This window comes from Apium graveolens, chromosome 4 (genome assembly GCF_009905375.1).
Source record: "Apium graveolens cultivar Ventura chromosome 4, ASM990537v1, whole genome shotgun sequence".
In the NCBI taxonomy this organism is placed as follows: domain Eukaryota; kingdom Viridiplantae; phylum Streptophyta; class Magnoliopsida; order Apiales; family Apiaceae; genus Apium; species Apium graveolens.
The window spans coordinates 65,767,943-65,839,350 of record NC_133650.1 but is presented as its reverse complement, the minus strand read 5'-3'; the positions used below and the strand labels follow the sequence as shown (position 1 = coordinate 65,839,350).

The 71,408-nt window shown below is 37.8% G+C and overlaps 8 protein-coding genes and 1 non-coding gene across 9 annotated transcripts; 2 read left to right on the top strand and 7 right to left on the bottom strand.

Moving 5' to 3' along the window:
• Window positions 1-6,965: 6,965 nt before the first annotated feature.
• LOC141718031 (protein LOW PHOTOSYNTHETIC EFFICIENCY 1, chloroplastic) lies at window positions 6,966-9,736 on the top strand. Its single transcript, XM_074520364.1, has one exon. The coding sequence runs from the start codon at window positions 7,349-7,351 to the stop codon at window positions 9,620-9,622; it is 2,274 nt and encodes a 757-aa protein (XP_074376465.1). The 5' UTR covers window positions 6,966-7,348; the 3' UTR covers window positions 9,623-9,736.
• Window positions 9,737-13,033: 3,297 nt separating this feature from the next.
• LOC141718598 (uncharacterized) lies at window positions 13,034-14,818 on the bottom strand. The gene is made up of 5 exons (XM_074520976.1): window positions 14,744-14,818; window positions 14,283-14,629; window positions 13,958-14,176; window positions 13,503-13,850; window positions 13,034-13,421 (listed from the first exon to the last, which is right to left on the bottom strand). The coding sequence occupies exons 1-5, from the start codon at window positions 14,816-14,818 to the stop codon at window positions 13,034-13,036; spliced, it is 1,377 nt and encodes a 458-aa protein (XP_074377077.1).
• Window positions 14,819-19,525: 4,707 nt separating this feature from the next.
• LOC141722934 (small nucleolar RNA R71) lies at window positions 19,526-19,632 on the bottom strand. Its single transcript, XR_012575932.1, has one exon. It is a non-coding gene; the product is annotated as a small nucleolar RNA R71 (small nucleolar RNA).
• Window positions 19,633-29,155: 9,523 nt separating this feature from the next.
• Window positions 29,156-30,877, top strand: LOC141716760 (benzyl alcohol O-benzoyltransferase-like). Its single transcript, XM_074518941.1, has 2 exons — window positions 29,156-29,708; window positions 29,840-30,877. The coding sequence occupies exons 1-2, from the start codon at window positions 29,256-29,258 to the stop codon at window positions 30,758-30,760; spliced, it is 1,374 nt and encodes a 457-aa protein (XP_074375042.1). The 5' UTR covers window positions 29,156-29,255; the 3' UTR covers window positions 30,761-30,877.
• A 6,076-nt stretch (window positions 30,878-36,953) lies between these two features.
• On the bottom strand, window positions 36,954-37,487 carry LOC141718597 (uncharacterized). Its single transcript, XM_074520974.1, has one exon. It carries the CDS (start codon window positions 37,485-37,487, stop codon window positions 36,954-36,956), a length of 534 nt encoding a protein of 177 aa, XP_074377075.1.
• Window positions 37,488-39,894: 2,407 nt separating this feature from the next.
• Window positions 39,895-40,781, bottom strand: LOC141718596 (uncharacterized). The gene is made up of 2 exons (XM_074520973.1): window positions 40,400-40,781; window positions 39,895-40,301 (listed from the first exon to the last, which is right to left on the bottom strand). Exons 1-2 carry the CDS (start codon window positions 40,779-40,781, stop codon window positions 39,895-39,897), a joined length of 789 nt encoding a protein of 262 aa, XP_074377074.1.
• Window positions 40,782-43,674: 2,893 nt separating this feature from the next.
• LOC141716759 (very-long-chain 3-oxoacyl-CoA reductase 1-like) lies at window positions 43,675-45,703 on the bottom strand. Its single transcript, XM_074518940.1, has 3 exons — window positions 44,909-45,703; window positions 44,575-44,644; window positions 43,675-44,246 (listed from the first exon to the last, which is right to left on the bottom strand). The coding sequence occupies exons 1-3, from the start codon at window positions 45,556-45,558 to the stop codon at window positions 43,992-43,994; spliced, it is 975 nt and encodes a 324-aa protein (XP_074375041.1). The 5' UTR covers window positions 45,559-45,703; the 3' UTR covers window positions 43,675-43,991.
• A 1,024-nt stretch (window positions 45,704-46,727) lies between these two features.
• LOC141716756 (protein NOI4-like) lies at window positions 46,728-48,932 on the bottom strand. Its single transcript, XM_074518939.1, has 3 exons — window positions 48,793-48,932; window positions 47,487-47,666; window positions 46,728-46,991 (listed from the first exon to the last, which is right to left on the bottom strand). The coding sequence occupies exons 1-3, from the start codon at window positions 48,799-48,801 to the stop codon at window positions 46,929-46,931; spliced, it is 252 nt and encodes an 83-aa protein (XP_074375040.1). The 5' UTR covers window positions 48,802-48,932; the 3' UTR covers window positions 46,728-46,928.
• A 20,161-nt stretch (window positions 48,933-69,093) lies between these two features.
• On the bottom strand, window positions 69,094-69,669 carry LOC141718594 (secreted RxLR effector protein 161-like). The gene has a single exon (XM_074520972.1). It carries the CDS (start codon window positions 69,667-69,669, stop codon window positions 69,094-69,096), a length of 576 nt encoding a protein of 191 aa, XP_074377073.1.
• Between the last annotated feature and the right edge of the window lie 1,739 nt (window positions 69,670-71,408).

Below are 71,408 nucleotides of genomic sequence, written 5' to 3'. Positions count from 1 at the left end.
ATTGGAGCTTTGTCAAATTGATTGTATTAACTGTATTCACCCCCCTTTACATTTAATTAAGGGACAAACACAATGACTAAGAATTAGCAGTTGATATGAAATTTGTTCATCTACTGCTAAATAACTTGGAATCCAAGTGTTCATTTTGACTATCAATGGCTAGAATTATCTATTGAGAGTTAGACCAGATAAAATCAGACTATAGCTGATATTACAAATTGGATCAGAATCATAATTAGACACTTGGCTACCTTCTTACATGCAACATAGTTTCATCCATCTGATATTCAAATATCAGAAATCATGGCATGTAACTAACTTTGTAACAAACATCCAGATTATACTCTATGACTATTAGACAATTACTTATAGTTTGATTTAGAAAATTCACAAGCATCAAACTAATTGAAGAATAGATTTTCATCAAAATCAGAGCATATAATCTGGCTACCTAAAGCATATATCTGATAAAGATTGAAGAATGTTTTAGAATATCTAGCTTACTTACCAACCTTATGAAAGTAAATTGTGTTTGGTAGAGATATCTTCTTTTGTTGATGTGCCTGATTCTTGATTTGCTAAACTGAAAGTTTAGTTAACATTGAAGCTCTGAGATTGTCACAGTATTTTGAGGTTCACTCCAACTACAGAAAGTAGTCAATTTCTTGAACTTTCATCTATAAAAGTCGTGTTCACCATTTCTAGCTGCAGAGTCTCAATTCTTATACGTAAGAACTGACATCTTGTTAAGCTTCTTATGAAATCAAAATTCTAATTTGATTCCTAGATGTTGATAGTTTCTTGTAGATGCTTTCTTGTCAATTTATACACTACACAAATTACATCTAGACATCCAGTTAGATCAGACTCAGAGTCTCTAGATTATCAATTTACGGATTTGATAATTCGTAGAGATATCTGAATAAATACTTTAAGTATCTGAGTAAGAAAATACTGGATATAATATTATAATAAGGCACATACTTAGTGGTATATATAATGTTTGGCCTACTGATAGTAAAATATAAAGGGAGAATCACTTATGCCTCTGAGTTTTGAAATATCTTCTTTTTCCACCAAAGAATTTATTTCAAACATGGCAATAATGGTTATGAGTGATTTTGCAGATGGATAAATATCTTTAGTCAAGCTTCTTTGAAAAATTATACATTTGTTTTTCTTGACTTATAGAGATATCATCACTTACTTGATTAACTTTTAAAATAAGAAAATAAGTGAGTTCACTCATCGAGCTCATTATATATTTTCTTAATCATTATTTAAATAAACCTTCTTAATAGGTTTAATTTTATAGAGCCAAGAATTATATTATCCACAATAAGGTAAATAATTATACTAGATAAGTGAATATTTCTGAATGAGAAAAATTTAGCCTTTGTACCTCTGAAGAAATATCCCCTTAGGTACGTGCTGATGAACTCAATTAAACCATTTTTCTAGATAATTGCCTTGATCCATATAGTGCTTTTAGAAGCTTGTTCATTTCCTTTGCACTTCAAGATTCTGAGATTAATGTGCATGAGCTTCTTCTCTAGGATCTTCAGTTAGGAGAGCACTACATGTTTCACCCTGGTAGTTTTGAGAGTTGGCATGTGCTGAGTAGACATGAAAGATCTAGATTGCTTCTGTATTTATCATCAGTGAGAGTTTTCACTATCAATATTCTCCTTCTACAGATAGTCTTCAACTGCTTTGAATTATTTCCTTGAAGCCATGCGATTTCCATCTACCTTATTTCTGAGTGCTCAAAAGATCCCTCTAACAGACTTGTTTTCTAATCTAGGCAACAGCTTCTTGACTTTATTTGTCTCAAGTTGATTTTACAATTACTGCTTAAGTACAAATCAAGTTGATTCCAAAATAATTTCTTTCGCTTTATTGAGATTTTCCTTGAGCATAGAATTGTTGTGTATGTATTCTTCTTGAAATGATTCCTCCGGTTCGTTTTCCGATAGATATCTCTCAAGAAGATAAGATGATAAAGTGACTGATTGTCTATTTACTTTGATAAGACATTATTGTTGTTGACAAAGAACCATTTTAGAGCTGCAGATAGTCATATTTTCTTGAAAGTTCTTCTGAGTTGTATCAACAGTTGATGACATCCCGATTTTTGTTGACTAATATCCCATAAATGGCTAGCTCATTTTTATCAATGGTTGTCTTGATTAATTGATCAATGGCTATTTCATTTTGTTTTTCAACTGCTATTTCACATGTCTTGGATTAGCCGTTGACAAATTTAAGCTTTCTGAACACATCATAGCCAACAACTTGTCAGTAAATTTTCTTATCTTCTTATTGAGAAAATCTTCAAGATCATGATCTACCAATTCTTGAGTCTTCTTGTTATCAAATGCATCATGGATTGATTCCATAACAATTTTTCTTCTAACTGTCAAACTGCAGATTGTATAGATTCTTCTTGATAAACAAGCTATTAAAGTTCTTTCTTCTGCATAAACTTCAAGATAAACAAGAATCACTCCTTGATTCAAGCTAAGTAGATGCATCCAAAGTCATGAAGAAATCTCTAGATTATTTTCCTTTTTAAGATTTGATTGATCAAAGACATATTTTTAGTTGAGCCTGTAAAGCAAATGGCTTCATTCCATATATTTCTGATTTTCTTTGAATCTTCAAATATTGCTCTTCCTGCATCACTGAGTAGTTCTTTGTTCCTTCCAGTTGATCCATTCTGTTGTGAAGTCCTTGAAATAGAAAACTTAGGAGTTATTCCTTTCCTTGAATAGAATTCCTTAGTATCACTGATGTTAATATCAGTTGCCCTTAGTTTCAAGAGCTCTAAATATATCCAAGTAAGTATTGAGATGACATAAGTGATCATAGAGTAGAATTTCACTAAATACAAGACATGACCTGATTTCATCGGCTTTACATGTAGGAATTGCAGGTGATTGTCGAATAATGACTATGTCTTCTTCTTATGTAGGGTCTTCTTCATATCAGATTAACAAGCTTCATTGAGACCCTTTTTAAATACTCTCAATTCGGATAATTCTTCAGTATAATTTCTTTTGATTGAGATATCCAATTGAGACAACTCCTTGTGTTCTAGTCATTCTTCATCCTTGTTTGCCTCGCTGGGTAGACAAACCATTGATTCAGCATCAGTTGAGGTAAGATCGACTACATACACATTTCCTTTTCTCTTTTTAGATAAAAGGACCTTGTTTTTTTATTCTGGTTGATGAAAACACATGCTTCTTTGTCAAAAATGACTTTAGAGTCATTATCACATATTTGGATGACATATAGCAAATTATGCTTGAGTCCCTTAACTAGTGCTACATCATCAATGATGACATTTTCAAGTAAGATTAAGCCATATCCCACAGTGTGACCTTTGTTGTCATCTCCAAAGTAATGCTTGGGCCGATTTTTTTTCAAACTTGGTGAATAGAAATGGATTCATAGTCGTATGACATGAACAACCACTATCTATGTACTGGACACTCTAACCTTTTCTCTACTTCCATCCAAAACTAATTCATCCTGATTTGGGTAACCAAGATTTATCAGGATCTTTCTTGTAATGTGTTTTTTATGCCCTATGACCAGCTAATACCCTCGACTTGTCAGGATTGAGATCCATTTTAACTTTGGGTGTTGATCTATGAGTGACAAATTTGGAGCTTAAATCATATTTAAACAATTTGGCATGCATATCACTTGATGATGATGCAAACATGTTGTTGACACCTTACTTATTCATTAGCATACCGAAGGTAGAGTGATAAGGATTTTGCAAGATTGACATGTTACAAATGTTCAGACTAAACTCTCTTGGAATATTTGACATGACTTTCATAGGCATTGAGGATTCAGGTATATTAATGACTGACAGAGATCTATAATTAGCAGATGAATGATTAGAATTACCACAGTTACCACAAGCTTCTCTTGAGACTTGTTTCTTAGGAGTGTGAAGTATATTCTTGCCAATCTCTGTTTTGTCATACCTAGAATTCCTCCTTCTGATTCCAAACCAATATTTCAGTTTGTCCTTCAATTTTCTGCTGGACCAATAACCTATGCTACTTCGTTTGATTTTGCTGCTTTCTCTGTTTTCAAAGTTCTTGCTTACTGGTTCACTGGATTTCCTTGACATGTCCAGTAAGCAAGTACCGATACTTTCACTTAACTGATCATCCTTGTTTGTTGATTTTTCTCTTCTTAAAGAACAAATATCATTAGTTGGTGAGTGGACATCAATAATAAACTCTTGTTCACAATCCATTTTCTCCCTAATCCAAGCTTCATCACAGACAGTTTCAACACTTTCATGCTTTGTGACATTGCTTTCTACATCCCTTGATATCTTCAATTTGACAATTTATTCTTGTTCAAAGTTTAATTATCTTCTTACATTTTCTTTTCTCTAACTGCTTCCTGTGATGTCTCTAAATCGCCATCCTTGATCATGCCAGGCAGTTCTGGAACATCCATATCTAAGACTGGAAGCTGAGCTTCTACCTCCTTCTTTACCATAGTTTATTGAATGGTCTTTCAAGATCTTTAAACCTTATATATGTTGAACGTTTTCTATGATACTAATTGTTATTCACTAATAATCAACTTAGGTTAATTTGTAGAAAGGGGGTTGAATATAAATTAAACTTTTCAAGTTAATTTGTGCATGGGAGAGGAAAGATGAACACAGATGTTTATAATTTCAGGTGGTTTATTTTTTGACTTGCCACCTGAGGTTTATTTTTGAAGAAATAATATGTCATAATTACTCACAGCTGCGGTTTACAGTGTTTCACTCAGAGGAGGATATCTCTCTCAAGCTCTATGAAAATGTAAACCCTATTTCTTAAGTGAAATACTGCTACTACCTGGTTTATATATTACCAAGTTACAAAGCTTGCGAGACAATACATATTACAGTCTTCGAGGTTTAACAAGACTACTTCTTCATTATCTTTCCCGTGATTCTTGACAAATGAGGATAGATATTATCTTCATACACAACCTTGAATATCTCTCCAAATTTTCATGCACGGAAATTGAATGTTTCTTCTTCTTCAGAATCAAAGATCACATACAAAGTTTATCTTGGCTTCTCGTCTTCTTTTCTGAGATACCTATCAGCCCATGTGTTGTGACGGTCCTAGGTTTTGACCACTGTCACGTCACTATCAATAGCTATAATCTGCATTAGCCAATCCCCTAACATAATTAGGATCGTGCCATTGTTGTAATTGTGGTGGCGGGAGTGGACTACTTTCTCCGACCTCAAGGGTAAACCAGAATCTTATATGTGGGGTTTTTTGGCCTGGTATATACTATAATTGACATCTCAAAACCCACAGCTCGTGTTCCGAAAGGTATGTTCAGGTTTGGGTCTTGAAAGTTCATCCCTCGAGTTGGGATTGATTGAGATACATGTGGAGGGATGATGAGTTCACTGTCCCTCGAGTATTGTAAGTCGAGTGGGGCGGAATCTCAATACTAAATGAGATCGCTTGGGTAGTTCCAGCAGGGGTTTCACCTGCTCCGTTGTTTCTTCGAGTGCTTACCATGGTTGATGGCTTCGTCTCACGGACCGCGCCAAATGTTATGGATAGAAAACTAGTGTGTCTTTAATGCAAGGTTTCGTGAGCTCAAGGCTCTATTTGACGGCTTTCGTGTCTCGTGACTCAAATCTGTCTTCACAAGATGCCTACGTACCTTACTCAATGCTAAAGATCAAGTCAAAAACGTAATTCTGATTTGTGGGGTAAGACCCCTTATATAGGTGAGGGTAACCTTGAGTTAGGTTAGGATAAGAAAACTTGGTGGGCAAGTCTCAGATTTAGATTGGATTTTGGAGTCCTAGAATACAGGAAGTTGATTCCTTATCCCTTGACGTTTCTTGGAGGTCAATTCTTAAGGAATTATATCCTTTATAAAATACTTTTTCAGGTGTTATTTATCCATATTTATAAATTACGAATTTAATAAATATTTTATATTTCGAGCCTCATTAATTGGGATTCTCTTTCGAATCAAATCAGGTTTAATTAATGCGATATTAATTACGTAATTAGGATTGCTTTTATTTCCTATCACATGGGCACATTCCAAACACAACCAGACACATGCGATTTTGTGAAAAAAATTGTATCTAATTTTATGAATGAAGCATTTTTCTAAAATACTGGGCTACTAATGTTAAACATAATTTTGCAATTTTTCCTTTTTCTTATTTAGCCTAAACTGATAGCTATGTCAGCACTGTAATTTCTACCTAAATGTAGATGGGGTTCCAAATCAGCCAAATATTAAAATTCGGAATCTGACCATTTAGAAAAAAAATTGTTTATACATGAGAAAATAGAAAAGTGTTAGAGATCTCAGATATTGTTATAAAAAAACTTCAAATATTTTATAAATGATAACTTTCCTTTTACTAACATGGGACCACACGTGTACTAATTTGCGTCCACGAATTAAATTTTCACACTTGTGTAAGTATTTTAATAAAAGTTTTGGGTTACTTATCATTACTCTTCTACTTGATTCGCACGGGTTTTAACAAAATTTAATATAAATAATTAAATACTAAAGTAACAATTAAAACAATATTTGAATAAAGTTTGTTATTGTCTCAATTCGAAACTGAAAACTTATTTTTATTTTTATAAATAATAATATAAATATTTATATGATAGATTCGAACATAATAATCAAAATGTAGTTTGAATTAAATTATACCATATTGCGGCCACCCTAACCTACTATATAATACTTTTTTGTAAGGAATTATACTTGGACCGGAATTATGGGTCATGGTTCATCATATATTTTTTTTTGACGAGGGTCATGCTATCGACTTATGGTTATGTTAAATATATGGGCCACAATATTGGGCCGCTAAATAAACAGAATTGTTCCCGATTCATTTTATCTTCCTTGAAATTTAAATACTTTGCCTGGCTGTGATCAAACTCACGAGTCACAGCTCTCTTGCAAGTAAATGAATGGCTGTGAGAAACTGACACATTATACACAACCCATTGCTAAACAAAACATCCCCCAAACTAACTTCATCTTATTATCCATAAAGATTCTATCTTTATACTTCAATTCAAGATTCTAAGGTACGAACAGCAAATTTGTGTGTATATATCTTGATGTTTTACTATTAAGACTCTTTTTAGTTGATAGTAAAATGTCATTTTGATTGTACGCTCTTATAGTACTTGTATCAAGTTCGGGTTGTTTCTCAATTTCATATTATTTGCAATACATATAGGGAGAGAGGGGGGGAGGGGGAGAGAGAGAGGGAGGGAGAGAGAGAGAGAGAGAGAGAGAGAGAATGCAAGCTCCAAGTATTTTATTTCAAAGGGGTGAGCTTTTGGTGGGAACTTATTTAGATTATGAACTGGGTTCACCTTGTTATAATTCAAGTATAAGGAGAAGAAAAGGACTAGCTTGTTATAGAAGAAGCTCTGCTGAGTTAATTGTATCAACTAGAAATAGGAGAAAAACTAGTAAGCACTGTGTTAGGAGACCTGGTCATGATTTCGGAAGTTTTGTTTTTACCAAGCACTCCATTGTTAAATTTTATATATTCCGCGAGCCTGTAAGAGATTATAATAGGACAAGTTTTGCCTCGGCATGGGCATTGGAAGGACAAGAAGTTGAGGGTGTAAGTACGAAAGGAGATTCAAATTCGTTAGATAGGCAGACAGATGAGAATGTGGGTTTAAATGGCTATCATGTGAATAATGTTGAAGGGAATGACTTGGCTAATAGAAAAAACGAAAAACCACAAAATTGTTCTACAGAAAATGTAGAAGAGTTTGGCAAAGGAAGGAGCAAAAGAATTGATGTTCGTGCTTTGGGGTCAGATTTACAGCTCGCCAAAACTCCAGATGATGTGGAGGAGGTTCTTAAAGATATGAATAATGTTCCCCTCCAAGTGTACTCGTCGTTGATTAGAGCGTTTGGCAGAGAGAATAATGTTGATTCTGCATTGGCTCTTTTCAACTGGCTAAAGAGAAAAAAGAAAGATTCAAGCGGTGTTGGGCCTAACCTTTTCATTTATAATAGTTTATTAGGCACGCTGAAACAGACTGGGAAATACAAGGAAGGGGAAGAGGTCATGAATGATATGGCTGCGGAAGGCATACAGCCCAACATTGTGACTTACAACACATTGATGGGGATTTACTTGGCTGAAGGCCGGGAAGTTGACGCCCTTAACCTTTTTGAGGAGATACAGTTGAAGGGCCTATGTCCATCCCCCGCTTCATACTCTACAGCTTTGTTGGCTTATCGTAGACTAGAAGATGGATTTGGAGCCTTAAATTTTTTTCTTGATATAAGAGAAAAATACAAAAACAACGAACTAGGAAATGACCTTGATGAGGACTGGAATAATGAGTTCGCCAAACTAGAGAATTTCATTGTTCGAATATGCTATCAGGTTGTGAGGCAATGGCTCGTCAAGACTGAAAACCTAAGCACTAACGTATTGAAACTTTTAGCAGAAATGGACATGGCTGGCCTTCAAACTGGCAAGGCAGAATATGAGCGCCTTGTCTGGGCTTGTACTCGTGATGAGCACTATGTTGTGGCAAAAGAATTATATAGTAGGATACGAGACATGGATTCTGAGATAAGCCTGTCAGTCTGCAATCATATAATCTGGTTAATGGGGAAGGCTAAGAAGTGGTGGGCGGCGCTGGAGGTTTACGAGGATTTGCTGGATAAGGGACCAAAGCCAAATAACATGTCATATGAATTGGTAGTTTCTCATTTTAATACTCTACTTACTGCTGCTAAGAAAAGAGGAATTTGGAGATGGGGTGTTAGATTGCTGAACAAGATGGAAGAGAAAGGTATAAAACCGGGAAGCAGAGAATGGAATGCAGTTCTCATTGCCTGCTCCAAAGCAGCCGAAACTTCTGCTGCTGTACAAATATTTAAAAGGATGATAGAGAATGGTGAAAAGCCGACAGTTATATCCTATGGTGCATTGCTCAGTGCTCTTGAAAAAGGGAAGTTATACGATGAGGCCTTACAGGTGTGGAAGCACATGCTAAAAATGGGTGTGGAGCCAAATTTGTATGCCTACACAATTATGGGTTCAGTTTATGCCGGACAAGGAAAATTTGGTATCGTCGATTCAATCATCCAAGAAATGGTCACATCTAAGATTGAACCAACAGTCGTCACATTCAATGCCATTATTAGCGCGTGTGCTCGAAATAATTTTGGGGGCTCAGCATATGAATGGTTTGAGCGTATGAAAGTACACAATGTTGAGCCAAATGAGGTTAGTTATGAGATGTTGATCGAGGCACTCACAAATGATGGTAAGCCAAGGCTTGCTTATGATATGTATGTAAGAGCTTACATCAGTGGTATGAATCTCTCTGTAAAAGCGTATGATGCAGTTATTGAATCTGCACAGACTTATATTTCTACAATTGACGTCAGTTCCATGGGTCCACGCCCGAGGGAGAGAAAGAAAAAGGTGCAAATCAGAAAGAATATGTCGGAATTCTCTAAACTAGCCGGTGTACCTAGGAGAGGTAAGCCATTTGAAAGAAAAGAACTTTATGCTCCAGAAACAATATTGTAGTTCATCAGGCTTTTTGGAACTTGTATGTATCACATTGTGTATTCACCACACTTTGTATTTTGCCATCCTGATAAATTTCACCAACCTGTTTATAAGATGAAGTTCTTTCCTTTTCCTTTTTTTGGATGTATAAATAAATTTTAGTAGCAAATGTACCAATCAAAATGCTAGACCTGGCCTGTTTGTCAAATCTTATAAGCAAATACTTATTGACTTATAAGCCCGTTACAGTTTATTGACGAGTGTTTGTCGACCAAACTTATAAGTTGAATTTAAAACTTATAAGCTGATAAGTTGAATGTTAGTAATGACGTATTTTTTTTCAACTTATTTTTATTTTTCATTTTTTTATCAATTTTAGTTTTAAAATATATTTTTTAAAATGTTAATCAAACTTAAAATATATAAATTAAGTTAATTATATTTAAAAATTATTTATTTTAGTTCATTTAAATATAAAAATTCTGATTAAAAGTTAAATTATCCAAACACTTGTATAACTTAAAAGCATTTATTAACTTATCAATTATCAGTCACTTATTCAATTGTGCATTTCAAATATTAATGTGATAAGTTACTTATTTTAAAAAAGGGAGTAAACCCTGTTGGAGCAAACCATCAGAGGTAGAAGTCAAGTTACTTGTCCTATTAGGAAAGTTTGTTTTATTTTTGAACGTCTCAGTAAAGACAGAAGGCAACAATAGCTTTAAACTCAAAAGCATTAGACACGTTTGAAAAGCCTAATGATAAAAGTTATTATGTGGGATTTCACATTCTATACTTCTACAAGATTATACTTGCTAGTCAGTGATAAATGATGTTTCTTAGTGGCGTGGATCACTCTGCTCTTAATGTCTGTTGTTATCTTGTATTGACGGAGGAATTTGGAAGCAATAAAATCTGAGGTTTGTAGCCGGAAACAAGATCTGTGATGGCGGTTCTTCGTCGGAAACGTGAACAGTAATTGATGGATCCGATGAACTGTATTCGTCGGATAAGATGAACAATGTTTGGTGGTGTTGGTTATTGGTGGCTGAGATTGCTTATGATTAGTGGTGGCTCTTTTGCGCTCTCGCTTCTGACCCCTCACAATTTACCTACGTATCCCTATTTATAGGGAATCAAGCTAACGTAGTTTTTGGGGAACAAGAAACCTAATGGGCTTAGATTTCTTGTCCCGAGACCCAATGGAAACCCATTGGAAACCGTCTTCTACTGGCTTTAGGAATGTCCGCCGATGAGGCTCAACCACAAAGGCCCAAGGCTCGTCCGCGGCTTCGAGACTTCTCGGATAAGGCATCTCCCTAGCCAAGGATAATCCTCCGCTACCAGCTGTTTCTCTAGTCCGCGGACGCAGGTATAGACGTGGTTCACCCCAAATGTTGGACACGTCATTGTCCCCCGATAAGGAGCCCCTACCAGATTGCAGGACAAGTGATCCCAAACTTTTGGGTGCAAAGTGCATGATACTCCAAAGTCTCCCAATGAGGACACCCGTTGACTACAGAGACAGAGCTCTTAAAGCACACACCATATTTCACCCCACATCCCCAATGAGGACACCCATTGACTACAGGAGGAGGTCTTCAATCATCAGGCATACCCCTGGAGGTCTCTGGTCGCGGACACCTTCTTTCCTGTAGATATGCTACAGGAAGGAGTTCTTCGATAGAGTACCTGCATCAAATAGGTTAGTACAATAATCTCCATCTTCCATGAATCTTCCAAATAACCTGGCCAAGTAATCATGTTGAAGTCTTCCCAAAGTTTCTCTACTCATTCAGGGCGCGCCCTAAGGATCACTATAGGAAAGAATTCAATCAAGGAATTCCTCACCCTTTCCTCAGTAATTGGGCGCGCCTCCTCACTATGTTTGAGGGCACGCCTCCCATGCATAGACATTTGCAACTTTTCAGCAACCATTTTCACCATAAGGCGCATCCTGCTTATTCATAGAGCGCGCCCTCTTTCCTTTTATTGAAAGGTAATCTTATCTGTTCCTCAATTTTAGGAGTTCCTTCTTCAATTTTGCCTATTTTATCAATCTCAATCTGAATATTATTTATACCAATTTTTGAGCATAACAACTACCCCCTAATTCCATATGTCATTGAAAATGGGCGCGTCCTAGAATTTGAAAATAAATCAGGGCGCGCCCTGATTTATTTTCATGTTCAAACTGTATTCGTACTTAAGCTTCAAATACTTCTGAGGAGTCGGCCCTCTTTTGATGTTGTGCAAAGTTGTACGACTTATATCTTGCTATTCTTTAATTTTTTGTATTATGATATATCGTATGGGTTTACATGATTTCATCTTTTCTAGTGTGCATATAAAAAACTGTTAAGGTGCATCAACCATATAGGGTGCGCCCTAATTTTATATATTCTTTTTTAAACCATCGCACACTTGCATCGTACAGAAACATGAGGTACGCCCTTTCATAATAGCGCGCCTTTATCACATTTAGAGCATAAGTCAAAATGTTATGGGCGCGCCCTTTATCATTTAGAGAACATTATTTAGTATGTTCATGGGTACTTATCTTTAGCAAAATTTAAAATTGTTCCTATACCATTAGGATCTATAAAATTCTTTTAACGGAGCATTTTGAAAATAGGGCGCGCCCTGTCTCTTTTTAACCTGCAAGTGCCAAGTACTCCTTTCTTATCAATGATTCTTTTGCAATAATTTGTTTAAGTATCAAACCAATGGAACGCCTTAATATGAAGGACTTTTCCTTGATTTATCTGATTAACCATACATTTTCATTCATGCGCTATCAATTTGCTAAGTGTCACATTTTTTGGGCGTGCCCTTTTTTAGGTGCGTGTCATCCTGATTATGAACTACCCATTCCTCAATTGGGCGCGCCTTATCATAAGGTGCGTCTCAAACTCTCTCTTAATGAAAAATTTTACATGCCAATCAAATAAAGCAATTTGAAGCAACCTTTTTCTTTTATTGATAATGCGCTCTAGTGTACAAATTACACCAGTCCCATGGCTACTATGCGCTGTGGGAAAATTATTTGAATTTTTTTTCCTTCTGCTAGTTCGAAGGTTCGTAGTCATATATACTACCACCTAGGGTAGGAGGAATTTGTTTGCTACTAGTCTATTACATAAGAATTAATCATGGAAGTGAGGGGGACAAAGCCACACCCTACTGATAATACTTCCGTAAATGCTCCGCATTCCAAGCTCGGGGAATAAGTTTGCTATCCAGGTCTTCCAGGCGATAGGTTCCCTTCCAGAGTATAGCCTTGACCTTGTACGGCCCTTCCCAATTAGCTCCAAGCACCCCATGTTGAGCTATTTTGGTATTTGGCATAACCTTTCGCAACACCAGATCCCCAACCTTGAATGGCACATATTTTACCTTCTTATTAAAATACCTTGCGATTCTCTGCTAATATGCAACAAGATTTAATTGAGAGTTTGTTCGGGCTTCGTCTAACAAATCCAAGTAGAGCCTCTGGTTAACTTCTGCAACTTCCTCAACAAACAAGTCTCTCCGGAGGGATCCGGCTCCTACCTCCACGGGAACCATGGCCTCATACCCATAAGTCAGCAGAAATGGGGTTTCTCCCGTAGTCGTTCTGGGAGTTGTGTTGTAAGACCGGAGGACCATGGGCATCTCCTCCGCCCAGTCTCCTTTCTTTTCTTCCAACTTTGCCTTCAAAGTATGTTTTATGATTTTGTTTATAGCTTCTGTCTGACCATTGCTTTTCGGGTGATAAACTGCGGCAAAATCCTTTTTGATGTTCAAATCTTCACAAAGCTTCCTTAGCTCTTTACTATCAAACTACTTCCCATTGTCCGAGATGAGTTTGTATGGGATACCGAACCGGCATACTATAGAATTGAAAATAAAGTACCTTATCTTCTTTTCTGTGATCGTGGCCATTGGCATAGCTTCCGCCCATTTGGTAAAGTAATCTACGGCCACCACGGCGTATTTCACACCCCCCTTTGCTTTGGGCAACTCTCTAATGAGATCGATTCCCCACATGGCGAAAGGCCAGGGACTTGCTAATGAGGTAATGGAAGATGCCGGGGCGTTGGAAAAGTTGGTGAATCGCTGGCAACGATCGGAAGCCCGGACAAACTTGAAGGCATCTTCTTTCATAGTTGGCCAGTAACATCCTTGTCTGCCAACGAACCACCCCCCGAGTGATTGCCACAAATCCTTTCGTGCACCTCTCTGAGAATGTAATTTCCCTCTTCTATATCCACGCAGCGTAACAGTGGCTGGTTAAATCCCCTCTTGTATAACACCCCATCGTATTCGACATACTTCGCTGCTTGGTATTGAAGACGACGAGCCTATAACCTATCCTCTGGAAAAGCTCCTGTTCGAATATAGTTGTGAATGGGGGTCATCCATCCCTCTAGCTGGTTTTCCTGTGTCTGGAATACTTCTACCTCTGGAACACTTGGTATCTCTTGGACTCCCAAAGGAATTTGTCCAAGTTGGATGCTATCCATTTGCGACCCCATCTTTGCCAAAGCATCTGCCTTACTATTTTCCTCCTTTAGAACTCCCTCTAGTCTGGCATTTCCAAAACTTTTCTAATAGACGTTGCGCACATCTCATATATAACTCTGTCCGGGGTCCCCGGGCTTGGAAACCTCCGTTGACTTGATTTACAACTAACTCAGAGTCACTCTGAGCTATTAAATTCACCACCCCCACTTCCAAAGCTATTTTCAGACCATTGATTAGAGCTTCATACTCAGCATCATTATTGGTGACATAAAACTGGAAATGGATGGCACTCATCAAATGATACCCTTCTAGGGTGACTAAAAAAATCTCGGCGCCTGCTCCACTATTATTCACGTCCCCGTCGACATGTAAGATCCACCAAGGGTGTGGGAGTTTCTCCCTCTTATCAACAGGAGAATCTCCTTGCGAGGAAGGTTCTGCTAGCACTATGGCCTTGTCGCCTACCTCAGAATCAAACTCAAGTATGAAATCAGCCAACGCATGTCCTTTAATTGCCTTGCGAGGACAATACTCCAAATCGAATTATCCTAGCTTTATTGCCCACTTCAACATCCTCCCCGACAATTCAGGTTTGTGCAGAATATGTCGGAATGGATAAGCGGTGCGGACCTCTATTCGGTGAGCCTGGAAATAAGGTCTTAACTTTCGTGCCGCAAGGATAAGGGCGTATATAAATTTCTCCATATTGGTATATCTGGTTTCTACATTCAGCAACCTTTTGCTCACATAGTACACAGGCCATTGGTGGCTTGCTTCCTCCTTCACCAACACCGCGCTGACAGATTATTCAGATACTGCCAAATAAAGAATCAATGTCTCTCTGTCTTCCAGCTTGGCCAATATTAGAGGATTTCCCAACTGCTCTTTGATTTTCAGAAAAGCCTCTTCACAATCTAGGGTCCACACAAAATCCTTCCCCATTCCTTTGATTGCCTTGAAGAATTCTTTGCACCTATCCGACGACTTTGAGACAAATCGATTTAGGGCTGCAATCCTTCCTGTCAGGCTTTGCACTTGCTTGACGCTGGTGGGGAATTTCATGTCCATCAGAGCCTTGATTTTTGTCGGGTTGGCCTCAATTCCTCGGTGGTTAACCATAAATCCCAAGAATTTCCCCGATTTCACACCGAATACACACTTCTGAGGGTTTAATTTCATTTTATACTTTCTCAGAATATGGAACATCTCAGCTAAGTCGGCGATGTGATCTTCTGCCTTCTTAGATTTTATGAGCATATCATCCACGTATACCTCCATCGTTTTTCCAATATGTCTCTTAAACATTTTGTTTACCAATCTTTGATAAGTGGCACCGGCGTTGATCAGACCAAATGGCATTCCAATATAGCAATAGAGTCCCCTATCAATAATAAAAGAGGTGTGCTCCTGGTCAGGGCCATACATGGGAATTTAATTATATCCGGAGTACGCATCCATAAAACTAAGCAAGGCATGCCCAGCAGTGGCGTCGACCAGCTGGTCAATTCTTGGTAAAGGAAAGCTATCCTTCGGGCACACTTTATTCAGATCGGTGAAATCCACACATGTTCTCCATGTTCCATTGGGCTTTTTTACTAACACTGGATTGGCTAACCATTCCGGGTAAAAGGACTCCCGAATTAGTCCGACGTCCAAGTGCCTATCCACTTCTTCCGCTAAGGATATAGCCCTCTCTCTGCTTACGGCCTTGCACTTTTGTCGAACCCCTTTGTGCTTGGGATCGATATTCAAATGGTGGCACATCAACTCTGGGTCGACTCCCACCATGTCAGAATGGTTCCATGCAAATACGTCAAGGTTTGCCAAGAGAAATATCGAAAGACCCTCTTTCAAACTTGGTACCAACTGAGATCCAATTCTTAAAACCTTACTTGGGTCTTTTTCGTTGACAGGGATTTTAATTGTATCTTCTGCTGGTCACATCTTCTCTGTCGGCATTGATATCCGTGGACCTAGGTCGGGCGAATCATGATTTCTATTATTTTGTAGAGAAGGCGCATCCCCTTTAGGAGGAGCATCGACTTCTTTAGAAGGCGCGTCCTGCATCGCAGGGGCATCAACTTCCTTTATATTTTTCGATGTCAAGGACGCTCCCTCTGGGAGAGGGGAACCTACCTTATGCTCATCCTGTCCGAGACTTTGCAAGACGTCAAATCTTCCTCCTAGCCGTTCCCCATTGAAATCTGCTTGGACTATATTATTTGAGGATTCCTCTTCTTCCAACATTTCAATTCTGATTGTGTCTTCCAAGAACAACATTGCGGGGGGTAGTTCAGAGGGGCGTTCATCTTCTTGCTCGACATAATAATGGACTCGGATTTCCTCGATCGGTTGCTCGATACTCTTTTCTCGATCATCATCTGATGCATCTTCGGTGTGGGAGTCTTTTCTAAAGCCTCTCATAGCTTGCCTGTAGCACTCCCGAGAATCATACTGAGAGCCCTTTATACTCCCCACACCATTTGGTGTTGGAAACTTGATGGTAAGGTGGTGGATTGAAGTAATAACCCTCATCTCCCGAAGAAAAGGTCGTCCCAACAGCACATTGTGGGACGACTCCTGATTCAGGACCTTGAACTCGAGCATCTTTGTTACCGGCAACGGGCTTTCCCCCAAAGTACATGGAAACCGAATTGATCCCATAACTCTAACTCCCGCGCCAGAGAAGCCATAGACCCACGAATCTTCTCCTGACATATCCCGATCAGGTAGCCCCATCTTCTTAAAGGTGTTGTAGTAGAGGATGTTTGCCGAGCTTCCATTGTCCATAAAGGCCCTGTGGATGTTTTTTGTTCCAATTTGGATGGAGATAACTAGCGCATCATTATGGGGGTGATGCACCCATCGGGCATCCGCTTCTCTGAAGGTAATATCCATGGACTCGCCCTTAAATACTTTGGGAAGTCGAGTTTCCACCCTATGAATGTCCATGAGAGGTCTGAATCGGGCTTCCCTAGTATATCTTGCCAAGGCTCGGTTGCTGCATTCCATCCCGGGATCTCCCCTGTAGATTGTTCGGATGCTGCCGTCCCTGACGAATTTATTTTCCTCCAGAGTTTCATTGTTCGACCCCCGCGGGGCTTGCCTTTCTTTTTCCTTTGCTCTGTCATCCTTGTGTTTCCTTACTTCCTTGACTACCCATTCACCAAGGTATTCTTCTTTGATAAGTGCTTCGATCTCATCTTTTAGTTGGCGACATTCATGTGTGTTATGCCCGGATGACTCGTGGTATTCGCAATACCTTTTCTTGTATCTACTTTGCCAAGATGATAGAGCTTCGATTTTTCTAAACAGCTCCCTGTTTTTGTTTACCTCAAAGATATGCTCAATTGACGTGGCCAAGGGCGTGTACAGGTGATAAGTGGATTTTATATCCACTTGGAACGCTTTATTACAAGCTTAAATTGGTGTTTTGGACTCAAGTTGTTGGTATTTTGATGTGTTTTTGTGTTCTTGTATTTCAGGTATCAGTTATATGAAGAAAAGATCTTTTAAAGGAAATATGATGAAAATTGATCAGAGTTGGAAGCCAAGGCCATTTTCAAGTTGTATAGAATCTTAATAGCTTTGCGTGTGCAGTTGAATCGCCTAATTCTGACGAGTAGAACTCAAGTTATGGTCAAAACAAGATTCATCAGAATATTTTCCCAGTCAGTAGCTGAGCGCCCGCTCAGTAGAGCTGAGCGCCCGCTCAGTAGAGCTGAGCACCCGCTCAGAGAGCTGAGCGCCCGCTCAGGAGAGCTGAGCGGCCGCTCAGGGCGCGGCTGGTCGCTCATTTCGCTGAAAAAGCCTTTTTTGAGTGGAATTTGACGATTTTAAGGGTCCAGGTCCACTAGGGGCGTATATATACTTAAAAAAAGGGTTTTCATCATCCGGGAAGATTGGGATACCAAGGAGAAGGCCTAGAAGCACAGAACAACTCTGAAAAAGAAGATCTTGTTTTCAACTTGTGATTCTTTGAATTAGTTGTAACTTTGGATGCTCGTTTTCGTTCTTGTTGAACCTAGATCTCGTTTATTCGTACTTTAATTATTTTTCAGTTTATTAAGACCTTGTTTATACCATGCTTTCATATGAACCCATGGTGACGATGAGTTCTAGTATGGGCTAATCGTTATCATGGGGTTCTAGCGGATTTACTTATGGATTTAAATAATTAATTGTTTCGATATCTTGGTGTGTGGTGATTGTATGATATCCTAGTATTGGTTGTGCTTATTCGTCTTATGTGCGTAGCTAACATATAAGATAGCGTGTTAATCTCTATTGAAGCGACAGTGAATATAGAGGTTTAGAACTTGCCATGCTAGCATAGGTTCATGTATGTGTATGCATGATTCGTAGGTAACTCTAACCGTTTGATTTGCCCTATGTAATCATGATAGATAACTTGTTCTTAAACCGTTATGTTGTCAAATTCTATAGACATGTAGGGTCTCAATATAATTGGTGCCTATTCAGCTTCTATCCCTTTTGTGGATGTTTGGTAGAATGGTACTCGTGCAATGAAAGTTGGCGTTTACAAGTTTCGTGTTATCTGATTAGTTTCATCACCATCACATGCTAAGGTTAAGAACAATGACTTTGAATGAAGTATTTAATGAAGTTAGAATCCCTTGTTTGTCATATATATTAATTCAACCTCAATTCTCTTAGTTAATGTTATTTAGTATAATCTCTTAGTTTAATAAAAACCCAATTTGTTATTTGTCTTAGCATTGAGCGATAACCATACATTGTTGCATAGGTGCATAAATTGAACTTAACCTAAACCAGTCTCTGTGGTAACGAATCTGATTTATATCTTATACTACTTGTGAACACGTATACTTGCGTGAATATTAGCGCGTGTTTTCGCCCTAACAAGTTTTTGGCGCCGCTATCGGGGACTCGGTGTTAATTTTTAGTTTATGTGCTTGTCATCAGTGGTCGTTAAAGTTCACCGACTCGGATTTTTTTACTTTCACGGTTTATTTATTTGTGTATCAGGTACTCATTACAATGGGAAATCCAGCAGCACAATCGAGAGCCTTGATGGATTTTTCTCAACCCAAAATTAATGACATTCAATCTAGCATTGTCCGGCCAGCTATCACAGCTAATACCTTTGAGATCAAGCCTGGCATAATTCAATGGGTGCAGAATTCAATCCAGTTTGGGGGTTCTCCAACGGAAGATCCCAATACACACATTAGGGATTTCATAGAGATCTGCGACACCTTCAGGTTCATTGGTGTTTCTGAAGATGCTATTAAGCTGAGACTTTTCCCATTCTCTCTGAGGGACAAGGCTAAGAGCTGGTTACACTCTCTACCAGCTGGTTCGATTACTACTTGGGAAGATCTTGCTCAAAAGTTTCTCACTAAATTCTTCCCTATGGCGAAGACAGCTGCAATCAGAAACGCTATTACTCAATTTGCGCAGCAAACGGGAGAATTGCTAAGTGAAGCTTGGGAGTGCTACAAGGAGATGCTTAGGAAGTGTCCTCATCATGGAATTCCTGATTGGATGATCATCACTTGTTTTTATAATGGGTTGGGAGCACAGTCCAGACCCATGCTCGATGCAGCATCAGGCGGAGCATTATGGGCAAAGAGCTATGAGGAAGCTTATGATCTAATTGAACTGATAGCTGCTAATGAATATCAGTATCCAACCCAGAGATATCCACAGGGCAAGGTAGCAGGAGTTCTTGAAGTGGATGCAGCTACGGCTATCACTGCTCAACTAAAGGCGTTGTCTATGAAGATCGATTCTTTGGCTAACTATGGTGTTAAGCAGATAATTAGTTTTTGTGAGTTGTGTGCAGGTCCGCATGCGACAGAGCAATGCGCTATATCTAGCGACTCAACTCAGTTTGTGAGCAACTTTCAGAGATCGCAGCAACCAGTTCCAGACACTTATCATCCTGACAACTGGAATCATCCTAACTTCAGCTGGAGCAACAATCAGAATGCGATGCAACAGCCGTTCCAGCAGTTTGGAAATAAGCTATTCAACCCTCCTGGTTTTCAGCAACAAATTGTACCAAAATAACAACTCTAAATTCAATAACAAATTCATGATGCAGGTCTATCTTCGAATGAAAAATCTGAATTGGAGGAGTTGAGGCTTATGTGCAAAAACCAGGCTCTTATATGTCAAAGCCAGGCTAATTCTATCAAGACTCTGGAGAACCAAATAGGGCAAATTGCTAATGCCTTATTGAATCGGCCACCAGGAATGCTTCCTAGTGATACAGAAGCCAATCCAGGAAAGAGGGAAGTTGAAGAACATGTGAACGCCATCACCTTAAGGTCTCGAAAGGTCGCAAGCCCCTAAATTCAGCAAGACGAAGAGCCTGAAAAATCTCAAGATTCAGAAAATGCAGTTGTGGCTGAAGAAGAAGTGCAGAAGGAAGCAGAGGTGGAACCAAGGAAGACTACTGTAAAACACACTCCTCCTGAGGGTAATACAGGGGAGAAGTAGATCTATCCTCCACCTCATTTTCCTAAAAGGCTGCAGAAGCTGAAGTTGGATAAGCAGTTTGAGAAGTTTTTGGAGGTGTTCAAGAAACTTCATATCAACATACCTTTCGCTGAAGCTCTTGAACAGATGCCTGGCTATACGAGGTTTATGAAAGGTATTCTCTCTCGGAAAGTGAAGCTCGATGACTTAGAGACCGTTGCTTTTAACGGAGGAATGCAATGTTGTGCTGCAACAGAAGTTGCCTCCGAAGCTTAAAGATCCTGGAAGCTTCACTATTCCTTGCACCATCGGGAACTTGTCGTTCGACAAGTGTTTATGTGATTTAGGAGCTAGCATCAATCTGATGCCCTTATCTATCTTCAAGAAGCTTGGTCTGCCTGATCCAAAACCAACATACATGTCATTGCAACTAGCTGACCGTTCCATCGCTTATCCACGAGGTATAGTGGAGGATGTCTTGGTCAAGGTGGATAAACTCTTCTTCCCTGCTGACTTTGTAATTCTTGATTTCGAGGAAGATAAGAAGATTCCCATTATCTTGGGAAGACCATTCTTGGCTACAGGCCGAACTATGATCGATGTGCAAAAAGGAGAGCTTTCGATGAAGGTTTACGATCAAAAGGTCACTTTTAATGTGTTCAAGGAAATAAAGTTACCCACAGCTAAAGAGGAGTGCTTTAAAGTAGAGCAAATGCAGGTTTTGAATGCACCTCTATGGAAGAGGAAGTTGGATTTGCCATTCGATTCTCTTGGGTTAGCAGAACTGAAATTTTCTCAAGACCGTCTTGAGCCGTCTATTGAAGATGTTTCCATACTTGAGCTTCACCCACTACCAAACCACTTGAGTTATTCATTCTTAGGTGCACCCCATAATAAGGGGTTGGGATATATTTTTGATGATTTAAAGAGTGGCTGGACAGATATTCCAATGCCTATAGAGGGTTCTTCTCATGTGCAGCAGGTAGTTGATAGGACTGGTGTTGGTGATGAGCAGTACAAGCGAGTGACTAGGCGTATAGAGGCCATGCACGACATTCACCGTCATTTTGCTGCAGATTTGACACATGCTTTCGGTACTGTTGTTCGAGACACTGGTGGCGAGGTTGATTGGCCACCTGATCCTCCACCCGAAGAGGGTGATCTTTCCGACGACTAGGTATGCCTGAAATCCTTATTATTACCTTCAATGAGGACATTGAAAATTTTAAGTTTGGGGGTGATAATGTAAGGATTAGTAGTGTGTGTCCATATAGATTCATGTTGCATGTTTAGTTGTAGTTCATTCATATTTTTGTATGATTGTTCATTTAGGACATATTTGTTTGTTTTTATGTAATTTCATATAGTTACATTTGCATGCATATTTAGCATGATCCCTTAAGATGAACTATGATATTTGATAAGTTGATGTTGATTTGAGTGTGGTGATGACGAATAGAGGGATGTTTAAGTCCTAATGAATTGATTTGCATGCCAGAAACAAATATTTTCACAAAGTCTTATCGGGTTGCTTTTGATCTAGATCATGATCATACTTGTTTGTTGTTGAGATTTAATCACTTGGTTATATTTAGAATTTGTGATATTCTCGTAGTGACGTAAAAACACTGATTTTTTATTATCTGGAGAAAAACTTGGATTTCATTGCTAGTTGTTGTAAGGCTAGGTGTCAAATGGCTAGTAGCCGGCTCATATTTTTATGAGTAGTCTAGGGTTGAATGAGATGGAGCGAACTCATTCAGAAATTATTGAAAAAAACAAAGAAAAGAGAAAAAAAAGAAAAAAAAGAAAGAAAAAAGTATGTGTTTATGCATAATTGATCAAGAGTGAGCTCTTTAATACTCGAGTTATTAAGTTCTAGGGGAATTTGTGCCTAGTGACCTAAGGCTTTTATAGTCTGGGATCCACTAACCTAACGCTCTCTACATGGGTATTATTGTATAAGTCTGTTAGGACCTCATTCATTGCACGGTCAAATAAGCATATTTGCTATGTGTTTAATAATAGTGTGAATCCTTGTATAACTCTAGTAGAAAGGAGGTGTTGTGAGTCATAATGCGTTTATTGTCTATTCTGTTTATAACCTTTTGATTGTTTCGATGATAGATAAGTTATGGTTATTGATCTAGTATCGAGAGTATATCTGTTAAGCATCCACACACGCACGTTTCTGGTTTGTGAGTTGGTTTGTTGGATTTATTCGAACTCTGTTTCAAGTTATTGCATTATTAGAGGCATTGGTTTATTCATTTGGTTATGGTTATTCTGAGGGGATCGATTGCATTATCATTTAGTTGCATTCACATAGTTGCATTCATGTATTAGGTTTGTTTTGTAGTTTTGAGTCTGTTTATGCTTGAGGACAAGCATCGATTCAAGTTTGGGGGTGTGATAAGTGGATTTTATATCCACTTGGAACGCTTTATTACAAGCTAAAATTGGTGTTTTGGACTCAAGTTGTTGGTATTTTGATGTATTTTTGTGTTATTGCATTTCATGTATCAGTTATATGAAGAAAAGAGCTTTTAAAGGAAATATCATGAAAAGTGATCAGAATTGGAAGCAAGGGCCATTGTCAAGTTGTAGAGAATCTCAATAGCTTCGCGTGGGCAGTTGAATCGCCTAATTTTGACGAGTAGAACTCAAGTTATGGTCAAAACAAGATTCATCAGAATATTTTCCCAGTCAGTAGTTGAGCGCCCGCTCAGAGAGCTGAGAGCTGAGCGCCCACTCAAGAAAGCTGAGCGGCCGCTCAGGGCGCGGCTGGTCGCTCATTTCGCTGAAAAAGCCTTTTTTGAGTGGAATTTGACGATTTTAAGGGTCCAGGTCCACTAGGGGCGTATATATACTTAGAAAAAAGGGTTTTCATCATCCGGGAAGATTGGGATACCAAGGGGAAGGCCTAGAAGCACAGAACAACTCTGAAAAAGAAGATCTTATTTTCAACTTGTGATTTTTTGAATTAGTTGTAACTTTGGATGCTCGTTTTCGTTCTTGTTGAACCTAGATCTCGTTTATTCATACTTTAATTATTTTTCAGTTTATTAAGACCTTGTTTATACCATGCTTTCATATGAACCCATGGTGACGATGAGTTCTAGTATGGGCTAATCGTTATCATGGGGTTCTAGCGGATTTACTTATGGATTTCAATAATTAATTGTTTTGATATCTTGGTGTGTGGTGATTGTATGATATCCTAGTATTGGTTGTGCTTATTCATCTTATGTGCTTAGCTAACATATAAGATAGCATGTTAATCTCTATTGAAGCGACAGTGAATATAGAGGTTTAGAACTTGCCATGCTAGCATAGGTTCATGTATGTGTATGCATGATTCGTAGGTAACTCTAACCATTTGATTTGCCCTATATAATCATGATAGATAACTTGTTCTTAAACCGTTATGTTGTCAAATTCTATAGACATATAGGGTCTCAATATAATTGGTGCCTATTCAGCTTCTATCACTTTTGTGGATGTTTGGTAGAATGGTACTCGTGCAATGAAAATTGGCGTTTATCAGTTTCGTGTTATCTGATTAGTGTCATCACCATCACATGCTAAGGTTAAGAACAATGACTTTGAATGAAGTATTTAATGAAGTTAGAATCCCTTGTTTATCATATATATTAATTCAACCTCAATTCTCTTAGTTAATGTTATTTAGTATAATCTCTTAGTTTAATAAAAACCCAATTTGTTATTTGTCTTAGCATTGAGCGATAACCATACATTGTTGCATAGGTGCATAAATTGAACTTAACCTAAACCAGTCTCTGTGGGAACGAATCTGATTTATATCTTATACTACTTGTGAACGCGTATACTTGCGTGAATATTAGCGCGTGTTTTCGCCCTAAGCACCGGCTTGTTCTATAATCATAGTTCGAGGGAGGACTCCATTCCCTCCTCGTGGTCGTGGTATTCACTCGGTTCAGGCTTCGACTACTCCTTATGTACCTCGGGGTTGGAGATATGTCTCTCTTCCTTGCTTTGTTTCTCTGACTTGCGTGCGCAGCTGGTTGTACTTCTGCCAGAGATTGCTCTATGGCTTTGAACGACTCTGCCAAAGCAAAGACGTCCGCTAGAGTAGATGGGTCTTTTCCTTGCAAGTGGTTCCAGATGTCTGAACCAACCCTTAGTCCTGCAATTAGAAAGCTCTTTAAGGTTCGTCTGAAGCCCCCTTACCTTGGTAGACTCTGCATTGAACGTCTTAAAGTACGATGTCAAGCTTTCATCCTCCATTTGCTTGACGTTGGCAAGGGTTGTAATAGAGGGAACATATCTCACTGCCGCTTGGAACTTGGTCAAGAAAAGAGTCTTCATTTGATCCCAGGAAGTGATTACTCCCGTCCCAAGCTTTTGAAAACATTGTTGGGCACTTTCTCTAAAAGTCGCTGCGAGGAGTCGACATCGAGCCAAGTTTGGAACTTGATATACATCTATCTCTATATTGAATCGGCCCAGAAATTTCACGGGGTCTGAGCTTCCGTGAAAACGGAGATCGCTAGTAGTGTTGCGATATCCGGCTGGCAACTGTGCCTCTCTTACATCCACCGAGAATGGGGAAGGGATTTCGGCTGTGGCCGTCACTCTGCCTTCCAGATGGTTAAGTAGCCTTTTTAGATCTCCCACATTGAAGGTCCCCACATCTGGGATAGTTTGCATTTGAGGCTGCGGACCTTGGGGTTGCAGTGGAGGTACCTCTACTTGGTTCCCACCTGGAGGGGCTTGCTGTTGGTTCGTGTTCTGGGCATCTTCTGCTATCAAAATTACTTCGGGGTTCCGACCTTGATCTTTCCCCTGATTTTCTTCTTGACCCCGACCGCGGCCTCGAGCCGTCCCGCGATCATAATTTTCCACATCTCTGTGATCATCATATTCAGCATAGTTATCGCTGTCTGCTCGGTTATACCAGCGGGCATCAGTGCAGCCACGGTAATTGCCGCGGAGATACCCATCTAAGTACCTACCTCGACCTCCGCCTCTTCCCCTCCATTGGGGTCTTCTCCAACGGTCGCTTCCATATCCTCGACCATATCGGTCCAGCGATCTGCGGGGAGGAGCTCTCTAATGATCGCGGTGCCGCTCCTGATTTCCATGGGAATTCAGGGGCACACGCATTGTATTATGGGGAGTCGCATCTCCACGATCAGCTTCTTTTTGCCATTCAAGTAACAACATTCTTAAATCATTGTCGCCTAAGCGGATCCCCAAGCGATCCTTTAAAGCTGCGAAGCCTCGTTGCCCATTCTCCGGCATGGACTCCGCCTGTCGGTGCTCCTCAAGACTACGTCCAGACCGGTGCGGATGGGCAGCCCCCCGATTATCTGTCCGCAGGATTTCTCGACCATCAGCATCTTCTTCCACCAGCTCGATGATTGGGGACGTATCATTGGAATAGTTTAGGCGTCACGGGGTTATCGGCACACGTCCTTCTCCAGTGTGACCGTGGTCGGCCGAGGCATCTTTATCAGTCATAGGTGCTTTCCCAGGTGCATGAGTAGCACGGCTGCGACGAAGGCCCTTCTGGTCTTGCGCCGCTCCACGGTGCTCAACCTTGAATCGAAGCCGTTCAGAGCATCGCCTATGCGATACAGTTGTTCCATCAAGTCAGCATTGCTGATGATCACAGGCGGCTGTCCTCCAACGTCCGGAGTGGGGAGATCAGTCATTGGTGGAACGTAAGGTTCATGTTCATAGCCATGATCAGATTCTTCCTCAGAGCGTCCATCATAAAAACTTCCATCACGATATTGAGACATCCTTCCTCCTATATGCAGATCTTGATTAACCCCTTCTTCTAGCGCCAATTTGTTGACGGAGGAATTTGGGAGCAACAAAGTCTGAGGTTCATAGCCGGAAACAAGATCTGTGATGGCGGTTCTTCGTCGGAAATGTGAACAGTAATCGTGAACAGTGTTTGGTGGTGATGATTATTGGTGGCTGAGATTGCTTAGGGTTAGTGGTGGCTCCTTTGCGCTCTCGCTTCTGACCCCTCACAAGTTGCCTACGTATCCCTTTTTATAGGGAATCAAACCAACGTAGTTCTTGGGGAACAAGAAACGTAATGGGCTTAGATTTCTTGTCCCGAGGTCCAATGGGAAACCCATTGAAAATCGTCTTCTACTGGCTTTAGGAATGTCCGTTGATGAGGCCCAACCACAAAGGCACAAGGCTCGTCCGCGGCTCCGAGACTTCACGGATAAGGCATCTCCCTGGCCAAGGATAACCCTCCGCTACCAGCTGTTTCTCTAGTCCACGGATGCAGGTATAGCCGTGGTTCACCCCAAATGTTGGACGCATCCTTGTCCCCCGATAAGGAGCCCCTACCAGATTGCAGGACAAGTGATCCCAAGCTTTTGGGTGCAAAGTGTAGGATACTCCAAAGTCTCCCAATGAGGACACCCGTTGACTACAGAGATAGAGCTCTTAAAACACACACCAGATTTCACCCCACATTCCCAATGAGGACACCCATTGACTACATGAGGAGGTCTTCAATCATCAGGCATACCCCTGGAGGTCTCTGGCCGCGGACACCGCCTTTCCTGTAGATATGCTACAGGAAGGAGTTCTTCGATAGAGTACCTGCATCAAATAGGTTAGTACAATAATCTCCATCTTCCATGAATCTTTCAAAGAACCTGACCAAGTAATCATGTTGAAGTCTTCCCAAAGTTTCTCTACTCATTCAGGGCGCGTCCTAAGGATCACTATAGGAAAGAATTCAATCAAAGAATTCCTCACCCTTTCCTCAGTAACTGGGTGTGCCTCCTCACTATGTTTGAGGGCGTGCCTCCCATGCATAGACATCTGCAACTTTCCAGCAGCCATTTTCACCATAAGGCGCGTCCTGCTTATTCATAGGGCGCGCCCTCTTTCCTTTTATGGAAAGGTAATCTTATCTGTTCCTCAATTTTAGACGCTCTTTCTTCAATTTTACCTATTTTATCAATCTCAATCTGAATATTATTTTTACCAATTTTTGGGTATAACATCTTAGACAAAGCATTTTTTTTATTGATGTCCTTCATTTGCAACATCTAATTGCATTTTGTCTTTCATACTAAAGCGCCTGGCATTATTACAATAAAATATCGTCTTACTTCTATTCTCTTTTTCCTCATCAGCACACCTTATATGAGAGATGCTTGCGATCATTACACTTTATTCTGGTTTCAAGTCCATGTGGAAAAGAATGATGATGTCTTTTTTTCCGGTCATAGGCTGATCCAACGATCAAAGAAGAGGAATGGAATATTCTCTTTTTGTTTGAGAAGTAGGATGAGCTCCTTTTTATAGGTCATAGATGATAGGATATAAGCAACGCAGCTAAAACTCTATCTAGGGTAAATTAAGTCCAGTTGAACAACTAAGCCCCCCTCACCTGGAACAAACAAGCGGAGGATCCAGGCTCAGGATGATAGCCGAGCCCAGACCCATCCCAGAAGCAGGATCACCTCCCAACTAAAATCCAATTCAGCTAGAGCAGACTCGAGAGGGTCCCTCAAACACATGCATACCCCCACAGCCCGCCAAGCAATGGCACGTGGACACGTGACAATTACAGTTATCAACAACAAACATCTAAAATATACATGACACGTGTCAGCACGCCTTTAGTGCATCTTAAAGGTGGTACTTACCTGGACACGTGCAGAGAATCCATCTGAGTCAGGCGTCCTCCACCCCTAGCAACGAACGACCTGATCAGAAGGTACCAACCCCTAAACCATACCTTTGTCTTATAAATATTCTAAAGGGAAAGGGTTTAGAGGTTATCCTATCTTACACACAAGTATACACACACAACCACCTTTCTTTCCTATCTATCTATATTTGTCTTCCCCAAGCGAAATTTTACTCTCACACCGGAGGCGCCGCGGGGCTCAAACCCCTCTCCGATATTATTTGGTAGACACCCTGCAGCAGCTACACCACAGCTATCGCGAGAAGGTCCAGACACAGCGTCGGAAGGAGCAGACCTGCACATCGGAGTTATAATAGGTTGATCCAAGAATGAGATTAGAACAATGGACTATTTTTTTTAGCTAAGCAACAATAGACTATTTTGTTTTTGTTTGTTCGTTTTTCAAATGTATGCCCAACTGCATACAATAAGCACTAATTTCATTGAGTTTGGTATATTTTGATTGATATTTTAATCATAAATATTGATGAACCCCTTGCATTTATAACAAATTCCACCAATGAAAATGCATTAGACTCATAAAATTTAGTACTTATAAAATTTAATATTTATTGTTTGTCATCACATACACGATAGAAATACCTTTTTTCATATATAACCTGTCACTGAATATATAAATGATATCGATATATCAAATTAAAGTTACACTATAATTTTTACTTCTTTGTATAGTCCAAAGAAAAGAAAGTGTCATGCGTGCAAGACTCGCAAGTCGCAAGCCATACACCAAAACGTAAAAACTACCAAATAGACCAAGTCCACCCCGCAACTATTTTTCATCCGTATTCTTCACATTCAGTTTCTGATTAGCAGTATTTAGTACATCTAAGCTCCATTGTACTTGTATATATTCTCATGTAATATTTACACATATTTTGAACAAGTTATTTTCCAACTGCATCCACCTCTTGAATCTGACGCATACTTTATGCATGCATGGCAACACAGGAGCCACTGGTTTTCACAGTTACAAGGCTCTCACCGGAGCTAATATGTCCCGAAAAGCCTACACCACGAGAGTACAAACTTCTCTCAGACATAGATGATCAAGAAACTTGCCGTTTCCAAGTCCCCATTATCCAATTTTACCGAAACAATAATAGTGTCGTTGACGTACTAAAAAAGGACCCTGTGAAAGTCATTAGGGAAGCAATTTCCAAAACTCTTGTATTTTATTACCCATTTGCAGGTCGTCTACAGGAAGGTGCTGGGCGAAAACTGGCGGTGGAGTGCACAGGTGAAGGAGTGTTGTTTATAGAAGCCAATGCGGATGTTACACTTGAGCAATTTGGTGATGCACTTTACCCTCCATTTCCATGTATAGAGGAACTTCTTTTTGATGTACCTGGCTCTGCTGAAATTCTTAATACTCCTCTGCTCCTTATTCAGGTATTTTTATTTTTTATAATTAGCTTACACCATACTGACGTACAGATGTATCCGCCGTTAACTTAATTCTTGATATCATTAGTCTGTGATTTCTAGCTCAATTGTCTCTACATTTGATAAAATATACATAGGTGACTCGGCTCAAGTGTGGAGGATTTGTGTTGGCCTTGCGCCATAACCACACAATATGCGACGCTGCTGGATTTGTTCAATTTATGACTGCTTTAGCTGAAATTGCTAGAGGTGCAAGCGTGCCGTCTATACATCCGGTTTGGCAAAGAGAATTGCTTAATGCAAGGGACCCTCCTCGTATTACATGTACACATCCTGAGTATGATGATGTGGCTGATATGAAGGAAACCATGATTCCTACGGCTGAAATAGTCCAACGTTCTTTCTTTTTTGGCCCAGCTGAGATTCTTGCCATGCGTCGATTGGTTCCTCCTCGTTTTCGCAAATGTTCCACCTTCGAAGTGCTTACCGCTTTCCTATGGCGGAGTCGTACTTGTTCCCTGGAGCTTGATCCTGAAGAGGAGGTGCGCTTGCTGTGTGTTATTAATGCACGTGGTAATTTCAACCCTTCTCTGCCTTTGGGATATTATGGAAATGCTTTTGCATTCCCAGCAGCACTGACAACAGCTGGAAAGCTTTGTCAGAGTCCAATTGAATATGCACTGGAACTTGTGATGAAAACTAAAGAAGTTTTTAATGAAGAGTACATGAAATCTGTTGCCGACTTGATGGTTCTGAAAGGACGGCCACATTTCACAGTAGTGCGAACTTTTTTTGTCTCAGACCTGACACGTGCTGGATTTGGAACTGTTGATTTCGGATGGGGAAGACCTGCATATGGTGGTCCGGCCAGAGGGGGGACTGTGAATAGTTTTTTCATACCATTCAAGAACAAAAAGGGTGAGAAGGGAATCGTGGTGCCAGTTTGGTTACCAGCATCTGCAATGGAAAAATTTGCACTTGAAATTGATGGCATGTTGAAGAACAATTATCAATTCGTCACAGAGAAAACTTCACTTCCTATTAAGTCAGCACTGTAAAGTTTGCGTGGGCTTGTGTGCTCTGAAGTTTGGTGTGGAAATGATTGCTAAAATAAAGTGATACATGCATATTAATCGATTAATTTTGCGAGTTCTTGTTGCATAGACTGTTTCTTACTTGATCCTAATGTAATGCGATAACAGTATGAATTCAAAAATAACTACGTATAAAAATATACTTGGATTGAACCGAAAATAAGGCGTAGAACATACTGATTTACTAAATAGAATTTATTTAAGCATAAAGGATACTTTACACTTTTTGCTTACAACTAGGTTGTTCACTAACCTAGCCTAACCGAGCCGAGTTTTAATCGAACAGAGCTGAGTTTTAATTTTTTTTCCTGATGAATCGAGCCGAGCTGAGCCGAGCCGAGCTTTCTTATCGAACAAAAATCGAGTTCGAGCTCGAACTCGTTAACTAACGAACCGAACACGAGCTTGTTCGCGAACATAAATGAGCCGAGCCAGAAAAAATCCAGGTCAACCGTTGTTTGACTATGAAAATAACTTATCAAATATTTTTTTTTAAACTTTGGTTATTTTTCTAAAATATATATATATATATATCTTGACATCCATACTGTTGGATCGATGGAAAATATTTTTTAAAAAATCGAAACACCAATTAATGACTAAACACTAAATAGTGGTAATAGTCAAACTAATACTTGACTCTTAAAATAACAACCCAAATAAAATTATCTTAATTTGAAATTTTGGTTATATCTGTTGTGGAACAAAAACCTGAGTGTGTTACTATTTAATGCTAGGGTTAGTGAGTTTCGAGCTTTAATGGTTGCTCTTACATTCGGAACTATCGATCCTTGCAAGATACCTACGTATCTCTGTGTTATAGAGAATCAAGTCAAAAACGTAGTTCTAGGTTGAGGGGTAGAGCCCTTTATACAGAGGTGAGTTTAGGGTTAGACTTCTGTTGGAAAACTTGGTGGACAAGTCTCCAATTTAGATGGTGATTAGGAGTCCTATTGAGGAAGGAGCTCCAGAACCTTTTATGTAGGACTTCAAGTTCGTTTAGAACACACGTATCTGCTCTTCCAGCCGTATTGGGCCTAGTCCGTGAACAGCTAGTGGGCCTTATCTATATGGGTCGTCTTGAGTCTGCTATGAGTTCAGACTAGACAGGTCTGTACTGGACTTTAAGACAAGAAGTCCAAGTGTAATTAATGTGACATTTAATGTGTCTTTATGATGTATTTTCTATCCATATCATTTGCGCCCCAAATTCCGTGAATACTGCTCGAGTTTTCGTGAAAGTTATAATGGTCTATTCGCGATTCGGGGTACTTTCGGCCCTTCTCCGGTATCGGCCCTTCATGGGTGTCGGCCCTTCATGGATATCGTCATTTTATCGTAAAGTGTGGAGCGACCTACATATTTACAACAACTTGCTAGTGCGAGTATACACACTTAAGGCCTTTGCATAGGCTATTTGGATAGTGTTTAACACTAAACGGCCTTATCCGGGGATAAAAAGCGAGCGTTTATCACCCCTTAACCTTCGTCAAGGTTAATTATAGGGTGAAAGCTGCTAACTGGCCCTAATTGGGGCTAATCGTCCCTAATCAGGGCTAATTTCCATGTACAAGTTGCTAATCAGGCTGAAAAGAGCCTAATTTTAAGCTAGAATGCACTAATTGGCCTTAATCAAGGCTAATCCACCCTAATCGGGGCTAATCAAGACTAATAAGTATGCACGAGGTACTAATTATCCCTAATTCACACTAATTATAAGAGTGAATGGGTTAAACAACTTTAGTCGGGGCTAATTTGGTCATACAAATCACTAATTCCCCCTAATTTGGGTTAATTACGCTTAATATTCACTAATAGGCCCTAATATGGGTTTGTCACTACTTCAAATCCTGAAAATTTAAAAAAAATCAAAAATTTGCTGAATTTTTCCATTTTTTTCAAAAAAATTCAAAATTTTCAAGGGGGGGTCACCGGGGTTGAGCAGAACCTCTTGCTGCAGGATGCTCTGCTCGGCCTCATGCCCCCAAATGAGGGTTGGTTGGCATGTTAAAACAGAGGCTCCTGGTCGGCCTGGAGGAGGTTTGCCCAGGGGTCCCTGCCCCCAATTTTTTTTTGAATCTCCCACTCAGAGTCCAGGTCTTCTACATACCTTATCATGCCCTTGTTTCTCTTAATTTTCCATGGAATTAATTTCATGGTTGCCTTTGAGTTCCTCATGGCTCTGCTACGGCTGTTTCAGTGAACGTTTTGTACTCATCCTAGTGGACGTTCTGTACTCGTTCTTGCTAAACGTTATGTGTTACATTGAACTTGTCCTTATAGGAAGTCTTTACACTTCATTGAACTTATCCAAACTTCCTTTGTATGATCTTATGCACTTCAATCAACTCGTTCTCGCAGAGGTTCTAGTCTTCACGAAACTTGGTTCTGCTGAGAGTTATCCTTTTCACGAAATTTCCAAAGGGCCTCTTAAGAGGGTCTCCGAAAAAACTTTTGAAGGTCTCAGGGCTCTCCTTCAGGAGATTCTGATAAGCTGAAAGGCCTCAACTTGTTGGCAGTAGGTCAAGGCCACTACGGAGGCAAGTTGTGGTCGTCATGGCTCTGCTACGGAGCCTCCTCGTAGGCCAAAAGGCCCCAACTTGTGGGTTGGTCGGCCGGAGCTTTCCCGCATGCAAATTATGGCCGTCACGGCTCTGATACGGAGGCTCCTGGTAGGCCAAAAGGCCCCAACTTATGGGTTGGTCGATCAGAGCTTCCCGCATGTAAGTTATGGTCGTCACGACTCTGATACGGAGGCTCCTGGTAGGCCAAAAGGCCTCAATTTGTTGGCTGATCGGCCGAAGCGTCCAGGCATCCAAATTTTGGTCGTCACGAGTCTGATACGGAGGCTCCTGGTAGGCCAAAAGGCCTCAATTTGTTGGTTGATCGGCCGGATCTTCCCCGCATGCAAATTGTGGCCATCACGGCTCTGATACGGAGGCTCCTGGTCGGTCATATGCTCACGGAACTTATTTAGCTGAAAAGCTAATCTTATTTTAACTTCTATAAGTTTTGCTAATAATGGTGATTAGTGTTATCATTCCTCAGTTAAGACCAACGACTTGTGTTTAGCCTCAGCCATGCTTTTCTGATCGTTTTCTAGTGAACGTTCTGTTCTTCATGAAATTTGTTTTCGTAGACGTCCTAATCTTCACAAAATTTGTTCTCATGGACTCTTTACCCTTCGCAAAACTTGTTCTCATGGACGTTATAGTCTTCACGAAACTTGATCTTGTTGGGCGCCTACTTTTTCAAGAATTTTCAAGGAATTTCAGATGAGCTCCGCCAGAAAATCTTCAGGAGGGTCTGGATCAACCCTATAGGGGTTCCTGGTCGGCTATAAGGCCTTCATGTGGCCTGGTCGACCAATCATGCTCTTTTTAATGGATATTATGCCCTTTTTCTAGTGAGCGTTTGTACTTGTTCTCGTGAACGTTCTATTCTTCACGAAACTTATTTCCCTTCGTGAGGGTTCTAGTCGGCCTAATCCTTCCTTGTGGAGGACTAGGTATCACTGACTCTTGGTAGGCCAGAATCTCACCTCCGTGAGCGTCTTACTATTTATGAAACTTGTTCTCGTGAACGTTCTGTTCTTTACGAAATTTGTTTCCGTGGAAGTTCTTGTCTTCACCAGGAGCATCCCTTGGCTCTAGTTCATGGTTTTCTTGGAACCTTCATTTGGGGAACATCCCTATTAGTTTCGGACGTCTGTAGACGTTCTTTCGAGGATGTACTAGTCGGCCTAACCCCTCTATGTGGAGGAGTCGGCTTCAAGGACTCTTGGTCGGCCATAGAGACCAAGCACTTGAGGCCCTGGTCGGCCGTAACCTTAATGTCTAAAGCTTATTGGCCCTTCGGGACCTTATTTCGTGGAAGTTTTTGAACTTCAATCTTCTCAATATCAAGTCGTGGCTTAGACTTTCTTCTCTATCTTTTTTATTCAAGGAGTGCCTTTCCGGGTGAGGGCCTCATCTGAGGACCCTTTAGATGGCTGAAGACCTTCATGGATGGCTATTCGTCCTCCTCTAGTCGTCCAAGGAAACCATTCATGACCCCTATGGTCGGTCAGGGGAAATAGTTTTTGCTTTCTTGGACAACATGTCTTGGTCACGTTCGTGAAGGGCCTCAAACAAAAACTATCATGTTCGTGTTCGTGATAGGTCTTCACAATTCAAAGGAAGCTTATTAAAGCTGGCCTTCGAGGCTTCTCTGTCGAGGGTACCTATCTTCCACCTAATTTTCCATTGGTTAAATTTGTTCCAATTAGGCGAACAGCTTCCTGAAGCGGAGATGTGAGGGGCTCATGCCTTGTATCAGGTACATCTCTTCTTTTTAGAACTTTCAATACTTCAAATTTAAGGAGGAGCATGGCTGGCTTAAGGCCTCCCTTGGAGGCCGGTCTGCCGGAGCCCTTTCCAAGGGATATCCAGTTGGCCAATGGCCTTCTCTGGAGGCTGATCAGCCTTCTTTGGTAGACTGAAGTCTGTAGTGTAGACTTTAGTCGACCAAATACATTTTGTGAAGTTAGCTTTCTAACATCTTTTTCTTATTAGGCCAACGCCTATTTCGCAGCTTCTTTCACTAAGAGTATAAAATGGAGGAGTGAGCACATGGCCTTGAAGGCATTGAAGAAGAAACTTGAGAGAAAGTTTCAGGATTGGGATTCTAGAGCACTCTTAGCGTTTATCAACAGTCTGAAAACTTTTTCAAGATGATGGACACCCATGATGATGAGGTGTGCTATGTTAACATGTCCATTGGCTCTATTCATAGCTCTTACCCGGATGTGGTAAATTTGTGGGGTTTCCTAGCCTTTGGGTTGTTTCTGAGATTGCCACTATTGGCCAATCATCTGATTTTGGACTATAGATTATCCTTCAGTGTTTAGGCCTTGCATTGCTTTGTTTGCCGTGTGTGGATTTTATTCAGCGGTTATCTGTTTGCGGTCCTTCATGGACTTGAACATCTTCCGCGTGTAACATAATTGTTCATCATGACTTGATTTATGATCCTTCAAGATCTCCTGCATTTGTAGTTTGATTTCATATTCATCTTTTATTTTCGGTACTTTGGTCCTTCGGGACTTTTATTCATTAGATGCTCGTACACTGGTCGGCCTTAGTCCTCCATTTACTACTAAGTACTAGGAACATGTCTTTCATGTCCTAAACATAATAAACCTTCAGGTTCGAAACGTGCCAGCTGGTATGAGGCACTTTGTCACCGCTCAGGGTTTCCAACTTATAGGATCCTCGTCCTAATATTTTCTTGACCTTATATGGTCTTTCCCAGTTAGGGGTTAGCTTTTCTTTCTCTTCAACTCCTAATGCCTCAATATTTCTTAAGATTAAGTCTCCTAGGTAAAAGAACCTTTCTTTAACCCTTCTATTATAATAGAGGGAGGCTCTTCGTTGATGCTCTGCATTGCGGGCATTGGCCTCGTCCCTGACCTCGTCAATGAGATCGAGAGCGAGCCTCATGCCTTCTTCGTTGGTCTCTGGCTCGTAAGCTTCGACCCTAGGGCATCCATGTGTGATTTCAAGGGGCACCACTGCCTCGGCTCCGTAAGCCAGCATGAACGGGGTAGCTTCAGTTGTCACTTTGTAGGTGGTACGATATGCACATAGTATAGGTAGCAACTCATCCACCCAAGTGTTTCTCGAGTGTTCAACCCTCTTCTTAAGTCCATCATAGATGATTCTGTTAGCAATTTCTGCTTGCCCGTTTTCCTGAGGATGTGCAACCGAGGTGAAGCGAAGTTCTATGCTGTTATCATCGCAGTACTATCTGAATTCTGCATTATCGAATTGTTTCCCATTATCCATGACAAGGATGCGTGGGATTCAATATCGGTATATCACATTCTCCCAGAAAAATTGGTCCATTTTCTTAGTGGTTATCTTGGCTAGTGGCTTAGCCTCAATCCATTTTGTAAAGTAGTCTATGGCTACCACAATGAACTTTCTCTGTCCCGATACTACAAGAAATGGTCCAAGTATGTCCATTCCCCACATTGCAAAAGGGATGGGTGTGCTGATCGATGTAAGCCTCTCGAGGGGCTGTCGTCCGATTGGAGCGTGCCTCTGGCATCTGTCACATTTATTCACATAATCCTTTGCATCGACTAGCATAGTTTGCCAATAGAATCCCAACTGAGTTATCTTGTGAGTGAGGGCCCTGCCCCCAAGTGTTGTCCACAAATCCCTTCATGGGCTTCTTTAAGTGCCTCATCTGCTTCAAGAGGTCTTAAGCACTTCAAGTACGGAATGAAAAAGGACCTTTTATAAAGAAGGCATTCAATCAATGAGTATCGCAATGCTCTAACCGACAGCTTGCGTGCCTCCTGGGCATCGTCGGGAAGCCACCCAGTTTTTAAGTGGGTCTTGATCGGGTCTATCCAACAGCTTGGCACACCAACCGGGGCTATCAGATTTATGACATGAATAGTAGGGGTCTTCAAGACCTGGAAGTAAATACTTCTCGGATAGTTCTCGATTTCAGACGAGGTGAACTGAGACAAGGTATCCGCCGTAGTGTTCTCCTCTCTCGAAACATGTTCTGCGTACCACTCATCGAACTGAGTCGGTATTCCCATTACGACTCTCAGGTACTTGGCCATAGTATCGTCATTGGCCTCAAACTCTCCATTAATTTGAGCAACTACAAGTCTTGATTCTCCATAGACCTTCATATTTTTGGCCCTCACGGCTCTAGCCAAGCCTAAGCCAGCTATCAATGCTTCATATTCTGCTTCGTTGTTCGTAGTTAGGAAATCCAACTTCAAAGTATATTCAATCATGAACCCATCAGAGCTTTGCAATACTAGGCCTGCACCACTAGATTTCGTTTTGGACGCTCCGTCAAAATGGAGAACCCAATACTCTTTCAAGGCCGTTTCTTCATCCTTTTCCTTCTCTGCTCCTTCTGGGGTTATTATCTCTTGCCCCCCGACTTCTTGGTCGTTAATGCTGCATTCAACCACAAAGCCTGCTAAGGCCTTAGTCTTGATGGCCGTTTGAGGCTTGTACCTGATATCAAATTCTCCTAGCTCAATTGCCCATTTGATGAGCCTCCCACTGGCCTCGGGCTATGAAGAATGTTCCTCAAGGGTTGGTCCGTCAGGACTTCGATCTTGTGAGCCTGGAAGTATGGTCTCAACTTCCTCGAGGCAGTGATGAGAGCAAGCGTGAACTTTTCCGTGGTGGAGTAATTCAACTATGCTTCATGGAGCACCTTGCTTACGTTGTACACAGGCTTCTGGAGCTTCTGCTCTTCCTTCACGAGGACTGCACTCATGGCTTGTTCAGATATCGCGAGGTACAAATAAAGAGTGTCCTCCGGACTTGGTTTAGCCAACAACGGGGCTTCAGTAATATACTTCTTTATCTGTTCAAAGGCCTCTTGGCTCTCAGTTGTCCATTCAAAGTCCTTCACCTTCTTAAGGGTTTTGAAAATTGGCAGGCATTTGTTCACCATATTTGGAGATGAACCTCCCTAGAGCTGCGATTCTTCCTGTCATCTTTCGAATATCCTTGATGAAGCATGGTGGCTCCATGTCTAGCATGTCTTTGATCTTGTCAGGGTTGGCCTCTATTCCTTTCTTAGAGACCATGTGACCCAAAAATTTTCCAGATCCAACACCAAAAGCACACTTGGCTAGGTTTAACATCATCTTGTGGTGACTCGGCACTTCAAATGCCTCTATGAGATGGCTAATATGACCGGCCTTGCTTAGGCTTTTGACTAACATGTCATCAACATAGACCTCCATGGTCTTCCCAATTAGATGGGCAAATATCTTATTTACCAGCCTTTGGTAAGTAGCTCCCGCATTCTTAAGTCTAAAAGCCATAACAAGATAACAAAATACACCAAATTCAGTTATGAAGGATACCTTGGGGGTGTCATCCTTATGCATTCTAATCTGATTGTAACCATTGAAGCCATCCATAAAGCTTAGCATCTCATGTCCAGCAATGGCATCGATCAGGGTATCAATCTTTAGTAGGGGTAACAATCATTGGGACAAGCATCATTCAAATCAGTAAGTCAATGCACATCATCAACTTCCCATTGGCCTTCTTAACCATTACGGGGTTGGTCAACCATTCAGGGAATTGTACTTCCTCAATAAATCCAGCTTTTAAAAGCTTCTCGACCTCCTGCTTAATGGCTTCCAGCCTATCATGGGCATAAGTTCTTTTCCTTTTCTTTACATCCTTCCAAGTTGGATCAACGTTCAACCTATGAGTTATAAGGTTTGGTTCAATCCCAGGCATATCAGTTATTGTCCAAGCAAATACATCACTATCTTCTTTGAGGAAAATTGCCATTCAGCCCTTCAAGGGCTTGTCCAGAGATGTCCCAATGTACATGACCTTCTCCGGGTCTAAGGGATCTAAAGGAATTTGGACCAAATCCTCGGATGGCTTCCCTCACAGTTCATCATTCTCTCGGACATCCATGTCTTCTATGGGGAGAACCTGCCCCCGATTCCATCGGGCATAAGTGTTACAACATAGCAACTGCGGGCCATTTTCTGATCTCCTTTTGCTTCTCCAACAGCATTCCTAGTTGGGAACTTCAGTACCGTATGGTAGGTTGAGGGCACATCCTTAAAAGCATGGATCCCCGTTCTACCCATGATAGCATTGCAAGTAGAGGCTGCATTAACAACCTGAAAGTTTAACATTTATGTGGCCTCCCTGGGTTCTTCCAGATAGTTACGGGAAGTTGTATTGCTCCTTCGACTTTGCATTCCACATGATTAAACCTGTAGATGGGTGCGTCGGAGGGAGTTAGTTGAGAATCATTGTATCCCATCCTTATGAATGTGTCATGGAACAGAATGTCCACGGAAGCTCCATTGTCCACTAGGACCCTCATAACAGGACAATTTCCAATTACCGGAGTGATAACCAGAGGATTATGATGAGGAAATTTCAAACCTTCAAGGTTTGGATCACCAAATTCTAGTGGCATCTCTGACTTAGAACGCTTAGATGGCTCTCCAACTATGCTCATTACTTCTCTTGCATAAGCTTTTCGGGAGTTCCTTGTAGTACCAGCTGCTGTAGGTCCTCCTGAGATCATATTGATTAACAGCCCTCAGGGCTGTGGGTTGCAATCTCTGTCGTTATCCCTTCGATCGTCATCTCTTCGATCATTGTCTCTTTTTGGCCTTCAGCCTCTTCACCCTTGGTGAAATGTCCGAATTTTCCTCTTCGGATCAAATAATTAATCTCATTCTTGAGTTGCCTACAATCGTCAGTGTTATGACCAATATCTTTGTAAAACCTGCAGTACCGACTCTTGTCTCTCTTCTCGGGGTCTCCCCTTAGTGGCTTCGGCCATTTGAAGTCTTTATCCTTTTCAATTTCCATAAGGATTTGGCTCCTTGGAGCATTCAACCTTGCATATTCAGTGAACCTTGGTTGTTGATTCTTCTTAGAAGATGAGGAGTCAGAGTTTTTGCCAATTCGTGGATATTTGTCCTCGTATTCCGCTTCTTGTTCCAAGTAGGTTCATTATTCACAGTTGTCTTCTTCATACTCTCCGCCACCTTGATATATTTTCCGGCTCTATCCTAGAGCTGCAGCATACTTTCGGGAGGGCGCTTAGCCAAGGACATAGCTACCTTATCATCAAGATCAGGGACCTTCAAAGCCTCCTTCGTAAATCGATTCGAATATTCTCTCAGGGACTCCTTCGCTCCTTGGACTATGCCCATGAGAGAGGCTGAACTCTTCTCGTGCACTCTGCCACTTATGAACTGTTTGATAAAAGCTTTACTCAAGTTATTAAAGGATCCAATAAAGTTTGGGGGAAGACGGCTGTACCACCTTTGAGCCATGCCCAATAGGGTTTGAGGGAAGGCTCGACACTTAAAAGCATCGTTCACGGGCTGTAGCATCAGGACGTTAGATAATGTCCTAATATGATTAGCAGGGTCGCCAGTACCATCATATGCTTTGATGGTGGGCATCTTGAACTTCCTTGAGATGTGGGCATTCATTATCTCATCAGTGAATAGTGGGTTTGGATCATCAGGATCTCCTAGGGGTAAAAGATCACTTGGATCAGCCCTTGGGGAAACTGTCTTTCTTGGTATTGGACCATCCAGGTCTATGACTAGAGAAGGATTTCTCCATCTCGGAGCGAGTGGGGGTCTTGGGGCCAGATGTATCTCCAGGTCACGCTTCAGCCTTTGGATCTCAGCTTCATGAGCCCTGATCCTCTCTTGAACATCTTGGGGATTCTTCCCTTGAGTGCTCCTAGAGCGTTGTTCAGTATCAGCCATCGGCTCTTTGCCAGCACGCCTCCTTCTTGGAGCAACATCATCATCCGATGATTCAGGGTCTCTTTCAGTATAAGGTCCAGAGAATTCTTGATCCTCCGGAATAGGAGTCAAGCCACGTATGTATTAGGGCGTCTTCCCTTATGCTTCACTCCTATTAGAGTGTCCACTCCCTCCAACTTCGGGGTATAGAGGCATCCCGTAAGGGGTATTTTTAGTAGTCACAATCGTCGAGTACCCATACCCAACGGGTTGAGAGTTCACAGGTGCATATAGCTGCTGAAATTGGGGATTCGTCCCTTGAGGAGCCGGGGGATTCGTCGCTTGTGGCTGAGCCTCGGTTGCCCATACCAGGGTTCCTCCTTGGATGGAGGCATAAGTTGCGTGTGGTGGTACTTCCACCGCTGATGCAATTGTTCGCGGTGGAACAGTAGTGTCTGTTCCACCATTGTTTCTCCTCCGTGTATCCACCATGGTTGTTGTAGTCTTCCCACAGACGGCGCCAAATGTTGTGGAATAAAAACCTGAGTGCGTTAGTATTTAATGCTAGGGTTAGTGAGCTTCGAGCTTTAATGGATTCTCTTGCGTTCGGGACAATCGATCCTTGCAAGATGCCTACATATCTCTATGTTGTAGAGAATCAAGCCAAAAACGTAGTTTTAGGTTGAGGGGTAGAGCCTTTTATATAGAGGTAAGTTTAGAGTTAGACTTATGTTGGGAGACTTGGTGGACAAGTCTCTAATTTAGATGGTGATTAGGATTCCTATAGAGAAAGGAGCTCCAGAACCTTCTATGTAGGACTTCGAGTCCGTTTAGAACACACGTCTCTGCTCTTCTAGCCGTATTGGGCCTAGTCCGTGAACAGCTTGTGTTTGTGGACCTTGACGACCTCAGCTAGTGGGCCTTGTCTATGGGCCGTCTTGAGTCTGCTATGAGTTCGGACCCGACAGGTCTGTACTGGACTTTTAGACAAGAAGCCCAATTGTAATTAATGTGACATTTAATGTATCTTTAGGATGTATTTTCTATACATATCAATATCATTAAAATATATTTATTTTGACATCCATACAGTTGGATCAATTAAAAATAATTTTAAATAAGTTGAGACACCAATACAGGACTAAACAGTAGTTACTAGTACTAGTCAAACTAATATTTGACTGTTAAAATAGCAAACCAGATAATATTATTTTCATCTTTAACTTTGGTTATATCAATAAAATATATATATATATATATATATATATATATATATATATATATTATGACATCCATACAGTTGGATCGATATAAAGTATTTTTAAAATAATCAAAACAACAAATCAGGACTAAACACTAATTAGTGGTAATAGTCACATTAATACTTGACTGTTAAAATAACAAATCAAATAAAATTATCTTGATTTGAAACTTTGGTTATATAATTAAAATATATTTATTTTGACATCCATACGGTTGGATCAATTAGAAATGATTTTAAATAAGTCGAGACACCAATAGAGGACTAAACACTAGTTATTAGTACTAGTCAAACTAATATTTGCCTGTTAAAATAGCAAACCAAATAAAATTATTTTAATCTGTAACTTTGGTTATATCAATAATATATATATATATATATTATGACATCCATACGGTTGGATCGATATAAAGTATTTTTAAAATAATCAAAACAACAAATCTGGACTAAACACTAGTTAGCGGTAATAGTCAAACTAATACTTGACTGTTAAAATAACAAACCAAATAAAATTATCTTGATTTGAAACTTTAGTTATATCATTAAAATATATTTATTTTGACATCCATATGGTTGGATCAATTAAAAATAATATTAAATAAGTCGAGACACCAATACAGGACTAAACACTACTAACTAATACTAGTCAAGCTAATGTTTGACCGTTAAAATAGCAAACCAAATAAAATTATTTTGATCTGAAACTTTATTTATATCAATAAAATATATATTTTATGACATCCATACGGTTGGACCGATATAAAGTATTTTTAAAATTATCGAAACAACAAATCTGGACTAAACACTAGTTAGCGTTAATAGTCAAATTAATGCTTGACCGTTAAAATAGTAAATTAAATAAAATTATTTTGATGCGAAACTTTGGTTATATGATTAAAATATATATTTTATGACATTAATACGGTTGGATCGATGAAAAATATTTTTAAAAAAAATCTTAACTAAAATTTAATTATGAAGCCAGATTTTAAAATTGGAAACTAAAATTAAAAAAATTCTAAATCACGTTAAAATATATCACATATGGTATGCAAAATGATCGTTGGAAGATGAAACAAAATACAGTGAAGCCGGATTTTTTTTTAAAAATATCATACCTATATAAAAATATTCAGGATATAGTAGAATTTTTTCGAATTTTAACGAGCGACTTCGAGCCGAGTTAAACCCGAGCTCGAGCCGAACAACCCAAAGATCGGCTCGAGCTCGGTTTGCTTAACGAACCCATTTGTCTATTCGAGCTCGCCGAGCTCGAGCTTGTTCACGCACAGCTTGGTCCTTGAACCGCCCTAATTACAACTACTGTTTTCTCGCAGCTTAGGGCCCAACATATTCTTGATATATATAAATTTGCATCTAACCAGTGAAAGCTCGTTATAAACTACTCCCTGTATGGCAACAATTGGAGTCACAAGGCAATCTACATCTAGCACAACGGGTTGTAAATTCTAATGTGAGCACAAATGTTGGGATGGGAGCATCTAAACCCCATTTTATTTGGTTTTGCCGAACTGTCACAGTCATACATTCCCTTGGCTAGTCATACACCAAATAACATGTATAGATGCAAAGCAAACAACATGGTCACCAGGCATTTGAAGTATGTCTGTAACCTGGGAGAATGAGAAGCCTGTTCAATTCTTCTTCCGAGCATCTTTGAGTTGTCCTCTCTTGCGGAGTGAAAGGAAGTACCACAAAGCCAGAGCGTCAAGAATAAAGTCAGGTGTAGAGTTTGCCAAAGCCCACATGACAGAATGAGGCCAGTAAGGAGTGCATTGGTGCTCATAGCCTACCCATCGCAGGGCAGCTCGAACATAACCATCAGATGATGGAACCAGGAATGAAGATTTCCGTATTGATGCCATCTTTGTTGCTACGTAACAGGGGACCTGTAACAAAACACATTAAGATCAAGGTATAGTAACTTTACAGTCCATAATATTAACTACATTATGCAGAGCGAAAAAATTAGTCTCTTTTTACAGTATTATGATAGCTCGCTCGCCAGAGTTGAAAATAAGTTTGTAAACTGACTGACAAGTGTATATTTGATATCTGTTAAGTCATGGGTCAAATCTTAAAAATAGTTTTTTTTTTCTTTCTAAAAGGGTAAGACCGTGTACATCGGAATCTTTCTCTATTGATGCAAAAATCTTATACACCGGATATGCCTTTACAAGAAGACCTTTTAAATCATGGGAAAGTGTAGAGCAATACCTGACACTGGACGTCAATGCCGCTCCTTTTGTACTCCACATAAAGGGATTTCGAGAACTGATCGACATATCTGAAAGATACAAACATTCAACTTTTAATCACTTGGCATGTTGCAATTCTACATATTTAAAGAAGGAATCTAAGTTTTAGTTCTGTGGAGTTGTTCAAATATTTTGGTTTAAGAAATATTGCAACTTTCTGCTAAGGGAAGCGAAGTACATCCCACCCAGAAGCATGGTCTGGAGAGTTGAGAAGCTACAAACTGACATCAAAACAGAGAAAGAAATGCAGAGGGAGTAACAATAGATAACTAAGACAAGTCTAGTTCTCTTACCCTTTTGCAGCAGCATAAACAGTGTAAAGAGGATAAGAAGATAATATAGATCCACCACCAGCAGAACCAATATTAACAATTGCACCTCTCTTCCTCTTCAGCATTCCAGGCAACACGGCATGAGTGACCTTGGTAGTCCCCTCGATATTTATTTTTATCAAATCAGCCATCAATTTCTCGTCCAATTCATGTACGTACCTTGCATAAGGGTAGCAACATCCCACATTATTAATTAGAACTCCAACATCCAAACCATCAATAACTTCACCAATCTTTCTTAGCCCTTCCGATAAATCACCTGAAAAATCTAGAACAACAGTTTTAATCTTGGTATTTCCTCCTTTAGCCAAGATTGCATCAGAAACATGTTTGAGCTTCTCAGGGTTCCTGCCAACAAGAATAAGATTGAGGCCTTTTCGGGCCAGCTGGAAGGCGAAGGCTTTGCCAATACCATCGGTTGGCCCTGTGATCAGTGCCCACGACCCGTAGTTCTTGAGGTTCTTGGCCGGTCTTAGAAAATAAACAAAGACCCATTTGAGAAAAGAAAATAATAATTTGGAAACAACGAAAGAACCAATAGCCAGAAGAAGGAGAGGAAGCCACAAGGGCAGAGAATTTAGTTGTCCTGTAAACCAGAGCTCCATAAGCATATTGTAAAACGTTTGTGATAAATATTCAATCTTTAGGCGTTTATATAGGAGATTTTTCGATATAATGAGTGCCTCCAGTACTTTTCAAGAGTATCATTTTCTTAGATCTTCACATTAATAATTTGACATTATAATTCTTTTGATGTTAAATATCAACTAGATTACTCTGTAGTTATTAACTAGATTACTCTTTATTTATAACTAGATTGTTCCAACTGATATGAGCAACTAGAACCTTATTTAGCTACTGCATGTGAACCCAGCCATAGCTTGTACTTAGTATGGTACAATGGCAGTTGAGTGGTTGGTCATTTCGGAATTAAAAGCGAATCGTCCCGTTTTTAGCCTATCAGACACATCTCATATTTTGGAAATTAGACGTAGAGAGAACTTTTTAGCAGTAAGAGATGGAAGAGCTGAGATATTCGCAGTTATATTGCTTGTGGAGTCGTTGGTTGAATTAGCGGTGAAGAAGGTTGTTGAGCTAACAATCATAATTGTTTGGTCCACCTTGCATACTACAGACTCAAGTCAAGTTTTTACTTTTTAGTAGGGGAGGCATTTAATACAAGCAAGCAATGTTAACTTTTAGCAGCTGTAATAACTGAGATCCGGGGCCTTTTTCTTATTTGGGTACTGAATAGTACATGGCTACCATCTCAAAGCCAAGCTAAACTTAACTGGCCCTGTACCACTCTCGGTCCAGCGCTCCCTTGATTAATTTTTTTTTTTTTTTAAAAAAAAAAATCCTAATGACATTAATAATCTCCGCTTATAGTAGGAGTTCAGAACATTACAACCCTAGGAAATAAACTGAAAAGATAGAAGCCCTTGCTGCACCAAGGGCAGCAGCACTACAAGGATCTTGAAGACATCAGCAGACTCAACCAAACTACTAACTAAAGGACCTAAACAACATTATGAATCCAATCATAACTAGACACTGAACTGACAAACTCAAACAAGACTTAAACCAAGACTTCAACTGCTAGAGCAACTTAGAATACAAGTTAGTTTCGTTCAGCTCCTTACTCTCTGCAAGTGATTTTGATCCGATCATAGTTGAACTTGAAGCATATTTTGCCGTGTTAATACCCAAAGCTCATACTGTTTATTATCTAAAAATTAAGTAAAGCTTCACAACAGTATTCGTAGACATACACTAAACATGGACGAAGTATATGGGTAAGTATATATGTTCTTCAGTAACATTAGTACAAGCGCACGTTTATGTGTTTCGTGTCTTCTCTTCCCAATTACATTTTACATGGATGCATGATTATGTATTGTAACTCATCTTATAATTAACATACATGTAAAATAGGGGAAAAGGGAAGCTTTCTTGCACTATGCGACCCCCACAATTTCTATTACTCTTTCTCTTTCTCGATCACTGCTGCTGAATTTCTCCAGCGGAAGCAACACCACTCCCTCTGCACCAACCAACGAGAAAATCATATCAAATTTATTTATGTCAGAGCTACTAAGTATGTAATATTTACAAATAAATGACTTCTAGAATTGTTTGTTTTTCTAGTGGCATTCGAACACAGAATACAGTACTTGTTAGGTATAAGAAACTGCAGGGTATAAAGATAAAGACAATGGCTCACAGGGCATATGAAGCTATATACATTCTTAGAGGTGGATCTTGCTGGGTTTTTATGCAATGCACTCTTTAGGTATTTAAAAATTGACATAAAACTCATCATAAATACAGACAATCAATACAAGCAAAAATTTGGCGGGAAAGTTTGTCTCACATTATTAAATTAGCAAGGGTGAAATATAGTTCTGCAACAAAGTAACAAACATAACTATATCAATATGTTTTGAAATTAGAAAAGGCTTAGGCTACCAGTTACTGAAACAGCAGGGAACTTAGCAGGAAACTTGGCGGTATGTTATAACATAATTAACATACATACCTTTGGAAGGTTTGGGTGAGGTCTAGGCTCAACCCTACGAGGCGGACCTCCATTCAAAGCAGTTATATTAGTTTTCTTGTCATCCCTAGCCTTGGCAAAAATAACTGTGAATCCATCAGCAGATGAAGGATTATTAACATCCCACTCGCCGAATTTTGGCAAGGGACGCCCCTTATCTTGCTGCATACATATATGGACAGTAAAAGCTTTAGAATTTCACAATTTTTTTCAGTAATATGTAATTGTTGATTGTCAACTACAATATGAGATAAGTAATGAATCCGCAAGAATACTTCCAGTTATTAAGAGAAAATGCATTTGCACAAGTACAACACATACAGTCTTCTATCACAAGTTCTGGTGGGTGGTGCTATATGGAAAGCATCAAAACATTCTTATTTTAAAATCATTTTTCTTTCACATTTGATAATTTTATCTTACGAGCAAGGCTACATGAATAGTAAATTGGTGTTCACATAATAAAAAATCGCGAGAAATAAGAGTGGTAACCTGGAATTAACACTACCCTTAGTTCTTCGGTGTACAGTATAATAAACTCGAGCTAACTTTTGGTAAACGAGCTCAAGTGTCACGTTCAAGATTATTCAAAACCAACAGAGCAGGTCTCTTATACTTCAACGGACATATTATTCTTTTCAAATTTGGGGTTGTTAACAACAAATGTGCGGAATCTGACTAATCAAGCTCCTAATTTGTTTAGAGATGTTAAGAGTACTTGAAAGAAGCAACAATAAAGACCTAGTTTTCCTTTAAAAAAAACTTGAACTTAAGCTTATCATTAGACATCAATGTTTTATAATTATCATTAGACATCCACTTGTGTTCATCAATGTTTGGATACCTTCACGACTTATAAGTTACTTATCGGATAAACCAAACACGTTAGTTTTACAGTTTTACTTAATTGGCTCCTCCATCATAACGAGAGGTCGAGGCTTCTAATTTTAGCTCAAGTGTCATCAATGTGAATTTCGTGTACCGACTTTAACCAGGAAAAAAATGTGCATAAATTCAAGATTGAATTGCAGAAAACAGCCTTTTAAATTTACAATTTTGTCTTCATGACAAAGGTATTAATACATTAACGATTGCTAACAATTTAAACCTAGCTAGATAACGATATTAATACATTAACGATTCATTGGTATTAACACAGGGCAACATGCAACATAAACAAAAGTCTTAACATGATTTATCGATTCATATTTATGTTATATCTTCATACAATTTATGTTTACAAAGAAAATCCATTACGTTGGTAAATGAAAAAGAGAGATGAACTTACCGACGTCATTACATATATATATATATATATATCTAATGAACGAGGAAGATATGGGACACAAGAGATCCCTCGAGAGAGGAAGGAGAACGAAGACAAAATATGAAAATGTGGGTGGCAAAAGTTGTTGGGGTCAAAAGACTCAAAACAACAACTAATAAAGGGCCTACTTTTATATCCGTATTTACTTTTTTTTTAGTTAATATAAATAGATTAAACTCTTAATTGTGTTAATTCGTTAAATTGATACTACAAATATTATATTTTAATATTTAATTAATCTGTCTCAAGCTTTAAACGTATGTTAGTATATGTTTGTAACTTTGATGCAATAGGGAAAGCCGGTTAAAGCAATTCTAATGATTGGCACCTGTCGAAGGGTTTGAATTTTGTCATATAAGTAAAAATATTATATTATAAATTTTATATCTTTCATATCACTTTTAGTACTATTTTTTCAAAAAAAATACTCCAACGGTTGACGCCCCAAGATGTAAACTTCATTAATTCAACAGAAAAATGCTTAATTGAAATATATTAGAGAAATGATATTTTATCCATCATGAGGACCACAAATGAAGTTGACACCATATTTTATGGGATGCCAACTTCTGGCACCCCAAGTTGGCACCCGGTGCCAACTCATTTGACACCAAAATGACATATTAGAGAAGGAAAAGGATGTCAAATCACGTCATGCCACATGTCGTTGTCACGCCTCTTCACACCCTCCATTGGAGTTTCTCTTTAAGTATTATGTGTTTCAAAATCCTCAAAATAAGAGTCATTTCAATATTTAACACACATTTCGAGGTATAAAAAATGATACTTTCATTTTTTATTTTTAAAGAATTTTTTTCTGAATAAAAATATAAATATTAAATTTTAATTTACAAAAATTTTTGAACAATGATTTACAAAATTCGTGCTAAAAGTTAAAACGTCTTTTATTTTGGGATGAGAGAGTAGTGAAATATGAAAAACCGAATTTAAAACTGAAAAAAAGTAAATTAATGTTAGAAATTAGGGGTGACCTTATTTATAGGCGAATAAATTTTGCATTGAAAGCCACAAATACTAAATGTCACCAACATTTTCAAACTCCAAATTGCCTATATGCAAAAGTATAATGATGCAACTTATATATATATATATACATATATATATACATATATATATACATATATAATAGAAAACCTCCTTATCAAGAGAAGCAAGGAACTCCGTCTTAGCAATTAATTTATTACTTCATTTAAATTTGATTAAAAGAATACATAATGGCAGCAATGTAATTTATTAGAAAATCAAGGTCAAATCTTTTGGCATAAATCGTATTATTCATTCCTTATACATTTCAAAGAGAGAAAGAATATCAAATCACACATTGATTAAACTAGAGACCTTTGCCCGCGCGCTACGCGTGCTAGCAAATAAAAATTAATTTTATTATTTTTTACGATTAGCACCAAATAAAATATTTTACCATTTCTTTTTATAATTTGAATATTTTATTTTTCGCTGGAAATCATGGTGTTGAGTTTAGGTAAAAGTATCTCAAATATTATTGTCACGAATAGTTGCGATATGATGTTAGTATTATTTTTTTGTTGCTAATATATAAGAGAAAAATAAAAGTTTCAAATTAGACAATAACATAAATTACTTAATGTGGTTTAATTTTATGAAAAAATGTATAGATACCAAATTATGGCTAAATTGAAATACAATTGACACATCTCCAATTCTTTTATCAGGCACCAAAAAGTTTCAGTTATTTTTTTTACTACAACTACAGAGTAACTATCACTTGAATAAAAAATTGAGGTATTAGTGTTATTCACCGGGTCCATTTTGTTAATTCCTCCTCTATATGCACTCTTACATCATTGATTTTTTTTTCACATATGATATTACATATGATACTTCTGTGTATATCTTTAAGTTTGTTGAACATTAGTGATGAGTGATTAAGTAATTGTTCGAATCTGATTTTATTCATCCATGCATGTTCTTCATATCATAAAATCAAATAATTATTAAGTAAACATATAATGATTTCACATTTATAGATGAAATGAATTATATTTAAAAATTGGGGATTGAGTTTGAGCTAATAGAATATTTTGTAGCAAATGTTACAATCATGCATTTGAGCAATCTATACTGTAGCAACTAGGAATTTCACGACGTGATTAAGTGAATAAAGTATAATTATGTGTTGTAATTATAAATTATGTGCTAAATGAATTTTGTTGGTTACTTGTCTTTATTATATATTAGTAACTGGGTACGTAAAATGACCCGTTCCAGTTTGATGAGTCAGCTACGCGTGCTAGCAAAAAAAATTATTAATTTTTACGATTCGCACCAAATAAATATTTTTACCATTTTTTTACCATTTGAATAGTTTATTTTTCACTGAAATATAATGGTGTCGAGTTTAGGTAAAAGTCTGTCAAATAATATTGCCATAAATAGTTTAGACAATACCAAAATTAAATAATATGATTTAATTTAATGAAAAAAAGATATACATACAATACAACAGTCACATTCATTCTTAGATTACATCACATATTCTGCACCTAAAAAAGTATGTACAGCGGCAATTTATTAAAGATTTTCCAAACTTATGTACTGTATTGATATAAAACATAATTATAGAATTTTTTGATTTTAATTAAAATACATTAATAGTGCATTTATATTTCCATACAATTTATAAGAAAAAGTATAATATGAATTTAACATTTAAAATTAGGTTTTTAGGATGGACAAAATAGTTGAATAATACACAAACATATTCCAAAAACAAAAAGAAAAAAGCAAATCAGCATACCTCAATTACAATTCATACACTCTCTCTTTCAATTTGAAATAGACAAAACTCACTTACAATTCATACACTCTCTCTTTCAATTTAAAGCTGATTCAAGGAATTTATGCTTAGAGCTAGAAGTGCTGCATTCAGTACAATAACTAATCCATACCATTTCAACGGGAGTACTCATTCCGAAATAAGTAAGTTGTTCAATTCTCTTTTACGTATTCTCATTGTTAGAATAAGAATTTGACGTTCGATTGATCGTTGAATGTAAATTGATGTAGAAATGGATCTAAAAGAAGTTCATATATGTTTTGTTTGTACAAATATGGGTGATTTTTACAGAAAGGGGGAATTGGTATGTATTAGAAGATAGCTATGTACTTTGTTAAAGTTCAATTGCTCATTATGTGATAATTGTAATTGTTATATATTAGAGTATCTGTTTTGCTTACTTTGTTCAAATTATGCAATTTCTTCCATTGCCATTTTATGTAAATTATGGTAGTCACCTCCTTGGTGAGGTTAAGTTGTTAGGACCCTTGAATATTATTTGGACGTTGAATGTAAATTGATGCAGAAATATATCTAAAAGAAGTTCAGATATATTTTGTTTGTACAAATATGGGTGATTTTATAGAAAGGGGAAATTGGTATGTATTAGAATGTAGCTCTGTACTTTGTTAAAGTTCAATTGCTCATTATGTGATGATTGTAATTGTTATATATTAGAGTATCTGTTTTCCCTACTTTGTTCAAATTATGCAGTTTCTGCCATTGCCATTTTATGTAAACTCTGGGAGTCACCTCCCTGGTGAGGTTAAGTTGTTAGGACCCTTGAATATTGTTTGGACGGGAAAATATCCGAGAAACTCTAAGAGCATCCAAAATCTGTCTGCTATGATGAATTTCTACTTAATGAAGCCCTACCACATGGTTCTATTGGAATATTAAGGAGGAGCGCAGTTCAAATTTCAAGTATATAATCCGTATGCGGTGGAAATGAAATATACAGAAGTGGCATAGGATTCTGACTTGACCTGGACTGATACCGAGCTAGAAAGACTGAATACCACTTTTTGTTATAATGCTACAACTAATTTCTGCACTGTTCAGCACATACTTATTGAAGGCAAATATTTGTTAGGCACATCATTCACAGAGGTAACAAATAGACGTCCATATTTCAAAATTTATTTTAAAACATTGTCATTTTTTAATGTGTTGTCTCTAATAGTTTTGTTCCTTCGAGGTTATCAATTCAGATACTTGTGACAAATTGGGGTTATGTGAAAAGTCTCCAGTCATTATATTTTGTTTTGAGAATCAATAATGGTCTATACATGTAAAATGGGTTTCTGACGCAATCCTTTTTACTAATGAGTGGAATTGGTTCATTCGAGATACACAAATTAAAATTGTTGATACCATTGCTCTCTACCATACTGACGAAGCACTGAAGTTTAACATATGTGTTTTTGATGAATCTGTCATTCCAAAAGATGGAACTTATGGAGGTATCTTGTCACTAACAGCTTCTATTTTAAAACCTGAGATTTTGAAATTGTTTCCCATATTGCATTTTAACAGGTGAGGCAGATGATGTTCAGCATTATGCCAAGTTTTTTAAGGTTATTACGGATCATACGTTACAGTTCGGGGAACTGGTATGTTCGTACTTTGTTTATGTTTTATAAGGAGTCAATCACTAAAATGAGTTCTTGCAGTAATTGATAACCTTACTATACAGGAAGTACCACATGTGTTTTACTGTCATCATGGTACAAAACTTGCCAATAACTTAAAGATTTTTCTCGGTGGTGGGATGAGTGCAAAATTTAAATTCTGTTTTGCGGAGAAGAAGATTTATGGGATGAATCAGTTTTTACGAAAGTATGTTGTACGTGAGGATTATATTATATTTTTTAAATATTGCGGTAATTCAGACTTTCAGATTTCTGTTTATGATACGGCATGGATGAATCACCTTCGTCATTGTTGTGGAACATACCGCTTTGAAGATTTCATGTTTCCTTCATGTTCTGAAGAAGTAATTGAGATTGATGATAGTTTCGATGTAAAATCATAAGCACTTAATATTTTCTCTGTATAATACCAATAAGATACGAATGGTTTATGCGTTTGTGTCATGGTACTTTGAGTGATAGTATTGAAGGGAATTCCCGAAATACGTTTCGTTATAAAAGTCTTTTTGTGTTTCATATTTGAACCTGTTTACATTTGGTCATAAATTTTTACATTTGTGAGTATTTTGATGATGAATTGGGGAGAGAATATTGGTTGTCAAAGACTCACTCCCAGATTAGTGCTTATGATGAGAGATATACAGACTTACAGTTACCAAAGTTTTAGTTAAATAACTTGCAGTTATTTTACTGCACATTATAGAACAGACAGTTATCAACATTTGATGCTTTTATAAGGGAAAGGTACATGACCTCACATATACAATCACATTAATAAAAACATCCTCTCTTACACCTTCTCTAATATAGCGTCAAAAATGACTTCACGCAGTACAAAGAGAAAACGATGGTCAGGGATTAAAAATGTGACAATGGAAGAGTTGAACAAATTGATTGTCACTTGCGCAGATTTCAACACTGATTTGGAAGATGCAAATGTTTTCTTCTCAGAGTTGTATGCATCCATGGAAAGTAGGCAATCTGATTTGTTTGCTCGTTCAGTTGGCCTCCAGGAACAGTTAAAGTATTCTTTACATGTCTATTTGTTTTCATGTCTTACCAATATCTGGACGTGTGCTTAATAATTTTATCTCTCTCCTTTACAACAACATAGAAGATATTTTGCATAATGGATCAAAGAAAAAATGTGGAGAATCATCCCAAAGCAGTGACCAAATTCCTCCATCTTATATGGGAAATCCACTCAGATTCCTAGGCGATACGTCCACCTCTCTGCGTGGTCATGAGTCAACCTTAAAACTAAACGATGTAGAAATGATGAATGGCTTTCAAAAGTTTGGCGATGGGTGCAAGGAATATCTTACTAATTTGAATGGTCAGGCTGATAAGTTGATTGAAGCAATCAGTAGAATTCGCATATTAATGGATGATTATAGTCACAATATATGATTCATATTTCAGTAGATTATAGAAAAATGTTAGTATGCTATTGTGTGATCAACGTTACTATAAATTAGTAACAATGTTATTCTTCAAAAAGTATTTGTAAGATTATTGGATCAAAGTGAACATTGTTGTGATCTAAATTCAAATTACATCATTGTCTTTCAATGTACATGTAAAAGAGTCTCATTTATTTTTTATAGTATTCCCATTTGTAATAGGAAAATGTAAAATTATATTTACATATCATAAGTAAACATTGATTTCGGCAATGACCTATAACAAATGATTAGATGAGTAAAACATTCATATGAGTCTACATTAAAATTAATTTCAATGTATAAGAGAAAGTTTGGCTGAATACTGAAATCTCAAAACAATCATCTTTGAAATGATAAAAACTCAAATGTAATGCAAAATAGCAGACATTCCAGAATACAATCTGCCTAGAATTTATTATCAATAACTTGAATGCAAATGTGTAGGGAAGACTTAACGCCAAAAGTAGTTTATTTAGACTGCTCCACCAAGTATCCTATAAACACAATAGTACAGAGCATGTTCAGCATGTTCATCAGAGTTTATACAACTCAATCATGTTTATATCTCTCCCAATAGTAATAATTTACATTACCCATAAAGTATTTATACCTTTGCCTCAACACTTCAACAGCCGGATGATTAATATTGAAATAAATCTGCGAACATGATGAATTTCTTATCTACAGCGAACCTATTAGATGCAGTTTACCAATAATCTTTAGTTTACACCATGAAAAAAAATTATAGTTTCTAGTAAAGATATGTAGATTTAAAGTAAATGGAACCATTATGGATTAGTGGCCTCATTGTTGTCAAGATCACTATTGGAGGATACACAACATTTTCTTCTAGCGCATTAGCTACATCATCAGTAAATTGATCCCAAACATAAATCTTAACCACGTTGCTGATATGGAAACAAAGATAGATAATCATATCAACATTGAAAAATACTGTTCGAAACTACATTTAATAGTGAAATGATGGTCTTACCTGCCATCAAATAACTCAAAACGAAGAAACTTTTTCTCACCAAATCGTGTATAAACTTCCTTTACTGGTTCAATGTTTTGAGACATTCCAATAATATCTATGCAATTTCATATAATTCGAATTTTTAAAGGATCATTTAAAATAAAAACAATTGTGTGATAACATACAAAAATACATATAGCATGTAAAGGGGCACATGTTCAGAAAGTGACATTGCAAGTTCAGAAATCTCAGGAATAGTCTTAAGCTCAAACTTGTGCTTTGGAATGGAATTTACTTCAAAAGGAACCGGATGGATAATGGTATCATGTGCGAAAATAATAATCTTATCAGAAGATACAGGTCTCAAAAGTCCAGCAGGCTCCATTACTATAAAGTTGTGAAAATCATATGTGTTTCCTTCAAGTATGATATTGCTAACATCATGCCAAATCACACGATTCACAAATGCAAAGACATGACAATCCTGCATAACATTGGCTCATTAAGAAATTCTTCAATATAAATATTGATCATATACTACTACTTTATAAAGTGAACGACATTACCTCAAAATCAAGCAAAATTAGATTAACACCTCGGAATTGTTGAATGTGAGAAAATGAAGGCCACATTCGAGTAATACGTACACGAACCCTCCAATAAGTCCTAGTGCTATCAACTGTTGCAAGATTATTTTTTATGTCAGTCGTGAGAAAGATTAACAACAACCAAATGATTATTAAAGGGCTAAACAATTTAAACACTCATAGAATATAAGTTAACCATATATGTAAGATGATTAGTATGTCAACCGTGGATTTAGGTACATGATTGATGTTAATCCAGTTGGCAAAATATTTACATATGAGCTTGTTAGGATTTAGGTTCTGCATAAGTAATCCAATATTCTGAAAATAATTAGAATAAGTTAACGTGGTAATGTATACGACCTTAAAATTATGCTAGGTAGTCTAGTACAATATTTTCCGTACTGATTTCCTACTAAACATCTATTGCAATAATAAAAAGCTTAATAGGTACAATAATTAAGACAAAATATGATGAACATTTTTCTTTTAATTTTCCTTAGACTTTTTATTTCGTCAATTTGATGTTACCATTTTTTGTACTCAAATTACCAAAATAGAAGCCAAACAAACGTGATTAAGTCCGCTTTGGAATGTATCTCGTATCCAATGATTTTCTTTCAACAATATCTAAAAACATGTACTACATTTATGTTGGGATTATTTTTAATCTAAACATATTTGTTTTGTTTTGTTTTTAGTTTATTTCAGAATAATCAACGTATGTATGTAAACGTTGATAATAGGAAGTAGTCAGCTAGTTGTTGCATGTGTTTAGGAGTGTAGGTGAATAAGCTGGAGATAAACTAGGACATGTTTCCCTAGTTTTTAGCCCGTTAGTTGTTTTCTTCTTTGCATATATCCCCTTCTGTAAGTCTTTTCTAAGTAATGCAACAGCAGACATTCCATAGCAGCAGATCTAATTTATTATGTTTCTTTCACTACCCTGATTTATTTTCATCATCTGGTATCAGAGCTACAAATCACCAAACTTTTGTTTCTAGTTAACATACGATGGATACAAACAAGACGAAGGAAGGGTCCATAGGCCTGAGTATTCCAATGCTCACGAAATCGAACTATACCACCTGGGCTATTAAGATGAGAGTGTTGATGCAGGCACAAGCAGTGTGGGAAGCAGTAGAGAAGCATCCGAAAACGGCAGCAGAGGAGAAAACTGACAAATGTGCACTGGCCATGATTTATCAAGGCATTCCAAATGACATACTATTGGCAGTGGCGGAGAAGAAAACGTTGAAGGAGGTTTGGAAATCAATCGAGACGATGTGCTTGGGTGCGGATAGGGTGAAAAAAGCAAAGGCTCAGACTTTAAAAGCGGAGTTCGAGTCACTAAAGATGAAAGACACAGAACCGTTAGATGACTTCTGCATGAGACTGAATGGTTTGGTTACAAACATCAGGACGCCGGGTGAAGCAATTGGAGAGGAATACGTTGTGAAAAAATTGCTGAGGGCTGTTCCAACCAAGTTTTTACAAATAGCTTATGCCATTGAGCAATTTGGAAACTTGGATACTATGTCTGTTGAGGAAGTGATTGGATCTCTTCGGGCTCATGAAGAGAGATTAAAAGGGCCTGAAGAAGGAAGCGAGGGACAGCAGCTGTTACTAACAGAAGAGGAATGGAAAAAGAAAGAAAATGGCGAAGGAAAACTCCTCCTCACTCGAGAGGAATGGCCGAAGAAGTCAGGAAAAAATGCAGCATTCGGTGGAAGAGACTACCGAGTGAAAGAAAACCGGATTATTCGTGACAGGAGTCAAGTAAAATGCTTCAACTGTGGGGGTTATGGACATTTTGCAGCCGAGTGTCGCAAGGGAGGTCGAAATAAACAAAAGGCGGAAGTAAATTTGGCACAGCTGTCAGACAATGAACATGCATTGTTGATGGCACTTTGTGAGAATAACACGACAGACATGGTGGCTTTCACCGAGGATAGAGAAACGAAGAATGAAAGGGAGATCGAGGAATACACCTGGTACCTTGATAATAGTGCCAGTAACCACATGACTGGACGGCGTGACAAGTTCGAAAAATTGGACAGGAGTACAAAGGGAGAGGTAAAATTCGGAGATGGCTCACTGGTGAAAATTGAGGGAAAAGGATCCATCAGAATTGCTTGTAAAAATGGTGACACGAGAGTGTTGGATGGCGTGTATTTCATTCCGAATTTGCGAAGCAATATCATTAGCTTGGGACAATTATCGGAAGAGGGAAATAGAGTAGTACTGGACGGTGAGTACCTTTGGGTATATGAGAGCTGTGGTCAACTACTTATGCAGGTTAAGAGATCTGGAAACAGACTTTAAAAAATCTATATCGAAGAGAAGCCACAAACATGCTTGTTAACGAGGAGCGAAGAAGAAGCTTGGCTTTGGCATCAACGCCTTGGTCATGTAAACTTTAAGGCCTTACAACTGATGGGAAAAAACAAATGGTACATGGTCTTCCTTCTATTAATCAACCTGGTGAAATATGCAGCGGATGCCTCATGACAAAACAAACTCGTAAGCCATTCCCACCTCAAACTTTTTTCTGCTAAAACAAAATTAGAGTTGATACATTTGGACCTTTGTGGGCCTCTATCGCCTCCAATGCCAGCGAGAAATCGTTATTTTATGTTGTTAGTTGACGATTATGCACGTATGATGTGGGTTTATATGCTTAAAAATAAAAATGAGGCACTAACGTATTTTAAAAGATTTAAACTACTTGTTGAGAATGGTAAAAAACAGGGCATTCAGGTGCTACGCACAGACCGTGGCGGTGAATTTTCCTCCAAGGAGTTTCAAAATTTTTGTGATGAGCATGGTATATTGAGGCATTTTATAGCGCCCTACACACCTCAACAAAATGGTGTTGTAGAGCGCCGTAATCGTACAGTGGTTTCCATGGCAAGGAGCATGTTAAGTGAAAGGAAAATGCCAGCAAAATATTGGGGAGAAGCAGTTCGTAATACGGTCTATGTGCTTAACAAATTTCTAACACGTCTGATGTCTGAAATCACACCCTTTGAGGCCTGGTTTGAAAGGAAACCGAGTGTGGCATATCTTAAAGTTTTTGGTTGTGTCGCTTATATGAAAATACCTACTGCATATACAAAAAAGATGGATGAACGAAGCGAGAAAGTGGTTCACATTGGTCGAGAATCGGGAACAAAAGCTTATAGATTATTCAACCCGGACTCTGGTGCAGTGCACATCAGTCGGGATGTTACTTTTGTTGAACAACGATGTTGGGATTGGGAAACAGATGGCAGTGTCACAACAGATGTAGCAACACAGTTACACATCAATGGGTTTATGCCTGAAGAAGCAGATGACAACGACCAAAGTCAAGAAGCAGACACGCCCCAGACTCCTGTGAATTCGACTATCTCAAACAATGGGAGTGATAATACAGACACCAGCAACAATAGCGAGTCCAGTGAACAACCGAGACGTTTTCGTTCACTCGACTCTATATATGCAGAGTCAACGGTGGCGGAACTTGAGGAAGAGCGGTACTTAATGGGAATCAATGTACCAGTTTGTTTTGAACAAGCAATCACAGATGATGTGTGGAAAGATGCGATGGAAAAAGAGATACACTCCATCGAAAAAAATAACACCTAGAAGCTCACCACACTATCAAAGGGCCATAAAGTGATTGATTTAAAATGGGTTTCAAGGTGAAAAAGGATCAGAATGGAGAGGTCACTAAACACAAAGCTCGTCTTGTAGCAAAGGGATACGTGCAACGTCATGGGGTGGATTTTGATGAGGTTTTTGCACCTGTGACAAGGCTCGAAACAGTCCGTTTACTCTTGGCTTTGGCAGCGAAAAATCAATGGGAGGTCCATCACCTCGATGTGAAATCCGCATTCCTCAATGGTATCTTACTTGAGGAAGTGTAAGTGCGACAACCCAAAGGGTTTGTGAAGGAAGGACAAGAAGATAAAGTCTACAAACTCCTTAAAGCTCTTTACGGTCTTCGCCAAGCCCCTCGGGCTTGGTATTCTCGTCTCAATCAGTACCTCTCGCAGCTAGGTTTCGTTAAATATCCATACGAACGCGCTGTGTATGTCAAAAGGTATGGTGCAGACTCTCTCATAATTGGTGTTTACGTTGACGACTTAATAATTACAGGTACAAGTCCATCACACATTGTCAAATTCAAGGGGGATATGAATAGAGAATTTGACATGTCTGATCTTGGGAAATTGTCCTACTACTTGGGACTAGAAGTTATTCAGGGGAATGATTTTATTGAAGTTAAGCAGTCCAACTATGCCAGGAAAGTACTCAAAAAAGCAGGCCTTGGAGAGTGTAATGCTGTCAAATTTCCTATGGATCACAATCTGAAATTTCATGCGGACAAAACCAACAAAGCTGTGAATTCGACTCAATATAAAAGCATAGTTGGTGGCCTTCGTTATCTTGTACATACATGCCCGGATATTGCCTTTGCAGTGGGTATCGTTAGTCGATACATGGAGAGACCAACTGAACTTCATATGAATGCTGTAAAGCGAATATGTCATTACATTACGGGGACAATTAACTACGGTTTAATGTACACCAAAGGCCAGGGAAATTATTTATTAACTGGGTTCTCAGACAGTGATATGGCAGGGAGCTTGGATGATAGGAAAAGCACGGGTGGAATGGTAATCTATCTCGACGAAAACTTGGTCACCTGGGTTTTACAGAAACAGCGGTGCGTTGCTTTATCTTCTTGCGAGGCGGAGTTTATGGTTGCTACAGCCGCATCATGCCAAGCTATCTGGCTTAAACGAGTTTTGAGTTGCATCACTGATATGAAACTTGGTCCAGTCACATTGTATATTGACAATCGTTCTGCTGTTGATCTTGCTCGTAACCCTGTTTTCCATGGGAGGAGTAAGCATATCGACTTGAGGTACCACTTTATTCGCGATTGTGTGGAGAAAGGTCTGATCATCATAAAGCATATTGGTACTAATGATCAACGCGCTGATATCCTAACTAAAGCCATGGCAGTTGCAAAGTTCGAGAAGATGAGAGGGCTGCTCGGAGTTAAAATGCTTAGTGATGTTTAGATTAAGGGGGAGTATGTTGGGATTATTTTTAATCTAAACATATTTGTTTTGTTTTGTTTTTAGTTTATTTCAGAATAATCAACGTGTGTATGTAAACGTTGATAATAGGAAGTAGTCAGCTGGTTGTTGCATGTGTTTAGGAGTGTAGGTGAATAAGCTGGAGATAAACTAGGACCTGTTTCCCTAGTTTTTAGCCCGTTAGTTGTTTTCTTCTTTGCATATATCCCCTTCTGTAAGTCTTTTCTAAGTAATGCAACAGCAGACATTCCATAGCAGCAGATCTAATTTATTATGTTTCTTTCACTACCCTGATTTATTTTCATCAATTTATGCAGTTAAACGTTGATAGAATATTTAGCATCAAATGTTACAATCAGGGATTTGAGCAATCCATTTAAATAGTTAAACGCAGAACAAACATGCTGTGTTTGATAGCCATTAATTTATTATTTCATTTAAATTTGATTAAAAGAATACATAATGCCAGCAATGTAATTTATTAGAAAATCAAGGTCAAATCTTATGGCAAAAATCGTATTATACATTCCTTATACGTTTCAAAGAGGGAAAAAATATCAAATCACATATTGATTAAATAACATGATTTACTTTATATGGAAATAATCATTTATCACGAGTATGATTATCGATTACAGGACATTTTGCTAATCTTGGAAAAAATTATGACTATAATCACATAACATAATACAATCACATGATACTTTAAAATAAAAAGCGTTCTAAATTATGGTGGCAGGGTTCTGACGATATCCTAAATGGAAGATTAAGAACATAGATTATTTTTTGTTATTTTGATATTCCCAGATTATCGTATACTATACATAATTTAATTGTCAATATTTTGCTTAGTTTGAAAGAATATACAGAAGGCATATTTTTTTGTTCATAATTCATATCAACGATTGTATTCAGCTAAATGTTCTATTAGGGGGGTTAGATTTCTTATGGTGTTGAGTTGCAAAGACTCTTAAGGTATTAGTGCAAAGATTGTTAGTTTTAGTTAGTCGTTAATGAGATTATTTGTTTATTAAGGGTGCAGGTGTAGATCTCTTAATATTCCTTAAAATTATCTTATCTTGTTTATTTGTAGCTCTGTCATACTGAAAGAAAAAAATCACCACTGCACTACGGTTCAAAATGACATTAATTTGGGGTATTTGGAACTGAGGTAACACATGCGTACAAAAAGATCTCAAATATTATATGCAGGTATATGTGGTAAGAAGGTATGAAAAGAATTTATTGAGGCATGATAACAAGTAGTTGAAGAACCAGCAACCAAAATGGGGATAGAGAAAACTGTTGTACACACTTGTATTTTTTTTCTTGAATACTTGTGTCATTTAGTACTTTCTCTGGTCATTTTTTGTTCCTGTATAATATTATATGAACTTCTTTGGTAGGCATTGTAATATTACCACTCACGGTTAATCTGGACAAAATTTGAATTACTAGGTGTCTCTAAATTTATTAATGGACAATTTTGTGTATCCCTCCGTCCAAAAAATAATAAAAAGTTAGATTTTTTTTATTTTCATGTCTTTATTGAATTAATTAAGGGTATTCTCTTTGTATTTACTCTAATTACTATTCTTAAGAAAAATTTAATAATTTATTAGTCGACGATTAAACAAAATATTTATTTTATTTCTTTTCAAATTTGATATTTTTAAATTTAAAATTAAAACTAAAATTAAAATATCTTTATAAGATCACTTAAAAAAAGACTTCAAAATTAAAAAAAAAAAGAATTTGAAAATTATAAAATTGTCATCATATTTAGTGGGGAGAATCTTTACAGGAAAAATCTTATAAAGTTTTAGTAAAAAATTAAATGAAATTTTTGTTTAAGTTTGTATAAGATTTTATTAAATTATATGCTTAAGATAATCCTCTTCATATTTACTCTAGTTACTATTATTAAGAAAATTGTAATAATTTTTAAGTGGGTAATTTAAGTTTATACTTTAGTAGATTCTTTGTTATTATATATTTAAGTCGAAACATTAAACTCGGATAATAATTTTTAAATTTGATGTTGTTAATTTTTAAATTAAAAAATAATAATTTAAAGGTCCATCCGGTTATCTGCCTTTCCCTAGGCTCAACTGCTTCTTTCATGAGCGCATACTGGGATAACTCATCTGCCTCTTCCGAAATTCATTATAGGATCTCAACTGAGATTATTATGGACCGTTAAACTCAGATACTAATTGTTGGGCTTGAGACTAATTGTTGGGCTTGCTAATAAGGTCTAATTTCATAATAATATGATATTTTACGCTTTGTGCCAGATCCGCACAAATTTATTTTTGGGTCATTCCTAAAAGATCTCAGACCTATGAAGATATCTGACTATTTATATAATAGCAATACGCCCCTTACACAAAGGATATAGTACCACTCCCAAAAATCTCCCTTTTGACATATCAATCTCCCCCTTAACCTTTACTAGAAGTTCTTCTGGATATTTGACTCCCACTAGGCCAATAGTGGAAGGCCCGTTTGCCTCCCCTTAAATCCATCCTGGGATAGGCTCATCTGTCGCTTCCTAGGTTCATACTATGAAAGTCGGTCAGAGATCTGAAGCTCTGCTATTACTTGTTGTCTTGTTAAATAGGTTTTAACTTTATATTAGTAGAATATTATCCGCTTTATGTTGAGCCCGTCCAAATATATTTTTGATATATCTCTATCACAAACGATGTGAGAAAACTTGTAACAATAATTTCTGAAAATTGAATCGAAAAGTCACCACACAATACCAATAAAAATACTGCCAATAAAACTAGAAGTTAATTAGTCATGCTACCAACAAATTCTTTGTCATGAAAAATTTTACATTTTGGCTCGTCTTGCTAGATTTGGTATTTAAGGATCTGAACAATGTTATTTGTATGTTAGAGGAACTAAAACTGACTCCCATTTTTTTTCTTCATTTTCTTCATTTGACATATATTAGTTTAATTATCTTTTGATTAAAATAAAGCTGGATCTCTCAGTTCAGAAACGAATTAAGCGGACTATTATGTTACTTGTAGTTCTCGTCTTCACTTATTCCTTTTCGAGACAACAAAATCCTAGAAGGCACAATAAACGCGTTTTAGACCCGAACATGCTGATAGATGTAATTATGATTGATATCAAAGTCATAATTAATAGCTCGGTATTCTAATTTATGTAATAGGTGTTGGATATAAATAAATACATAACCACGGATCTTGTTGGATATAAATAAATACATGACCACAGATCATTTTATGCAATATTATCAGGGTTATAATTTAAAACTATAGTGCGGAAGCGTACCTGATTCCATAGATCATAAACATAAATACGGTTGAGAGACTTGATCGTGGAACTTGTGATTCCTCGGATTTTGGGACTTGATCTTCCACAGACTTGATTCGCCTCTAGCCGTATCTCACTCAAACTGATGGGAATGGAGGAGTAAAGGTTGTGAATAGTCTTGGAGACCAAAACCCTATTATGTTCTTTATATAGTAGCTTAATTAGACCCCATTAACCCTAATAAGACTTATTATGGGTATTACATGTGATGCCCTTCAAACCCGGGGTTTAGATTTGGGGGTCACTGACCGATAAACCAAAATATAATAGACACAACGGAATAAAATAATAAATATGACTCCTTAGTACTTGCAACTGGATCGATCACAGGTTATAGTATGAAATAGGCACTAAAGCAAACCAATTTTTATTACAAACCATAAGTCTAATTAGTTTTACAGACTATTCAAATTTTATTAAGACCTCTAGGCTAGTCAAACGTCCCCAATAGTCTACCTGGAAAACACACCAAACTATCTACAAGTACACAACTCCTGATCAAACCTGGAACTCAAGCCTGCTCTGGCCTAGCTGAAAAAATTAGGATATAAAACAAGTATAAGCAAAAGAAATGCTCAGCAAGTAGTATATAGCTTATGATTCAAGACAACAACAACAATATATCCGAAGAACAAAACCAAACAACAATACCTGAGCGGTATCGAAAAACTGATGTAAGTTTTGATAATAAACAACATTTGTATATATATTTTATTTTGGGATTGTAATCCTCGAACGACGGTGTGTTGCCGCCGGTGATCAGCCGCGGAGCAACACCGGTATGCCGAAGCATATCCAACTAAACAAAAGGGTAACCATGGCACATATCGGCCTAGAAAGGTGTTATATCCTGTATAACACATAGCTCACACTGGACCGCCTCCGCGGCCTCTTACGCAACCATCCAATATATAAAAATAATTTTCAATCAAAGGAGTCGAATCAATTGACATCCTTAACCACATAACTCCCCATTTCTCATGGTCCAGAGTTATCTCAACAACCAATGGAGAAATAACTAGAACAATTAGTTATTCGCTAATCTCAATTTAAAGTTTCACTGTATAGAGTAATTTGTAGTGAAATGTAAAAACGTTTAACTATTCTGAACTTAGAATAGTATAGAAACTTGAATAATAGAGTTATAATAATTATCACTTGAACGATAAGTGAAGGTATAAATACTCGCAACTATATTATAAGAAGGTTGAGGAATACTTGGATAATAGGATTTATAATAATATCACTTGAACAATAAGTGAAGGTAGGTATACTTTCCTGGTATGCTTGATAACTTCTTACTATAGTTCTGCCTTACAACTGCTGGCTACTGACTCCGTCTAACACTGGACTGCACTCCTTGCTACTCGATTCTATAAACAATAGGACTATCTTAATTAACAGAACCAAACTTAATCGACGTAACTATATGTCTTGACGTCTACCCAATCGTTTATAACTAATCATGTTATATTAAATTGTAAACAGATAGAATGCATATCACGTAACACGTAATCATGTTATTCATATATCACGTAATCACATATTTTATGTAACACTTAAGTCAGGTCGTCAAACATAGGTTTCGGTACGTTCAGAATTGGAATCGGCTCATTAACAATGTTTATCGATCAAATACCGACTCAGAATAACTCATAAATCAAATGGAATTGCTATACATAAGAAATTAGCTCTCAAAAGTATTTTTATTAAAAGCGTAATATTTTTTTGAGTCTATACGCGTTCGTTTCGTATTAAACGGACGAACGGTTTATTTATTACGAATAAAATAAAAATTAAATTAAAATAAATCAATTAATAATAATATTAATTAATTTTTAAATACCAAAATATAATTTTTAAAATTTTAAAAATAATTTTTAGGAATTATTTGAATTAATTATAAATAATTTACATTTATTTAACTATTTATAAATAAAATTAATTGATTAACTGAATTAATTAATTAATTAAATTCATAAATAATTAACTAAAATAAATTATAAATAATTAAATCAAATTGGATTTTTAAAAATAATAAAGGAAAATAATTTTTGTAATTTAAAATAATTAAGTAAATAATTTTTAGAATTTAAAATAATAAGTAAAGGATTTTTGGAAATAAATTAAATGATTTTTAGAAAAAAAAATAAATTTTGAATTATTTTAAAATCAGATTTCTGGAAATACAATTGAAATTGGGAATTAGGGTTTAGGAGAATTAAAAGCAGGTCAGAATAAAAAGGAAACGGGTCGGGTTTGGGTCATCAAGAACACCCGCCGGAGTTATTGTTAGCCCAAAATAGAAGTTTCCGGAAGCCCTACACTACTCAGTTTTGCTTGCTTTCAGTCCAGTTTTCAAGCCAAAGTCGATTCCAAATCACCATATCAACTTATTCCCAACATCAACAACCATAAACAACGTACAGAACTCTGATTCCGGCAAGAACCGAGCATTATCCGGCGACCTTATCGAAAAATCATGAATTCAAACAATCCTTAACCAAACTCAGTGATTCCAGTACCAAATCAAAGCTAACATCAATTATAATCTATTCAAGCCATCAAAACAATCAAAAACACCGAATCAAACTAAAAATCAATTTTTTTAAAAAAAACTAAAACCTTAAGAACTCGGTTATAACATTCCTTGACTAAAACAACTCAACCCAATACTCAAATCGATTCTAAAGATCATTTTAAAGCTATTCATAAACTCAGAATCAACCAACAATCCTTAAAATCAAAAATCGAAATTCAAGAATAAGAACCAAAAATAGATTTAGCGATATACCTCACCTCAGATTCTGAAATTGATACCAATGGAAAGCTCTAGTTGAGAGGATGATTTTGATTACTAGAGCACTTGATTTGGTTTCCTGGTTAGCCCAAAATCATTGAAGGTTGAGAAAGGATTTCCACCCCCCAAAATATGTTCTTGGATTTTCTGAAAATAAAATAAAAATGAAAATAAAAATAAAATAAATAAAATAATCTGCTATTTATATTATTTGGAAAATAAATACCCAAAATCAATTTAGGGTGTTTTTACCTCCTATTTATAATAATTAGACCCAAAAATAATAATTACGGGGAATAATTTTAATAACGATAAAATACAAAATTTATATCAAAATTTCCCAAAAATTGCGAATAAGTCAAAAATGCAGAAATACTGGATATTTGAAATACGATTGATTTTATAAAAATAAAAACGTAAATTTTGTGGGCTTTGGTGTCCCGGTGGGGTCCCAGTCCGTTTATTTTTGAAAAACAGGAACGATTCATAAATTAACAGAAAACCCCGAAAACACATAAAATACATTCAAACGCACATAAAACGAGATAAAACAAGTACCTCGATAAAGACGCAATTAAATACGAGTCCAAATTGCTGATCGATTCATATAATTGTAGTTTAAACACATATTAACTACTCGAAAATATTTTTGGTCCACACGGGAACACAAATAACATTTATAACACGTAATATCATGGCAATGAACATTTTAAACTTATTTAAACACTTAATATTTATTTATTTAACATATAATATTCACATAATTTTCCCGGATATTACATTACACATTACATAGCCCATACCCAATAAGATGTCTTTGGACTCTTTATTTTAGACCACTTAATTAGTCCAAATATAGAATAAACAATTAAATATAATTGTTTTAATTTGTAAGCCCATAATATATAGATTATAAAAATAATCTAACAATCTCCCACTTGGCCACAAATTATTCCAAATAATAATTACATTCAATAACCATATGTGTGCACAAAAATTGTTTATCCTTTAGAACATCTTCATAAAACAATCTGGTCCATCTCATATATAAACATAGAATCAAAGTGACCTTCGTCACATTAACGTAACTTGATCTTCAATGATCACTACACAAATATATTCAATGACATAGATCAAGTATAGATGTGTAACTGGAAATTACATGCAATGTGATCTCAATCATGCCTGTTTCCAATTGATCCTTAAATACCTTAGTGAGATCAAACTTAATTCTTTCAATATTTATGTCAAACCACAACTGAAAGATAACTCATTTAGAGCAACAGAGAGAATAAATAAAATAATTAAAATAACTTCATTCTGCAGAGAACTGAAAATACATAATGTATCATAGTAGTGTCAATAAAACCAAGTATCAAGAAACAAAAAAACAAACTCCCACTAAAGCTAAACATCCTCCAACGAGACAACACCCATATGAGCAATATGCCCATGAAAGACCTTAGGTGTCAAAGCTTTAGTTAGTGGGTCTGCTAGCATAAATTTTGTTCCTATGTGTTCAATGGATACTATTTGATTTTGCACTCTCTATAACAACTAGATACTTAATATTTATATGTTTTGAAGCTTCAGAGCTTTCATTATTGTTCGAAAACTCAGTTGCAGAACGATTATCACAGTATACTTTCAATGGCCTTTCAATTCCATCTACAACCCGCAATCCTGTGACAAAATTCCGCAACCCTATAGCATGATTGGTTTCCTTATAACAAGCTATAAATTCTACTTCCATGGTAGATTGAGCTATGAGTGACTGATTAGCACTTTTCCAAGATATAGCTCCCCCAGCTAACATGAAAACATAACCAGAAGTAGATTTTATATCGATACAACCACCAAGATCAGAGTCGGAATACCCAATGACCTCCAAATTTTCCGATCTCCGATAAACAAGCATATAATCTTTTGTTCCTTGCAAGTACCTCATAACCCTTTTGACTGCAATCCAATTATCCATTCTGGGTTTACTCAAGTATCTGCTTAACATACCCACAATGAACGTCAAATCTGGCCGGGTACAAACTTGAGCATACATAAGACTCCCAATAGCCGAAGAATGTGGAATGTTCTGCATCTATTTTCTTTTGAGATCATTCTTAGGGCACTGTTTCAGACTAAATTTTTCACTGTTAGCAACATGAGTACTTATATGTGCACAATCTTTCGTGCCAAACCTGACAAGTACCTTTTTGATATAGCTCTTTTGTGATAACTCAAGGATACCTCGAGAGCGATCTCGATGTATCTGAATTCCTAATATAAAAAAGGCGTCACCAAGATCTTTCATCTCAAAATGATTTGATAGAAATCTCTTAGTTTCATGCAATAAGCCTATATCATTACATGCCAATAATATGTCATCGACATAAAGCACCAAAAATATAAATTTACTCCCACTGAACTTATGATATATGCAATTTTCAACAACATTTGAATCAAAACCGTATGAGACAATAGTCTGATGAAATTTGCGATTCCATAGACGGGAATCTTGCTTTACACCATGGATGGATTTTTTAAGTTTATAAACCATAGACTTTGAATCGCCTATTTCAAAGTTTTCTGGTTTTATCATGTATATGGTTTTATCAATGTCACCATTGAAAATAGATGTTTTAACATCCATCTGGTGTAGCTCTAAATCAAAAAGAGCCACAAGTACCATTATTATTCTAAAAGAATCATTCGATGATACTGGAGAGAAAATTTCTTTATAGTCAATGCCTTCCCTTTGAGAATAACCCTTTGCCACCAGACGTGCTTTATAACTCTCGATGTTGCCTTTAGAATCCCTTTTGGTTTTAAATATCCAATTACAACCAATTGGTTTCACACCTTCAGGCAACTCGACAAGATCCCAAACATCATTGACCTTCATGGATTTCATCTCATCATTCATGGCATCAATCCACTTTTCCCAATTTGCACTTCATTTGACTTGTTGGAAATTGACAGGGTCATTTTCCATTACCCCTATGTCAAACTCATGCTCTTGAATAAATACAATATAATCGTCTGGAATTGCACTCCTTCTTTCTCTAGTGGATCGCCTAAGTGGCACTTATTTTTGAGGTTGTTGAGTTTTCTCTTTTTGAGCATCATTTCGATTCTCAGTAGGAGGTGGGATAGGTATATCCACATTGTTTTCTTGAACTACTCAAAGACAACATCCCTAACTTTATCTCTCCCCTCAAACACAACATCCTTAAGAAATTTAGCATTTCCCGTTTCAAAAAAGGACTTTGACAAAGGATCAAAAAACTTAAAACCCTTTGTTCTTTCAGGATACCCAACAAAGTAGCAACTTACAGTTCTTGAGTCCAGATTATTTTCATGTGTCCTATAAGGCCTTGCCTCAGTTGGACAACCCCAAATATGCAAATGCTTAATACTAAGTTTCTTCTCAGTCCGTAGTTCATAAGGGGTTTTGTCTACTGCTTTTCTAGGTACTCTATTTAATATGTAGGCTGCAATCTTAAGTGCATATCCCCAGAGCGATTCTGGTAAAGAAGAATGAATAATCATACTTCTTACAATGTCCTTAAGCATTCTGTTTCGTCTCTCATCAACACCATTCATGCGTGGTTGCCCATGCATTGTGTATTGTGGGACGATTTTGCATTCCTCTAGGAATTTTGCAAAAGGCCCAGGACGTTGTTCACCGGATCCGTTGTACCGATAATAATATTCACCACCACGACCAGATTTGACAGCTTTAATTGTCTTACCAAGCTGTTTTTCAACGTCAGCTTTGAAGACCTTAAAAATGTCCAGAAATTGTGACTTTTCATGAATTAAGTATAAGCACCCATA

Coding starts and splice junctions, on each gene's coding strand:
- LOC141716756 (XM_074518939.1), bottom strand. Junction 46,992..47,486: donor CTCACCCAAACCTTCCAAAG/GTATGTATGTTA, acceptor TGGTTGGTGCAG/AGGGAGTGGTGTTGCTTCCG.
- LOC141716759 (XM_074518940.1), bottom strand. CDS start 45,558: ATGCTTATGGAGCTCTGGTTTACAGGACAACTAAATTCTCTGCCCTTG. Junction 44,645..44,908: donor GTTTATGCTGCTGCAAAAGG/GTAAGAGAACTA, acceptor TGTATCTTTCAG/ATATGTCGATCAGTTCTCGA. Junction 44,247..44,574: donor GCATTGACGTCCAGTGTCAG/GTATTGCTCTAC, acceptor GTTTTGTTACAG/GTCCCCTGTTACGTAGCAAC.
- LOC141718031 (XM_074520364.1), top strand. CDS start 7,349: ATGCAAGCTCCAAGTATTTTATTTCAAAGGGGTGAGCTTTTGGTGGGA.
- LOC141718594 (XM_074520972.1), bottom strand. CDS start 69,669: ATGCAGAACATTCCACATTCTTCGGCTATTGGGAGTCTTATGTATGCT.
- LOC141716760 (XM_074518941.1), top strand. CDS start 29,256: ATGGCAACACAGGAGCCACTGGTTTTCACAGTTACAAGGCTCTCACCG. Junction 29,709..29,839: donor CTCCTCTGCTCCTTATTCAG/GTATTTTTATTT, acceptor AAATATACATAG/GTGACTCGGCTCAAGTGTGG.
- LOC141718597 (XM_074520974.1), bottom strand. CDS start 37,487: ATGAAGGTCTATGGAGAATCAAGACTTGTAGTTGCTCAAATTAATGGA.
- LOC141718596 (XM_074520973.1), bottom strand. CDS start 40,781: ATGCCCACCATCAAAGCATATGATGGTACTGGCGACCCTGCTAATCAT. Junction 40,302..40,399: donor GGCTAAGCGCCCTCCCGAAA/GTATGCTGCAGC, acceptor TGGAACAAGAAG/CGGAATACGAGGACAAATAT.
- LOC141718598 (XM_074520976.1), bottom strand. CDS start 14,818: ATGGAGAAATTTATATACGCCCTTATCCTTGCGGCACGAAAGTTAAGA. Junction 14,177..14,282: donor ATAGCTCAGAGTGACTCTGA/GTTAGTTGTAAA, acceptor TGGAAATGCCAG/ACTAGAGGGAGTTCTAAAGG. Junction 13,851..13,957: donor GGAGCTTTTCCAGAGGATAG/GTTATAGGCTCG, acceptor GCGTGGATATAG/AAGAGGGAAATTACATTCTC.